General features: G+C 37.7%; 1 long non-coding RNA gene across 2 annotated transcripts; it reads left to right on the top strand.

Moving 5' to 3' along the window:
* Nucleotides 1-28339: 28339 nt before the first annotated feature.
* On the top strand, nt 28340-53026 carry LOC114228116 (uncharacterized). 2 transcript variants are annotated; one of them, XR_008558346.1, is made up of 3 exons: nt 28340-28419; nt 47700-47811; nt 52934-53026. It is a non-coding gene; the product is annotated as an uncharacterized LOC114228116 (long non-coding RNA). The 2 variants fall into 2 exon arrangements; XR_003614196.2 differs by lacking the exon at nt 52934-53026 and having other exon boundaries at nt 47700-47886.
* Nucleotides 53027-72089: the final 19063 nt, after the last annotated feature.

The raw sequence follows: 72089 nt of genomic DNA, 5'->3' as shown, positions 1-72089 counted from the left end.
ACCCCCCCTCCCTTCCCCGGTCAATGGTGTCCCGCTTTACCAATGTTAAAATCTGGTCACCTTAGTTAATAGTAAATTCAAGAATGAAATCCATGCAGAATTCTGGTCTAGGTGGTGACATAGGTAAACGCTGTACTCGGGACCTCCCACAAGTACATCAAAATTACATCTAAATTACAGAACAATCAACATTCAGAACTGCCTGAAATCTAGTGCAACAGAAGTCCTACAACTGGGGAAGTAAAGGAAACGCCACATGGAGACTGGTAAAATGCGCAGAGACTCAAAATGGGTTGGTCTCACGCTCACATGTGGCGGTTAAAAATTGAAGGCATAGCTCAGCTGTGGAGGTCACCCCTAAAGAGCGAGCAGTCTAAGCCCCACATCAGAACCTCCCAATCCAAAGTTCCATTGCCAAGAAGAGAAATCCCCACAACTTCTGACCATCAAAACCAGCTGAGATTGTGGCTGAGTTCCTCTTAAAAGCCCACACAGACTTACTCAAACTCACTTGCTTTGAGGCAGCAACTTGAAAGGAGCCTTGGATGTGTGGGGAGGAACTGAATTGTCTGGCTTCAGGGTGAAGGCTGGAGGGGCAGCTTTCTCCCAGACAGAAGTGCTGGCACAGGCCATTGTTCCTTTGCTGAAACTTTCCCCACATGGCCCTCAGATACATGCCATATCTGCATCTCCATCAACCTGGCTGACACTCTAGCCCTGCCTAGTGATTCCCTGAGGCCCTGCCCCACCCAACTTCCCAAACCACCAACCATTACCAGTGGCTTTACCATACAAAAACAGCCTTTCTTGGCTTATGCTTCAGATTTTCCTAAAATCTCTCAAACAAATAGCATCAGGCCTCTACATACCTCTTGCTAAGCGTCCCCACACCTCCTATCACTAGTGGAAGGCAGCCTGGGTTCACAGCTTGGCCTCTCCTGGGCACCTCTAACCCCAGCACAAGTAGCAGCCATCTGAAGATTGCTCAGTAGATAGTGCCAGGTGGCCCCAGGCAGGGTTTAGGCAGTGGCTGGTCTTGGACCTCCAGGGAGACCCCATAGCCAGTACACCCAGTAGATAGCTTCAGACTATGGCAGATTACAGCCCTATCACCTCCACAAGTGACACACTCAAAGGACTGACTTGGTGGGGACCAAAGTGCCACTGAAGCAAGTCACGCTCCATAGAATCAGCCCCTGAATAGCAGTTTCTCTCCTATAGTCAAAGCAGGTCCTTGCAGTCCATCAGCCAGTGGGTCAATCCCTCCCACTGACATGCCAATAGCTATCAAGGCTGAACTGCAACAGGACAGTGCACACAGTCTACATGGGGGTTGCACCTGGAGTGCCCAGCTCAGGTGACTGGGGAGGCTGTGCCAATGTGTTCTATAGGACACCTACTATAGAAGGCCACTATACCATGTCTGGGTGACATAGTAGCTCTATGTAATACAAAGAAACAAACACAGGGAAGCAGCCAAAATGAGGAGACAAAGAAATAGATTCCAAGTGAAAGAAAAGAAGAAATATTCAGAAAGAGAACTAAATGAAATGGAGTCAAGTAAACTACCAGATACAGAATTCAAAATATTGGATATAGAATGCTAAAAAACTTAATGCGGGGTCAGGCCAAAACTGGCTCTCCAACATCCTCCAAGGGGTCCTGGATTGCGAGAGGGTGTAGGCCAGGCCGAGGGACCCCACTGGTGCACAATAAGGGCTGGGGAGGGATACAGGAGGTTGGCGAGCTGAGGAGGGATTGTGGGAGAGCTCCAGGGTGTGTCTGGCCCGTCCCACTCAGTCCTGATCTGCTGGACCCCAGGAGCAAGCTAACATACCAGTCAGAGTGACTGCCCCCTGGTGGTCAGTGCATAGTGACTGGTCGACTGGTTGACTGTCTGCCCCCTGGTGGTCGTGCACATCATAGCGAGCAGTTGAGCAGCCTTAGCATATCATTAGCATATTATGCTTTGATTGGTTGAATGGCCGACGGCTCGACCAGACACTTAGCATATTAGGCTTTTGTTATACAGGATAATACAAAGCATACTAAATGGTAATTTGGAGTCAGTCATGTGTTTACTATGTCTTGAACATTTTAAATTACTTCTATTCACGTGTTTTTGGTAGAATTGTTTCCTAAAAACAAACAAACAAACAAAAAAACACTCCTTGATCTTGGCTCTCCCTGTCAGAGTTTTATGCATCTGTAACATCTTTGGTGTGGTAGTCCAGTTTTCCTAGTAACTTTGTCAATGTGCTGTGAAGGATTAAAAATTTGATTATGTAGTATATATGATATTAAATTGTGAATTAGTTGGACTTTGATATAACAGCGTATCAACATTTGAAGATATTGGTACTTGATACTCTATTAAGGAAAGTTAGCCTCTAAATTTTAAGCTGGAAAGTCACTGGGATAACTGTTTAGAAAAGAATCACAGCTACATGACTTTACATTTTTGGTACATATGTTAAGAATTGTATACAAATTGAAATGTCTGTGTACCAATCCTCAAAACAAATAATAAAATCTCAATTATGAAAGAAAAAAAAAGAACTTGTAAACTATAAAAAAGAACAAGTCAGAAATAAAGAATACACTAACTGAAATAAAGAATAAATTACAGGGAATCAACACTAGAGTAGATGAAGCAGAAGATTAAATCATGATTTGGAAGATAAGAAAGCAGAACAGACTCAATCAGAACAGCAAAAAGAAAAATGAATCCCCCCAAAATGAAGATAGTTTAAGGAGCTCTGGAACAACTTCAAGTGTACCAACATTCACATCATAAGAGTTCAGGAAGGTAAAGAAAGAGAGCAAAAAATTGAAACCTATTTAAAAAATAGTGATGGAAAACTTCCCTAACCTGGTAAAGTAAATAAATACAAGTCCAGGAAGTACAGAGAGTCCCAAATAAGATGAACCCAAAGAGGCCCACACCAAGACACATCATAATTAAAATGCCAAAGGTTAAAGACAAAAAGAGAATCTTAAAAGCAGCAAGAGAAAAGCAGTTAAGGAAGCATCCATATGAATGTTAAAAGCATTCAAGGAAGCATCCATATGAATGTCAGCTGATTTCTCAATAGAAATTTTGCACAAAATATTCAAAGTGATGAAAAGCAAGGACTTACAACCAATATTACTCTACTTAGCAAAGTTATCATTTAGAGTCAAAAGATAAAGAGCTTCAGAGATAAGAGAAAGCTAAAGGAGATTATTGCCACCAAACCAGTATTATAAGAAATGGTAAAAGGTCTTCTTGAAGAGAAAGAAAAAATAAATAAATAAGAGATAAAAAATCTATATCTATCTATCTGTCTATCTATCTATCTATCTATCTATCTATCTATCTATCTATCTATCTAAAAAGCTAAGTGACCAACCGTATGTCTGCCCGACCAGCCAATACATATGACACGCACGGCAATTTAAAAATAAATGTTGACTCCTGTATGCATGATACATATAAAGCTCTTGCTGGCATGTGTAAAAGGCTAAGTGATTGACCTAACGCTTCTATTACAGAGAAAGGGGGAATAACGATATTAAAATATTTCTTCTAATTAATTTCCTTTCAATGTTCTCAAATACGTGCACTGGGCCACTAGTCCTATATAATAAAGAGGTAATATGCAAATTGACCATCACTTCAACACACAAGATGGCCACCCCCATGTGGTCAAGATGGCTGCCCCCGTGTGGACACAAAATGGCTTCCATGAGATGGCCGGCAAGGGAGAGCAGTTGTGGGCAATCAGGCCAGTAGGAGAGGGCAGTTGAGAGGGATCACGCCTGAAAAGGAGGGCAGTTGGGGGCGATAAGGCCTGCAGGGGAGGGCAGTTAAGGGTGACCCAGCTAGTAGGGGAGCCATTAGGTGTCGATCAGGCTGGCAGGGGAGTGGTTAGGGGCTGATCAGGCAAGCAGGAAGGCAAGTGGTTGGGAGCCAGCAGTCCTGGATTGTGAGAGGGATCCCAGATTGGAGAGGGTGCAGGCTGGGCTGAAGGACGAGGGACACCCACTCCGTCCATGCATGAATTTTGTGCACCGGTCCTCTAGTATGGATAAGAAAAAGCCATAAAAAAAAAAAAAGAAATCTTACCATTTGCTACAGCATGGATGGACCTAGAGGATATTATGCTAAGTGAAATAAGTCAGAAAGAGAAAGACAAATAAATACCACATGATTTCACTTACATGTGAAATCTAAAGAACAATACAAATGAAAAACAAAATAGAAACAGATTCCTAGATACAGAGAATAGACTGACAGTTGTCACAAGTGAGGGGGTTTGGGTGACTGGGTGAAAAAGGTGAAGGATTGAGAAGTACAGATTTGTAGTTATAAAATAGTCATGGGGATGTAAATTACAGTTTAGGAAATAGAGTCAATAATATTGTAATAACTGTATGGTATTAGTTGGATACTGGAAATATCAGAGGAAACACTTTGTAAGTTATATGATTGTCTAACCACTATGTTGTATACCTGAAAATAATACAAAATTATATTGAATGCAAAATTAATTAAAAATATATAAAAAAGAATAATTCCATGATCACTAGTCTATGAAAGCAAAACTTCTTTCTCTTTCCTCTTCCTTTTATTGTTTTATTGTTTGCACATGACTATATGTATTGAGAAAAATAAATTTATTTTTTTATTTGAAACTATTGACACTAACTCAGATTCAACATTATTTGGAATGAATATAACAACTGATATTTTTGCCACTAAACATGTTTGCTTATTCATGAATATGAATTCTATTATCATAGCACACAATTTATCTTGCGTGTGCTTAATATTCTAGTTTCTTTTACAAATATTATGAATGCTTTATAAGTTATCACTAAGGTAGAGTTTGGGTTAAGTAAAACATTTACAAATTAATATGTGTTATAGAACCATGAAGAAAATGTGATGTATTCATATATTTTGAAACAGTGGAGAACAGTTTAAATCAACAAATAAGAGAAATCAATAAATCTATTATAACTCTCAGAAAAGAGGGTTTCTCTTGATGCTACTGATTTGCTTTTTGCACATTTTTTTTCTATTAATTGCCTTTTATTCAAGATTTATTCTTCCCCAGAGAACAGGCAAACAGATGTTGAAACAGCTGGGTTGGATGCAAATTTTGGTCTCTGTAGAATAGGGTTCTCTGGTACATTAAGGGCATAGCCCTTTCCATTCTTTTGAGACTAAATAAATCACTTTGCTATGTAATCCTTAATTCACTAGTCAAGGCTAATTGATTTTAAGATCACTCAATAATTGCTATTTTTGAAATCTAAAGTTATAGATTATTCACAATTTGCAAAAGCTAGAATAGTTTGTTTTGATTCTTTATAAAGTGCATTCTTCAAAAACCATTTTGATTTTTAAGTTTTTAAAATAAACATTGTCATACACAGATATTTTACACAAACTATGCTGTGTGCATAAATATTAACATATAAAAGCATAATTAATTTGTGTGTGATTGGAATATGAAACACTACAAATAACACAGAAATACAACAATTCCTATTCATGGTTATTAGGGAAGAACAAATTGCATGCATTTTCAGGAAACAACTATTTAAAAATATGTTCTAACTTTATTTTCAAAGTCTGTTTTCTAAAGAGGTTGAGAGTCTATTTACTCTATATCAACAGTTCATAAGGACAGATTTCTTTAAATGTGGCTAATATATATACTACTAGAGGCCTGGTGCGCGGAATTCGTGCACTTGATGGGGGAGTCCTGACCAGCCTGCGCCCTCTCGCAGTCTGCAACCCCTCAGGAGATGTCTGCTTGCCGGCTTAGACCCGATCCCCGGAGATCAGGACTAAGCCAACAGTCAGACATCCCTCTTGCAGTCTGGGACCCCTCACTCCTTACTGCTCACCTGCTCGATACTCCTTACAACTTGGCTCGCTGCTCCTTAGCACTGATGTGGAGGTGGGAGAGGCTCCTGCCACTGCCACTGCACTCACCAGCCGTGAGCCCAGCTTCTGGCTGAGCAGTGCTCCCCGTATGGGAGTGCACTGACCACCAGGGGGCAGCTCTGGTGTTGAGCGTCTGCCCCCTAATGGTCAGTGCGGATCATAGAGACTGGTCTTTCTGTCGGTCGTTCTGCTGTTTGGTCGATTTGCATATTAGGGTTTTATTATATAGGATCTTAGCCAGTAGTATACTCATTTAGATATGTGGTCTTCCTGTTTTTTTGGCTGGGCATATTACCTTAATGTCCTTCCCAGCAGCAATTAAACCTAAATTCAATATAAGGAAAAAATTACCTTAGTAACCTAGTAATTAATAATTCACTGGTATCCATACCCCACATTGTTAATTCTGCTTTTAAATTTTTATTTTATAGTATGCTTTTAATATTTTTTTCTTTCTCAGAAAATGAAATTTCTTTCTTTCTTTAAAGCACATGTGAATTTTCATACTCTTTGGAAGCCTCTTGCTTGCTCCTGGTCAGTATCACTGCTTTTTGGCATTAGACTTTTCTCTTTCTTTGGCATCTATAAAATTTGTGTGTACCATTGCTTCTACTCTTGAGACATCAAATTACATTTCAACTTAATAATTTTGACATTTTTACCTGGCTATAAAGTGTAAAAACATAGAAATATATAAATAAATTTTAAATCAATGAGATGATCTGAAATCCCACAAACCAGAAATTAACATAATTGAATTAATATATTATTTAGATTCTATAAATATATTTTATTTTAACTGTTAACTATTTCTAATTTTAGCTTTTCTGGTAATTACTATCATAACTTTATATTTTTTACTCCTGTGCTCAATTTGTAAAACTTATATGCATTCTATTAACCCCACATTAAAAGAGAGCTGTTCAGTGAGTTAACATCACCTGATAAATCTGCTCCTCCATTTCCCATTTTGCATTATTTTATTTCTTTGTCCTAATGGTTTCCCTCAAATATATACTTAAACATTGTCTTGTTGAATCATTATCTTTAAACAAATATACTAACTCCACACTACTATAAAGGATGAAGTAATTATCATCGCTACACAAGACTCTAACTCCCTACCACTTAGATTTAACACAGATGTATCAGTTTCATCATGTTTTGTTTTAGAAAACATAGATGGAAATGGACCATCTCATCTGTAAGTACATTTGGTGCTTGTATAAATACTGATTATGTAAATTAAATACAGTATATATAGCATCCCCACATTATAATATAAATATGTATTTCTACCGAATATGGTAACATGATTGCATCACTAGAAAATACTATGCAGTATATTTTCACATAACTATACCTGTGGAACCTGAAAGAGATCAGAACAAAATTAAGAATGAACTTGGTAGGCTTTTCTCACACGTGGTAACTCAAAATTGTGTCACGGTTTTGCTTCATATTTTCAATATCTTCTGTTTAGTTTATCTTTCACAGAGATTTTTTATTTCTTTCCACTTTTATTGACAAAGTTTACATGCGTTTCCTTTATACATAAAGATTTTCCCGTCTCTTTAGCATAAGATCTGTTGAAGTTCTCTTCTTTCTCACACTAATTTGAACCAACTAGTTTGTAGATTCACTGCTCCCCTCTCATCATTGGATTTTATTGTATTGTGTTCTAGTTGTAACTTCTTATTTCCTGAATCAGAATTATTAATTATTATATTATTTCAGGTTCATGTAAACATTTGATTAAACTCATTTCAGAAAGCTTTGTGAGAAAAAAACTTACCGAGGCCTAAGAAACTTAAAAATGTATTTATTCTGCACTCTTACCTAATTGTTCACTGCAACGTATAGAAATCTAGTTCAAAAGCATTTGACTCAGAACTTTGAGAACATACTTTGATTCTTTCCTAAAAATTCGGATTGTTGAAGAGAAATCTGGAATCACAATTATTTTTATGCAGAACTTTTCTCTATTAAGAAACTTTTTAGACTCTTTGTTTAGCCTTAGATTTATTTGATTTCACTACAATCCATGGATCTTTCTTTTTACTTACTCTATTTTGCTCAACATTTTTTTTAAATCTAAAGACTTGAGTTAGTCTTTATCTACTAGTTGACTTGAGGAGTACTTACAGTACACCCCCTATGTGTTAAAAATCTTTTAGATTCTGTGATTCTCAATATTGAATATAGGGGACTAATATCCTTACTATTATGGAGGTTACAGTACATTGAGGATATAAGAAATATAACAGATGCATTATTTAGTATATTAACTGCTTAAGATAACTAAATGGAAAAGAAAATAAGTTTAACAGAGTAATGGTGGTTGGGAAGGCTAATGAGGGATAAAGATCTCCCTATTAAGTCCTGTAGTTGGGAAGGTAACATTTGTGCAGACTTGAAGGCAGCAAGGGTTTAAACATAAGGCTATCTATAAAAATAGCATCCCAGGCCAACAAAAGTGTCAGAACAAAAATAGGAGTCAGAGCATTGTTAGTGTTGTTACCTATAATAGAAGTCTGCTGGCCAGTGGGGCTGAAGCAAGGAGGAGCGAGTAGGAGAGGCGATTAGGAAGATGGGGCTGTGCTGAGGAGATAGGGCCTCAGAGGTCACTAAAAAATGTGGCTCCTCCTTTGAGAGAAACAGGGATTCATGGGTTTTGACACAGAAGCAGCATAATCTGCTTTACAAGGATCACACTGTGATGTGACTGATGAGCATTGACTAAGGTTCAGCAGGAAGAGCAGGTAGACTTGCTTACTGCAATCAGGTGAGAGGTGTGGAGATTCAGATCAGGGCTGTTGCGGTGGAGGCAGGGAGGAGTGGTTGGATCTTTATCTTGTTCTGAAGCCAACAAGGCTACCTAATGAAATCAATAGAGACTCTGAGAGAAACAAAGCCATCGTGTTGAACACTTTTCACTGTGTGATTTTGACTTGAAGTTTTCCTCTGTTTTGGTTTAACTGTTAAAACAGTATTTTATGTTCCTTCTCTTTTTAAAACTCTCAATTTCTCCTATACAGAGAACATATTTTGTTGTTTTTCTTGTGTTTGTTATTTCTCTTTTAATCTTTTCAGTATCACCATGTAAATCCAAGTCCCAATGACTACAAGGTTATTCTGGTGGATGAGAAGACAAGCAATATTATTACAAGCTCTGGCACTATGTATTTTTTTGAGTGGTTTTAGGTTTATGACAAACTTAAGTGGGAAGTACAGAAATTTCCCATATACCCCAGTCCTTCACAGGGTCATAACCTCCCCAATATCAATATCACTCACAAGAATGGCACTTTTTTTCTTTTAACCAAGGATAAATCCTTATCAATGCATTACAATGATCCAAGTCCATAATTTACATTAGGGTTCACTGTTGGTGTACATTCTATGAGGGTTTGGGCAACTGTATAATGCCATGCATCCGTCATTAAACTATCATACAGAGCATTTTCAATGCCCTAAAAATCCTCTATGATCAACCTATTTATTTCCACATCTTTTGTTATATACTGACAAATTTTCTAAAATAAGAATTTATTCTACAAAACAGAGGGTGCTTTGTAATTCATTATCCACAGGTTAGTCTAGTTTTGTGTTCTATAATAAGCATTTTTAAATTATTAGGAGATCATATATATTACTAAATTGATGTGAATGGCTCTTTAATTGGGTAGCAATGAGTGATGTATGAAACAGTGATATATTAGAAATGGTGTTTATTCCACTCTTACTAGAATAGACTCATAGACAATAAATTTTAATGCAAACCAAAAGTTTATTCATAATTGACACAACCATTCCCTTTTAAGTAGATAAAGTTAACCATTTTTAGATCAGAAATAAATTAAAACATTTCAAAGTTTTATATTTTAAAATAATAAAGAATAGAAGCTGCCCTAACTGGTTTGGCTCAGTGATAGAGCGTTGGCCTGCGGACTGAAAGGTCCCATGTTCGATTCCAGTCAAGGGCAAGTACTTTGGTTGCAGGCACATCCCCAGTAGGGAGTGTGCAGGAGGCAGCTGATCGATGTTTCTCTCATCGATGTTTCTAACTCTCTATCCCTCTCCCTTCCTCTCTGTAAAATATCAATAAAATATATTTTTAAAAAAGAATATAAGCTAATATATGTGGAATATATATCTGTTAACTGTATTCAAAATGTGAAATTTTCCATACTTTTAATTCAATAATAAAGGATTTAGTTATCTTATGAAATTTTATTTTGTTCATCATTATACATCAATTGCCTGAAAATTGTCAGCACTATTTCAGTGTGAGCTTTCTATAATGCAACCTCATTTCACAGAACATTTTTAGACAGCTTTTATGAGAGAAAATTTAATTAAAATTTCATGGTTGTATCTACCTTAGCTTTTTGAGGATGTAGCACTTAACACACAATATGTGTTTTATTAAATAAAATTTAACAATTCATTTTGTATATTTAATCATTAAAAAAGCATACTCTTAAATTATTGAGGCAAAATAGTACAAAGGCAGCCAAACAAAGCTGGAAAGATTGAAAAGAAAGCAATAATTTCAGTTGTATTAACTATGTGGTAGCTCATATTTACTACAAGTACTTTGTCAGTCCTTTTCTGCATTAATTCAGTGAAAGTCTACTGTCACTACAATGCTTTGTCAAAAAGAGATGCTGCAGTACAAGTCCCAGGCACCTTCCCCAAGATGCTCACAGCCTGGTATTAAACAAAGATGAACAGAGACCCTTCCTATGGAAGGCATGTGCTGCTGGACTAGCTGCAGAAGAGCTTGGAGGATGTACATGACTGGGAGCTCCTACTACGGACTGAGGGTCAGAGGCGTGGGGTTTTTCTCCCAGAAGAGAGTTAAAGACTAGGAAGTGAGCATGTGGGTGGATCAGTGAGCCTTCCAGCCAGAAAAGAAGTCTGGGAAATTTTTGTCCGCTTTGTCAAGACAGCAGAGTTCACAAACTGCAAGCTCTGTAGACATCTCTTCAAACTCAGTGTTTCATCCTCTCTAGCTTGTGTATTTTCAGCAACCTCAAGTGTGTCCTCTCTCTATCTAGTTGGTCTTCCAAGTGGTTTGATACATAGCTGACAGAACTATTTTTTCTAGTAACAGATTTAAGATAAATCATGTTAATATTCTACACAAAAAATATCCCTGACTTCCCACATCCCATGAGATTATATCCCAAAACCGTACATTGCCACTGAGAGCGTGCCTAACATTGAGAGCTCAGTCTACAGTGTGAGTCCCTGACATCCCCACCTTACCTCATCCAAAGCAATTCGCCATTGTTGACAGCCTTTAATTTCCAACATTGGCCACCCACTATGTGAGGGTGCAGATGCTTACTTCCTGAGCGTAAAATCCATTTCTCTGACTTTCACCCTTCACCCCTTTATCTCCTATTTGGAAATTCCTATTTGATTTTTAAGATTAATTTGAAAAACTGTCTCCTCAGTGAAGCATTTACCATCTCCCTAAATATTTTTTAAACTTATATTTATTATTGAAAGTATTACAGATGTTTCCCTTTTTCCCCCATGCACCCCCTCCACCACCCACTCCCTGAGGCCTTCACAGCACTGTTTTCTGTGTCCATGGGTTATGCATATAAATTCTTTGGTTCATCTCTTCCAGTTCCCCCTCCTCCCTTCCCTCTGAGATTCATCAGTCTGTTCCATGCTTCTATGTCTCTGGATCTATTTTGTTCATCACTTTATTTTGTTCATTAGATTCCACAAATGAGTGAGATCCTGTGAGATGTGTCTTTCTCTGACTGGCTTATTTCACTTGGCATAATACATCCCCCTAGATTTTAAGACTGAATCAACCACACACTTTTCTGTCTATGAAGCATTTTGTTCATGGTCTTACTTCCTGATACTTTCTAATTTGTGAAGGACCCCAACATTGAGAATTATACAAAGCAAATGTTATACTCCCTACCCTCATGGAGATCATATTTGAAGGAGAAAGACAGACATGTTATATGAAAACTAAAATACATGGTGATAAAAAATATTATAAGAATATAGATGGAGTATTCTGAACACAGATGCAGGAACGTTTAATGTAAACTTGGGTAGGAGATGGAGAAAGGGTTGGGCAGACATAGCTATGAAAGGAAAGTGACATTAAAGTTGACTTTGCATATTTAACAATGTGCAGAGATAAGGGGAGACACTAGAAACAGACCCTCAGATGGCAAGACTGGCTGAAGCTGAGGAGCAGCTGTCCAAATGAAACAGGGGACGTCTCCTCTAGGTTCCTTTTGTTAACTTAGAGACATCTGACCCCTGCTGAAGAAGACAGCTGTTGCCAGGTTACGGAAGAAACGACACCCTATGAAAGGAAGTTAGGCATTTCTTTTGAAAGAGGAGACTGACATAATCAAGTGTCTCTAGAAATACTGTTGAAGTCAGTGGAGAGAATTCATTGAAAACTTGAAGGAAATACTGCTTCTTAGGATAGGAGTCAGGAGTTTACTGTATGGGGATCAGAAGTTCAGCAAAGAGCCATAGAGATTAAGAGAGTTGTGACAGCTGGAATGAGGCAAAGGGAACAGAGCTTGAGAGTTATTCTGGAGACAAGAGTCACCAAACTTTCTGGCCAGTAATAAGCATGGGATAAGGAGGTGCAAAGGAGACTGGGTTTCTGTCTTAGACACCTGGTTTATGTCCATGTAATCAAACTAAAGAGAAGACAAACGAATAATCATATTGAATAGAAGGGGACAGAAGAGAATCACTCACACTGTGTATCTTGCTCTTTTGATTTCATAATGCATGCTATAGATATAACTTTGTAAAAAGCCAATTTATTGCTTTGAAGTGCAGGATATACCAGGATTAATTATTTTGTTCCATTTAGGTAAAAAAGTTTTTTCCCTATTATAAAAGAAAATATATTTGTGTAGACAAGTACAAGGATAGTTTACAATATATGTGCTTTAAAGTAAATTTCTGAATCAAAAGGAATAAGAATTTTTGATAGACAAAGATCAGTTTTTTTAGGGAATAAATTTGAAGAAGTGGAAAAATAAGACTCTAGACAAAAATCTGTAATTTTGCCATTTTACAAGTAAGCCTCCATGAGTGACAATAGATAGTTTGGATCCTGATAATAACAGGCCAAGGATAGAAGACGGTAGTTAAGTAGCTTTGACACTAGGGTATTGGAGGAGAGGTCCTTTTAGCCACTATTTTCAAATAAGAACGTGATAACAATTATCATGATAAAGATTACCATAAAGCCAAAATGATCCAATCCCTGAAATAGACTTAATAAAATATGACAATAACCTATATACAAGTGGAAATCTCCATTTTATAAAGCAGCTAATGACTTTTTTATATAAGCGCCCTATTTTTATTTTTAGAGGATGTTTATTAAAGCTGGGGACAGTAAGCCAAGCAAAGGCTGGGGAAATGGGCTCAGGCCGGTCTGCTCTGGCTCACTAAGACGTCAGAGAAAAGGAGGCCTTGGGGACAGGTTCAGGGGGTTTGCCCAGGATGAACTGCCACTGCCCATTGCCCTCCTTGCACTCCTCATGGGGACCCTTAGGAGATGCACGTCTCCAAAGGAAGAAATAGGAGGGCGGGGCCTGCTCTGGAAAGGCAAGCACAGCATGCACTGTGACCTTTGTTTTGTGAGGGGTTTTAAAGGCTGGGCATTTAGGGGAGGTGTTAGGGGAGGATCTCAATAGGATATTCATCAGCTTTATGCTGATATACCAAAATGAGATTAATTTTCTTAACCTCTTCTGTCCTTGGGTGTAGTTGGGAAATAGTACTAATTGGATTTCTGCTATCTCTCTCTCTCTCCCTGAGTAGGGTGATTTAAATAATTTACCCTCTGATTGAGGAGAAAAGCAAACAATTATGACTGCAAATTGCTGTTTATCTGTCTGTTTCCCTATTCAGCTTGTCTTGGCTTACTGGTCTGTCTCATTCCCTGTTCAGAGACCTCCATCCCTAAAATCTTTTAGGGTTGATGAGGGGGGAGAGTTTGTCTTCAGTAACCGCTTCCTGCTGACAGGGACTGTGGTCCCTGCCTACATAGGGTATGGAAGTCTCTTGCTACTGAATGGGATCAGAGACTGAAACAGAGAAGCTGTTAGCTGATTCTTTTAAGGTAGCGATAGGTTGGAATCACCAAATTATCACCATGTTCATGTAGAATTGTTGTGTCATTCCAGAAAGGAAGTTGGTAAATTGCTCCATATTTTATTGACTCAATTATTTAGTCCTGAAAATAAGTCAGTTCAGTTACATTGTTGAATTTCACTTCAGGAGGTGGTGATGCAGATGGGCATTCAAAGTGAGACCTACATTGTGTAAACAAACAAGCAGGTACTTAATAAGCAGTATGCCTATATAAACAGAAGAAAAAACAAAACAAAGGGTAATGATCACAGCAAATAATAAACCAGTACCTGAGTCTGTAAGACCGTCAGCTGAGAAGGCTTAAAGTTTCTCGTGTTGGAATAAAAACAAGCAGTGACAATCTGACAGATACTCTTTATGTGCAGTTTAAATATCTCTGTGATGTCATTAGATGCTCAGGTGAATTCTGTATGGTTGACATTGCATCGGTAGTTTTCAATAATCCCAAGTCAAGGAATGGGAGAAAAATTTGAAACATTAGTTTGGAGGGACAAATTCCCTATTTTTATTTATTTTTTATTTTTATTTTTTAAAATATATTTTTATTAATTTCAGAGAGGAAGGGAGAGGGAGAGAGAGCTAGAAAAATCAGTGATGAGAGAGAATCATTGATTGGCTGCCTCCTGCATGCCCCACACTGGGGATCGAGCTCGCAACCCGGGCATGTGCCCTGACCAGGAATCAAATCATAACCTCCTGGTTCATAGGTTGACATTCAACCACTGAGCCATGCCGGCTGGGCTATTTTTAAATGGTGTGCACTTTGCAGAGCTTACAAAGGTAGGTCTCACATTCTTGTAACAGGGAAACATTACTGAATTCAGAACTGTCCAATGTCATTTGAATACTGAAATTGTCTTTAGATAACTATATGATTTTAGGCAACCACTCAAAATCTCCAAAGATCCCGTTTTGTCATTGCATGTATTGCACTCTGTACAATTTCACTACACAGTAAGCATTAATATTACACGTTATTGAATAGCACAGGACTCAGTAAACATGCTTTATGAATGGGCAGATAGTAAATATGTCAGACTTTGCAGGACATCCAGGATCCATTACAACTATTCACCTCTGCCATTGTAGTGTGAACATAGCCAGAGACAGAATGCAAATAAACAGGCCTGGCTGTGTTCCTGTAAGACTTCACTAAAAAGATGGCATTCTAGATTGGACCTTCAGGCTGTGAAACCTGCTGACCACGGACACAGATGACTGAAAGAATGTCTTATGACATAACCTTTTATATGTTCTTCAACTCTGAGAAACTATGGCTCTAAATAGTGTATCTTTCAGCAATAAAACATTTTTCTTTAAGCGTATTTACAAATACTTTCTGAAGAAGTACATATGCACAATAATATATCAAAATAAAAGCTTCTGCACAGCAAAAGAAACCATCAACAAAACAACAAGAAAGCCCACTGCATGGGAGAGCATATTTGCCAATGTTATCACCGATAAGGGTTTAATCTCCAAAATTTATAGAGAACTCATACAATTTAACAAAAGGAAGATAAACAATCCAATAAAAAAATGAGCAAAGGATCTAAATAGACACTTTTCAAAAGAGGACATACAGAAGGCCCAGAGACATATGAAGACATGCTCAAAGTTACTAATCATCAGAGAGATGCAAATCAAAACAACAATGAGGTACCACCTCACACCTGTCAGAATGGCTATCATCAACAAATCAACAAATGACAAGTGCTGGTGAGGATTCGGAGAAAAAGGAACCCTCATGCACTGCTGGTGGGAATGCATACTGTTGCAGCCACTGTGGAAGACAGTATGGCGTTTCCTCAAAAAATTAAAGATGGAACTGCCATTTGACCCAATAATCCCACTTCTAGAAATATATCCCAAGAAATCGGAAACACCAATCAGAAAGGTGCACCCCTATTTTCATAGCAGCACAATTTACAATAGCTAAGATTTGGAACCAGCCTAAGTGCCCATCAGCAGATGAGTTGATTAAAAAAACAGTGGTACAGCTACACAATGGAATACTACACTGCTGTAAAAACAAAACAAAACAACACAAAACAAACCACAAAACAGAAGTGGACCTGTAGAGCATTATGCTAAGCAAAAAAAGCCAGTTAGAGAAAGATAAATATCACATGATCTCACTCATTTGTGTAATATAATGAACATAAACTGATGAACAAAAAGATACAGAGACAGAGAAGCATCGAGGAGAACCTCAGACTTCAGATAAAAGGCAGGGAATGGGGCGGGGGTGGGAGGAGGTAAGAAATCAACCAAAGGACTTGTATGCATTCATATAAGCATAACCAATGGACACAGACACTAGCGGGGTGAGGGCATGTGTTGGGGTGGGCGTGGCCAGGGAGAGGTCAATGGGGGGAAAAAGGAGACAAGGAGACATATGGAAGGACATATGGAAAGACATACTTTAAAAAATAAAGAATTTAAATTAAAAAAATTAAAAGATGTAACAGAATACAAATATTTCCAGATTCCCAATAAAAATATTCTGAAACCCCTCAATAACTCATTTTGATTCTACCTTTTAGACCTAAATGAAACCCAAATAGAAGCAAACCATACACTCAGCCTCCTTCACATAGAATTTTACATGGTTGGCTACATTCTCCCACAAGTATGTTTGAAAGGCCTTTGGTTGCCTCATGTTAAAATGCAGGAATGAGACAAAGAAAACAACTTGAACAGAATTATTTGGCTTGAAATGGGTATAACTGTGTTGTGTTGCTATGGTTTCACTTTTGAATTGTGGTTCATTATAGCTTTAATTGAAAAAAAATGTACCTGGAGAGAAAGAGGCAAGGCTTTAAACATGAACCTCAAGTAATCAAAACAATAAAATGATCTAATGGTAATGTGAATGTATAGACCAGTGACTTTTAATTTACTCATAATTGTTCTGTTATGTACCTTTCTTACCAGGAAAGCTACATTTCTCTCAATCATGTACAAGGTAAAATATTGTGCTACAAAATTAAACATTATGATTTATGGGATTTATTAAGTATAAAAAAGGGTATAATTAGTTTTCCAGTGCCAGAGGCATGTCTGAATTATGTGAATGGAATGCAGCTGGTTATGTGATAAACCTATAACAGCAAGTCAATGGAAAATCATTGCTACATCTCTCCTCTAATATCTTGAGCTTTTTTCATATCACTATTTTTGTTGATTTTAACTCCTTTGTTGAAGGAGTCATGAAAGATGATCATTCATCTTTTTAGAGGCGGTATGTGAAAACATGAGCTGGCTGGTACTGATTTGAACCTATAGGTAATTTATTCAATCAAGGGAATTGGCAAAAATAATAAAATTAGGGAAGTGGTAATAACAATGAATTTATTATTTTATCCTGCCATATTTTTAGATAAACATTTTTACATGATAAAATCGACTATTAGATTTTCTACTGGAGGTGAATTCTGACAACCTGCTCGCAGCCAGGGTTTCCCTTCTCTGGGAAGGGAAGTTGTTCCCATGGTGATGTCAGAGGCATGCACACACACACACACACACACACACACAGAAAAAGCATACACAAAAAAAGCATCCCGGGGTCCCCTTATAGCCTTGATTCATAACTGGCTCATTTTCATGTACATACCTTGGTCCAAAACAGATCTCATAGCTAAAATCCACAGTCTAGAGGTGGGAGAGACTGCTCTCTACGTGAGGAAGCCAAAGCAAGGGTGTGGCTATCAGGGAAAGAAACAATTGTGGATAATTTTCAATCTACCACATTGCAAACTTAAAAACTGCAATTAAAACTTCTTATCTATTTAATAAGTTCAATCTAACCCACAAAATTATAAAAAATATGTTTAGGATAGGTATTTACTCTAATTAGATTTTTATTGGTCTATGACACAGATATTGACATGACATTTACAATAACTATACAGAATTAGCAGCATGAAGACACAGTTCAAGCAATCAAGGAATTCGTAGCTTACGGACAAGCACAGGGGTGTAATGGCGTGATAGCACATCTAGCAAAACACTGTTGTAAGTCCTACAATTGGCAAAGTATTACGAAAAATTGGGGCAGAAAATCCAGCTTTAAGAACAAGGTGAAGTAGAATCTTGAAGGAGAAGTAGGACCTCAGAGGCATGTGTCAAGGGCATCCCAGGCAAGGGGTAACAACAGCAGAGCAGGCACGGGCGTATGTCGTGTGCAAATCAGGCCAAAGCATGGAGATGTAAATTAGCATGACTGTTTTGGAATGGCAAAGGACTCAGCGTGGCCGCTGTGTATGTGCCAGGGTCATGAAAACAAATGGCTAGACGTAAAAAAAAGAATTGGTGCAAATAGTGCATTTTAGACCACTTGTCTTAGTCTGAGGTACCCCAAAGGCAGAAAATTCGATACAGGTTTTGGGTTAAGTGACATCAGCACATTTGTTTGTAACATAAGCACAGGAAGAAGAGTGGGAAATGTGAAAGGAAGAAACCGATACAAGGTGTGTCAAGGGCCTGGTTACTGCTGTAGCACCTCCTGCTCATTTTCCCCAGGATCCCTCCAGATGTGGATACAACAGAATCAACACATGCTTGTGGAATAGATGCATCAAAGAGCAAATGGGAGACAGAGGAAAGATGGAGCTGAGCATCATTTAGAACCTTGATCCTGAGGGCAGTTTCCACTCCATACCTCACTCTCCCTTCTGTGCTCCTGGACTGCCCACACAAACCACCTTTGTGAATTTTGCTATGTTTCAGATCCTTCTGCACCTTATGTAGTTAATATTTTAAAATCAATTTACTACTTATTCTCCTTCTGAGCAATGATGACTATGACATCATGTTTGGATTGTTAGCCTCATATTTCCAGCAAACTCCAGGGCTGTAAACTCGTCAGCACTTTTGACCTGCTACGAATGACCTGAGTTCTTTTTCACAGACAGAAAATACCCTCAGATTAAAAAAAAAAAAGTTAAAAAGCAGGTGTGGGACACTTCCTCAGACAGAAAATTTCTTCAGACAAAAAAGCAGAAAGGTAAATGTATGCATCCTCTAGAAAGAGTTTAAACACATGTGGCAATGCTGTTTATCATATGTTGAAGCCAAGTAATGTGGAGAGTATAAAAAGACAGACCATGAAGCAGTTGACTAACTTTAAGATAGTAGCTACCTCTGGGGAGAAATGATGGAAAGAAAGGTTGTATATGTTTTAACTGAATTTCTATTTTTTATTACTTAAAAATAGATATAAGTAAATATTCAAATAAACATTTGCAAAATTGTGTCAGTGAGTGCATACATGTTGTTATAATATTTTCTGTCCTGTTTCTTGTGTGCTTGAAATATTCTAGAATTTCCAAAATGTGCAAAAGAAAATAAAATGTTTGAGTGTGGTAAAATTTGCCTAAATTCTCCTAATCTCCAAAATTTGAATTGCATGATCAATTTGCATTACTTACAAAGAAACAGTGTATTTTAAACTTTCATAAAAATTAAATCTAATTAATTATTCTATAGCCTGAACTTATATTTTTTGGATATGAATATGGTTATAAATAATAAGTGCAACACAAATTTCCTTAGGCTAAAGTAATCTGGGGGTACAAAGAGATCATGTAACCATCAATGCTCAAATTTAGTGATAATTCCCTTCTGCATGTATGCAAAATCTCAGCTCTAACCAGTTACATATGACCTCTATCCCATTACCTATTTTTCCACGAGGCTCTATGTTGGTGCCATCGAAGCTCTCGGGGGGAAATTTGCCTTAGTCCTTTGGCATTTTTTGTTGTCAGATTCCTGCACAGTATTGGGAGTAGCATTTATTTAGGTGGGCCAAGAATGAAAAACCCCGCAAGATGCTGTTGTCACTGAATCCCCTTCATTCTTTTCTTGGATTCTCAAACAGCTCAGTGGGTGCCTGGAGTCTTAAAAGCTTTCTATAGCTCTCTCAGCCTTATTTAAAGTTTTCCTTCGAAAGAGTCAGACCTACTTTGCTTAGAAACATGCCAATGTTTCCCTTGGTATCTCTTAAAATAATGCTTGAAAACTTACATGTTGTGTCAACTCAAGCAAGAGGACCAGTAGTGGGAAGAGGATGTATCCTCTACTAGTTCACGAGAGACCCATTGTATGTCTCCCGGTGTAAACTCAACTGGGATACCATGGGTATGAAACAGTGTTAACTCTGGTGATCTCTCACTCTGCGTTGTATAACTTAAGGAGCCATTCCTGAAGATGGGGTACAATTTGTGGACACCACTATGTGATATATGTATAAGCCCTCACATAACACCATCTCTTTAGTATATTCAGGAAGTGCATAATTAGCATAATGTTGGTAAGTGTATATATGTCTGACTTCATTCTTACTAATATTGATGCTAATATGGCAGCTGCAAGTAGCTTTAACACTTTTAGCAGTTCAAAGCCATAGTAGCAGATTCATTAATTGCTTTAATGAGGAAAGGGAGGTTGGAAAATTTGCCAGGCAGTTGTTTCTCCTTTTCAGAACTAATGAGAGAGAATGAAGAAACCCTAATGCAAAACTAAAGGAGGCATTATGAGATAACCTTTCTGAAATTGGATTGTTGCTGTTTAATCATTAGCAGAACAAAATAGAGGTCTGAATTTTTCATTGAAGTTCTAAACTGAAATTATAGTATATGCTCAGATACCATCTGAATATTTCTGACAAAGTTAAGCAGTGAGCCCTGGCCAGTTTTGGCTCAGTGGTTAGAGTGGAAGGTTTGGGGGTTCGATACCCAATTGATGATAATTGGGTACATACCTGGGTTGCAGGTTTGATCCCTGGCTCTGGTCAGGGCGTGTGTGGAAAGCAACTAATGGATGAGTCTCTCTCTCACATCGATGTTTCTCTCTCTTTCCCCCCTCCTACCTCCTTTCCACTCTCTCTAAAAATCAATGGAAAAAAATATCCTGGGGTGAGGATTAACAACAACAAAAAAAAGTTAAGCAGATAAATGAGTTGATGCCTCTGTGAAAAGGGATAAAATCAGTCTACTGGCAAGGCATTTATCATTACCAAAAAAAAAAGTATCAGTAATTTTATTCCCTCTTCTGAGATTATCACTCACAGCTATGGTCTCTGTTATTGCAATAACAAATTGAGAAATAATATTCCCCCCAGGAGAAAGTGGGATGTTTTAATGTTTTATGGCAGAAAGACATTTTTGCAGACATTGCAGAAAGCTAATGTCTCCTTTAAATTGGGCTATAATTCAAAGAGAACTCTGAAATGCAGCTGCAAAAAGTCAGCGAAATAAATAAGTTTATACTTTCCAGTTTATTCCTGTAATATTTTCAATATTGTTATTGTTGTTCATTTTCTGGCTAAAGGATGCAGTGTAATTTATTCATATTATGTGTCCCTGGTTAGAGAGAAATTAAGTATCCCTAAATAATGAGGTGTAAGGGTCAATATGAGGAGAGCCAATTGATGATAATTGTAACTTCTCCACTTATATTTCACCATTTTTATGTATTAGCCCATTCACTAGTTTACAAATATATATTGAACAAATATTGTTAACCAGGCAATATCACACAGGCATGGCACACTTTCTTGAACAAAGTGGACAGGATCTTCTTCATCATGAGCCTAAAATGGGTGAACAAGATCAACAAAAGCAAGTTAAAAATGAATAGCATACAATGAAAATCTGTAATAAAATGTCAAAGAACATGTATGAGTAGATTATTTTATAGGCAAAAAATCTATTTTTAAAATGATAGTTTTCTACTGTCTCTGTTTTTTTCTAATATAAAGAAAATTTCACTATAATTTAGTCAGCTATATATCCACACTTTTATTATTTTAAAGTCTTTTATTAATTTATAAAAGTCTAAATTAATTTAGAAAAGTCTATAAATGTGTACAAATAGTTAAAAGACATAATGAAACACTTATATACCCAGCTCAATTGATAGCATATTACCAGTAAGCCCAACGCATTACCTATACTACCTTCCTAAAGATAATCATTGGCACTAATATTTTGCTAATTCTATTATATTTCTTCATAATTTCACTACCTACTTAATTAACATTACCCCCATTAAAACTATGAAGATAAAATCATAGTATACGTAGTGATTTTCTTGTTTTGCTTAATGATTTGGAAATTTCTCCATTTCTCCATACATTCCACTGCTTTATGGAAATAAAATTGTGTTTTTCCATTGTACTTTTGATTGATGATGAATTATTTCCTACCATTTTGGAAATTATGGAGAATACTTTAGTGAACTTTTCTTTGCATATTTTCAGTGACATGTGCACATTCCTTTTTTCCAGAATAACTATGCTAAGTGAAATAAGCCAGTCAGAGAAAGACAAGTATCACATGATCTCACTAATATGTGGAATCTAATGAACAAAATAAACTGATGAACAAAATAGACCCAGAAACATAGAAGCTTGGGGCAGATGGCAGAATCTCAGAGGGAAGGCAGGGGAGCATGGGTGGATGGGAAGAGATCAACCAAAGAACTTGTATGCATGTATGCACAATCCATGGACACAGACAATAGGGTGGTGAAGGCCTGTGGTGGTGGGCAGGAGTGGGCTAGAAGGAGTCAGTCGGGGAGAAAAGGGGACATATGTAATACTTTCCACAATAAAGATTTTAAAAAGAAAATTAAAATAAAATAAAAAGGAGTCTAAAGGATCACATATTTAAGTTTACTATGTGATGAAAAGCAGTTTAAAAATAAAACAATTTACTTCCCCATCCAGTAAAATTAAAATTCCCTATTTTCACTAAAAAAGAAAAAAACCCCACAAAAACAAACAAACAAAAGCAACAAATAAAAAAATAAAACAGATTTTGGTTCATAATATTAATAGTATGAAGATGAACATCTTATAAGAAACTTAAAATTTGCAGAAGTATCCTATCTAATAAAAGAGTAATGTACAAATTAACCATCACTCCGCTTTACCCACAAGCCATGTTCACAAGCCACGCGCACTAGCCAATCAGGAGCGAGTATGCCAATTAACCCCAACCAAGATGGCTGCGCCCACTGAGAGCAGGAGGGAGGCTTGGGTTTCCCCGGGAATGGAGGAAGCCAAGCTTTCCACACACCCTGGCCGGCCCAAGCTTCTGCTTAAGACTACAAAGTTTTAATTATAGAAGGTAAATAAATGCCAACAGAAATGGCTGTCGCCTCGGAGGGAGCAGAAGGCTTGGCTTCACTCCAGGGTACAAAGTTTCTATTGTAGAATATAAATAGATCCCAGATACCAGGGACTCTGCTTGAGTCGCCGGGGGGTGTGGCTGGTCTGCAAACCACCACAGGCCCTTCGCCCAGGCTGCCCCATGCCCCAAGGGAACCCCCACCCTGATCCAGGACACCCTTCAGGGCAAACCAGCTGGCCCCCACCTATGCACAAGGCCTCTATCCTATCTAATAAAAGAGCAATATGCAAATTGACCATCACTCCAACACACAAGATGGCTGCCCCCATGTGGTCAAAGATCCTGCCCCCAGGTGGACAAAGATCCTGCCCCCAGATGGCCGTTACAAGATGGCCAAGATGGGAGGGCATTTGGGAGGGACCAGGCCTGCAAGGGAGGGCAGTTGTGGGTGATTAGTCCAGCAGGGGAGGGCATTTGGGAGGGACCAGGCCTGCAAGGGAGGGCAGTTGGGGGCTATCAACCCTGCAGGGGAGGGCAGTTAAGGGTGACAGGCTGGCAGAGGAGAGAAGTTGGGGGCAAACAGGCTGGCAGGGGAGCAGTTAGACATCAATCAGGCTGGTAGGGTAGTGGTTATGGGGTGATCAGGCTGGCAGGCAGAAGCAGTTAGGGGCAATCAGGAAGGCAGGCAGGTGAGCAGTTGGGAGCCAGCAGTCCTGGATTGTGAGAGGGATGTCCAACTGCCCGTTTAGGATCGGGCCTAAACGGGCAGTCGGACATCCCTTGAGGGGTCCCAGATTGGAGAGGGTGCAGGCTGGGCTGAGGGACATTCTATTCCCCCCCCCCCCCCCAGTGCATGAATTTCATGCACCGGGCCTCTAGTTATTTGATAAAATTCAATAACAATCCATTAAAAATAAAACCATCATACAAAAAAAAGGAATGGGAATATATTATCTGATAAAAGATATATTAAATAAATACTAAAGCAAACATGTGCTTCAAGACAGAACTTTGAAAGTTTTTCCTGTGAGACCAACAATGAGACAGTAATAGCCACTATTGACATTTCTAGACAACATTTTACAGGAAGTCTTTGTAAGAAAATGCAAAAAAATGTATAAAAATTAGGAAAGAAAAATTAAACTTATGATGTGTCTTGAATTATTTTGGAATTATTGCATGGACATTCTTATTATTTGAAAATCGCAGTATTTTTGTTTTTCCTTTCCAAACTTTTATTTCTCTCATAGTGACAATGCCAAAGGTTGGATTATGGACATCTTTGAAATTGTTTTGACTATTATAAATACTATATTTTTTTGTTTAAGGATTTTCCCTTCTTTATTTTTATTGATTATGATTTTGCGTAAAAGATCGCTGTTTCACACATATTTTATTAAATTTGGCTGTGAAGCAGTTAAAGCTAGTATTTTTGTTATAGAAAAATTTCAACTGCTCATAATTTTACTTTAATGGATATCAGGCATTTCATATTTTTCATATCTTGAGGTATTTTTTAGGGATTTGTATTTTCCCAGATACTAAATGTTCTTTTGAAAAATTTAAATTAGCCCAAATCTCTTCATAATATCCTTTTGTTTTGTTGTTGTTTTTTTATCTCTGTGGTTTGTCTTCTTTTTCATTAATATTATTGTTTGAATTATATTTACTATATACTACTTTATTTGCTTTATCTCTTATTTTTTATTTTGATGAATCTTAAGACATATATGTTCATATTATGAAGTATTTCAGAGAACTGACTTTTTGGCTTTGTTGACTTTGTTTGCTTTCCGTTTGATTAATTACTTAATCTCATTCTTTGGCATATCCTTTCTACTCTCTTTACCTCATCTACTTTCCTTTATTTAATGTCTTACTTTAAAGTTTGAATTTAATAGCTTTCTTGTTTCTTAAAGAAAAGTTATTTCCTTTTAAATAAAAGTTTAATCTACCTCTTAGACATTTTGATATATGTTTTAATTATTATTAATTTCATAATTGTTAATTTTCATTATAGTTTTTCATTTGTAGTTAGAATCGCATTTTTAAGTTTTAGATATATATTTTAGCAGGATTAAAACTTAATTATAATGTATTTTATTCAAAAATGTTCTCTGCACAAATGCAAATCTTTAAATTTATTAAAGCTAATCTGCCATTGCATTAGAACTTCAAAGTCTAGGGTCTAGCTGTCCTTTGATGATCATTTAACCCCTAGAGTTCCTACTCTCACTTCATTCTCATTCTTTTTGGATTCCTCATTAGAGTGCTAGGTCAGTGGTTTATGTGAAGAATTTTAAACTATTTTTTCTTTTCCTTTCTTTTGAATTTATTGGGGTGACACTATATTGTGTGTTAACTACAAGTTAAGTCTTGACCTTGGAAGCTACCCATTGTTTTCACTATCAGAGAAGTGTAAACAAAGAGCCCAGAATGCTGGTGAACCTTGAGCCCTGGCAAAGGCAAGGCCAGAGCTACGCACTGATTGTTTAGTCGAGACAATGGTGGCTCAAGCAATTTCCTGACCAAGTAGTCTCAGAGTAAATCTTTACTAATATTTACTGACCTTTAAGATAGTCTGTCTGTTACCGGAATTGCCTGCCCGACTAAGGGCTATAGGTGTATTCAAAATTGAATAAAAGGCAATGCCTGGGCACCCTTCAGCCAGCAGCCCTGTGGACCCCCTTCCACATTCGAGGGCTATACTGACCCCAACGGCTGCGAACTTTCTGGGGGGCAGTATTTCTCTGAGGCTCTAGTTCCCCCTGCTTGGGTTTCTCCCTCCAGCCTGGATCCAAAATCTCACCTTTCTCTAGGCAATGCCGGCTGTGTTTAATTCGTTAGTTCCGGGTGGGTGCTCTTTGATTCAGCTGTTCCTTCTGCTCTGTGAGAAGGGGCAGAGCCCATCCATGAAATTCATGCCGTTTGTCTCCCCCTGAGCAGACCTCCAGGCGCCCATGGTCGGGGAGGTTGGAGTTCCCCCGTAAGTGGATTCACAGCTGAGGTAACTGGTCCCTGGGCGTTGTGGTTGTAAGGTCCCAGGAGGTATCCGAGATCGAGATCTCCCCAGTTGAAGGTAAGGCTCCGGTTCGGATCACAGTCAGCCTCAGATCACAGCTGTTTCCCCTTCAAGATGGTGTGGGCCTCTGCGGCAGAGCAGGCCACTCCGGGAGAGATTTCAGCCGCAGTAGAGGCTGCTCAGTAGGGGGGGGGGGGGGGGGGGGGGGGGGGGGGGGGCCTTGGTCTGCCAGTCCCCAACAGTCCCTTGGAGTGTAACTGTCCCTCACTCACAAATACTGACACTCCCCGCATATCCTCGCACTCTCCTTTCATTCTCTCACTCTCACACTATCTAGCAGGCTGCAGTCCTGTCGGCAGCCATCTTGGATCCCCCTATAGTATAATTTTTAATCATTTAAATCCTCAAACCTTATGACTCTGAGTTACTTGTAGATTAATTAAGTGCAAAGAAATACCAAATATTTTATACATTGTATTATTTTAAGAAAAAATAATTTTTAAATACCTTGATATTTTACATCTTGTCTCAGTATACTAGTAAAATCAAATGCTTAATAGCATGATTAAATATATATTTCAAATAGTTCCAACAAGGTATGGAATGGAGATATGCCAACTCATAAAGGATAACCAGCTGAGTAGGTACCCTCAAGGTTGAATTAACTGGAAAATTATGCCACGTCTCTGGCCTGGTAGACTAAAAAATATGGTTGTGACAGCACACCTGGAGCCCAGCTTTATCTCATGGGTATATTCCAATTATTTACGTGCAGGCAACTATTGGGTGAAAAGAGCATTCTATTTTATAAGCATGATAAATACACAATTAGTGGCACTCAAACATCATTTATGTATTCCTTTCTAATTGTAGACCTGTTGAGAATGTCAACTTTCTTTTTTTAAAAAATTACTTTATTGATTAAGATATCACATATTTGTCCTCATCCCTCCATTCCCATCCCAAACCCCTCCCTACGCATGCCCCCACCCCCCTGTTGTCCGTGACCACTGGTTAGGCTCATATGCATGCACACAAGTCCTTTGGTTGATCTCTCTCCCTTATCCCCACCCTGCCCTACCTTCCCTCTGAGGTCTGACAGCCTGATCAATGCTGTTCTTGTTCATCAGTCTATGTTGTTCATCATTTCCCCTAGATGAGTGAGCTCATGTGATACTAGAAATATCATTGCTGACATGTACACATAAGGAACTGTTTGACATAGAAATTGGTACTCAAAAGAACTGTTGGCCCAGAAAGAAACTCACTATAGACTGATTCATTCATTTGCCTCTCAGCATAACCATTATTGCTTGTCTCATTTTCGGTTCTTGTAAGTGTATTTCTAGTATCACATGAGAATGTCAACTTTCACTAAAATAAAAATAGTACTTTTTTAGCATGAAATTATGTGTGTCATTTTGCTATGTAATGAAATATGGGTTATGTTGGAGGACGATTCATGCTTAGACTATGACTTTACTTTATTCCTAGATCTCAGCGACAACAACGGACCTTTCAAAAAGGTCCAGAAGGTCAGCTCTCTAAATGACTTCCTCTTTCTTTTGTGTCACATGTTTAAAAATTATAAAGTTTTTATAATTTATATACACTATTTTATAAATTACATACACTATTTTATAATTTATAAATTTACCCTGTAAAATAGATTCCATAAGAGAAACATTCGGGGAACAGACTTCCAAAGCAATATATATAATATTTTGCCACTGTTTTGAAATATCTGCATTAATATTACACTTCATTAACATAGGCAATCAAGAATTGGCAGTATTGATTGGTATTAATGCCAAGAAAGCAGAGTGGTAGCCTGAATTTTCATGAGTAAAAATGGATTTACGACAAACCCTTGGGCAAGGGAGTAAATGTGAAATACATTTCAAAGCAAACACACTAGTGAATGGTTAATTTGATGGAAAGCCTGTGTAAATGATAGCTGCATAATTGTTTTCAATGTTTCATTTCAATCATAAAGCTACTGACCTTAGTAATCAATGATTTATCTCTAGATCTTCTAAAATAAGAGAGCAGAATATTTATGAAATAAAACACCATGGGCTACAGCAAGTTTGGGATCAAGATTATCAGTTGGAATTGACTAGTTTCAGATTCAGACAGAATTTGTAAGTATGATTTTTCAACAAAATCCATTTCCTTCTTACTAAGAAAAAGGGTTAACATAATAAAAACAAAAAAAAGATACTGTTTATTTTCATTTAAAAGACAAGGCCTAATATATTCTATTCTATTCTATAGCAGTCATGGATATCTCTGAAAAGTACTACTGGGAACTTAGCATGCCAAAGCCTGATTTCTTTTTTTTAAGAAAGTTACAAAACTAAGTATTTCTAAAATCAAATTAGGAGATGATTGAGATTAAATTTTCAAAGCAGACCCAATCAATTTTAGACAATAAACTTTTAATCTGTCTAGGGTTTAGGGATACAAGATTTGATAGATGAGTACATATGATAAAGTTTCGTTTACAAGAAAGAGGAATTCTCAAATTCCCATCTTTGTATTCATTGATCATGTTCTCAGGAAATGAATCTAGGGATTCCTTTAATCACAGTTCCATGGATAGTTATTGACTTTGAGATAGTAAATGAACACTAATTAGATAAGATTGTTCCTTGTGGTAAAATGATAGCTTGAGGGGATAAAGAATACTTGAATTGCTTCACTGAGGCCCAGAAAGGGATATTACACTTTACATTATTTGTATTCATGCTTCTCAAATCCCTGAGTGGGGTACTAAGAAAGGTGCATGTTGGTTTTCTTGGTATTCCGTGTATTAGTTAACTGATTAGTATACATTATTTATGCTTTCTTTATAATAGTGTGGGTTTTTTTAGAGTTCTGTTTAGGAATTTGTTGTTCACTGAATCAAACAATGTCTAAATGAAAGAATGAATGAATTAAATGATTCTTCACTCTTTAAGTTTGCGTTATGTATTGCATTGTTAAAAACAATGAAATTGCAAAACATAATATACCTTACAGGGTGAGTTGGCAGACCAGAATAAGACTCATTTTCTTGATTTCCAATGCATTATCTCATTCTCTACACTACACAGAAACTTTCCTCTCTATAGAGGTTTACTAAAACACCAAAAAGTAATAATCTTAGCCTATGTAATAGTATGGTTGGAGTTTCTTCCTATGTCTTGGTGGCAAACTTCAATTAAAAGTCAATAAATAAACAGAAGTTTATAAAAAAGAATAAACTAAAAATACAGATAACTTAAATTTATCAAACTACACTGTAACGTGAAGAAGTAAATTGGGTTTCAGTTTCTTTAAAAGTAATTTTAAAAAGAAATGAGTTATGTAAATAGAGTCACCTAATTTTCATACTTACTATTTCCAAAATAATCTATGTTTATCCTAGAAAATTTACTAAATATCATGTCTAACTCTGTTGTGTGTTTCTTTTCATTATCTCTTTTCTGGCTCTGATGGGAATCTTTGCCAACTACTAATGACATATTTGACGAATTCTTGATAGTGTCATTTTCAACATTGAAAGTAAATCGGTGTGGCATTTGAATGTAAGCTCTGCATTTGCTCTTGTGTTGTCATACCCTCAGTTCTGTATTCTTGCAATTCTCCCTGCATTTGAAAGAAACCAACCATCAAACATGCTAGACAAAAGAAAAAGCCCAAGGTTACCACTATCATTTTCTCTCTCTCTCTTTCCTCTCCCTCTCTCTTCATTCTTTTGCCATCTTTCTGACTAAAACTGCATTGTAGAGTTGTGCTTAGAGAGAGCTCTAGGTTGCAACATTTCAACCTACTTGTTCCAAAAGAAAGAGAGGAATTGTTCCTTCTTGTCTCCACATACACTGTATTACATCAAAGGAAAAGTTCTAAGTGTTCAAGTTGGGCTTCTGGCTCAACCTTAGGCCAGTATCTGTGTCCGTGGTTCATACAATTGTCCAGGATTGGATCACAAGTCCATTACTGTGGCTATATGACTTCGGTGTAACAAGAAGTACACAGGGTGGTAGATGATTATTCTATTTAAGAAGTGGTGCTGTTGCCTATACAAAAGAATAAAGATACCAAGAAAATGAAGCAATGAACAGCCATTATGTCTCTAAATTTTGTTATTGTTTTTCTCTATTAGAAGATCTGAATACTTACAGCTATGTGGACATGGATATTACATAATTTAGGAAAGTAAATATAAGCAATAGAATACTATAGTACTAACAATAATGCACATATAAATTAACTTAATAGTTTTCAGTGATTTAATTGGTTTTGTGTACTGGGTAGCCCAGGAGAGAACTCAATAGTACTGCATTCAATATTCTTGTATACAAGTAAAAAATAAAATAAGTATTATTTTTTATTTGTAATTAGTGTTACTAACAATACTAATAAGTGTTATTAGTATTTGTGTCATCTTGTACAAATTGCTTAAACCCAGAGAGCATAGTAATAGTTCCAAATTCATAGAATTGGAATTAAGGTTGCATGGGAAAATATAGGCAAATTGCTTGAAAATGTGGCTAGCACATAGTAAGCACTTAATAAAGTTTAGCTATTATCATTATTATCACCATAACTATGTTTAGGTTGACATGATTAAGTCATATGGCCTTGTTATCCTTGCCACATGGGACTAAAAACCAGCTTATTATCTATCGACTGCCACAGACAAAAAGGGACATGCTATTCCTGTGTCAAGCAAAGGAAACCTTCCCAAATGTATGGTGACTATCCAGTCAGTTGTGAGTGTAAAATTCACATAGAGAATACAGCAGAGTTAGAGAGAATTATAAAAGCAGACCCAGAGAGAAGATGAAGCATGGATCAGAGGAGTCAACAGAGCAGAAATAAATTAATACCTTCTTCAGCGAAGATGACAAGGTTGAGAGTAAACAAGGATAATGCTATGCCATCAGATCTATCATTTAATCCTGAATGTAAATAATTTATATTCCATTTCTCTGCCAGGCCACGGACTTTCACATACTTACAATTAGCCATTATTTCCTGAAGGCAAGAAATCTCTGTTTCTTAACACACTAAAGAGCCGAATTTGAAATACACTATTTCATCTGTTCTCATAGTGATCGTGATGTGGGCTAGTGCTTGGGACTGAATACTGAAGACACATATCCATTCCCAGGATATGCTAAGTCTTGATTACTCCTTAAAAGTCTGAAAGTTTCTCTCACCTCAGAAAAGCAAGGTCATTACATGTTAATATTTTCTACATAATCGAGTCATATATACCATTATACACATACTAGAGGCCTGGTACATGAAAATTCATGCACTGGATGGGGGGGTCCCTCAGCCTGGCCTGCTCCCTCTCACAGTCCGGGAGCCCTCAGGGGCAGGAGGCAACCCAGAGATCAGGGGAAGGTGATGCCCCATCACCCCTCTGCTGCTGCCACTGCCAGCAGCACAAGCATTGGCCAGCTCTGGTAACCTGAGCCTCAGGGGGCCCTGGGCGGCTGGACAGCCACCATCCAAGGCTTGCCTGTGCCTCAGGCCCACCCTGGGCGGCTGGGAAGCCACCATCTGTGCAGTGTGCCTGCCACCCCTGTGGGGCTGAGGGGACTGGGCACCACCATCTTGTGGCTATGGGTGCTGCCATCTTTGAGGGTGTGACAGTCAATTAACATATCCTCTCCTACTGGCTGTGGACACCACCATCTTTGTGAGGGTGTGATGGTCAATTAGCATATTCCCTCTTTATTAGATAGGATTCTTGAGAAACTGCAAACTGCAATTGTTTCTTTTAAATAATCAAGTGCAAAATTGTTCACTTTAAATTGCTTTAGTGACATCGGAGACCACTTTCTTCTCAGAGGAGGGATAAAGAAGTATTAGGCAACGCTTATCTTCCAGCTTAGCTGTGGAGCAGGACAGAAATGGCCTGGAGATTGTGGGAGCACTAGGAAAAGACAAATTCTGGTCAGGGTGCAACTGCTGGAGTCACCCTAGAACCCACTTGGCTCATGATGAAAGAGAGAGAACAACAGTTGGTTTGTATATAAATCTGAACTACATCTGAACCCCAGGTATGGCGAAAAGAGAAGGATTCTGGTAGATGCAAGTCAGGCTGTGTTACTAATTATCTCTATATCTCTGAAAAAGTAATTGAATCTCTCAGGTTCTCAATTTCCTACCCTCTAATGAGATGTGGTTGTAAAAGATTGTCTCTGGCAAACACTTCATCTTCAAAGCTATAAATTAGCTTGCCAAGCCCCCACCATATCTAAATAATGTTTAAGTTATTACATTGAGCATAATTTTATATCAGGGACTTGTTTAACTGGAATAAGCAATCATGCTATGAATTCACTGGCTTTAAGAATGGATGCCTGAAACTCAGCTGTGAGTTGAGCTGCCCATTTAATCATTGTTTGCAATGAGCACAGTTTTGTCAGAATTTATAATGTTCAGTTTTATATTAATAAATGATGCAAATATGTAACTATTTACATGTTTCATTAATTTTTGAAAATAATTGGAGAATTTAAAGTCAACAAGCTTTTGTAACTCTGGAAGAGAAGACCTTTTCCCTGGATCAGGTTTTTTGTTTTGTTTTGTTTTGTTTTCTGCTTGTTTGCTTTTTCCCCACTGGATATTTAACTGGAAAAATGTTTCTATGTAAAATGAATAGTACAGAGTTCATTTGATATGATTTGCATTGCTATGGACTTTTAAAGCATGTGTGATAATGGTCATAAAAGGCTTGAGTTTACTCCTAACTCTAACTTTAGAATGTTTTTCTATCTGATTGCAGGCTCTCTAATTTCTAATCAAATTTACTGAGGCAAAAAATAGCAGGAAGTGATGTTTAAACTGATACAGGAAGCAAAACATGAGTTAGGGCAACAATGGGAAGTGTAACCCTTTCAGCATCCCTTCCTTCCTTTCTTGGCCTTCATAAACCTTTTTATTTGATGCTTTTCACCTTGGTGGCAAATTTGGAGTTACTCTGCTCCACCTTTCTTAGGACTCTTCTAGAACCATTATTGTGCTACAATTGTAGTAACTACAAATTCATATCTTATAGTAATTATATTTGTGAATTTTCTCTACACTAGATTATAAGTTCCATGAGAACAAGAAATGGTCCTCAGTCCTCTTTGTATGTCCCAACATATTTCCTCAAAATAAGAACACAGTGAATATTTGTTGAATTATATGAACCTGGAAATACCAAGGCTCACTTTTCTCTGCTTATCTTCAACTCCTCCTCAGGGTACTTAACTCAGTTTAGAAAGGAGGAGACAAATAGACAACCCATTGTCTAAGTAGCTGTACCACTTTGCCATCTCTACTGGCAATGTGTGAGAATTCCCGTTGGTCCATGTCCTTACCAATACTTACTAGGAACATTTTTTAAAATCTTTATTGTTCAGATTATTACAGTTGTTCCTCTTTTTTCCCTCCATAGCTCGCCTCCACCTGGTTCCCACCCCACTCCATGCCCTTACCCCCCCACTGTCCTGATCCATAGGTGTATGATTTTTGTCCACTCTCTTCCCGCACCCTCCATACCCCTTTCCCCTGAGGATTGTCAGTCCACTCCCTTCCTATGCCCCTGATTCTATTATATTCACCTTACTAGGAACTTTTTAATTCCAATCATTCTAATAAATAAGTAGTGGTATCTTACTGTTTTCATTTTCATTTCTAATAACTGATATTGAGCCTCAAGTTCATAATATCATTTTATTACCTTTTTAATATCTATAGAATTTGAGGTTCTGTGAAATTTATAAAATTGACCATATAATTCTTTCTATCTCTGTATGCTCCTCACTTTTTTACAACCTTAATTTTGATATCCTCCCATTCATGAGTGCAATTTATTTTTTTACCCTTTGGATCTGGGCTTAAAATGTGACTTACTTTGGGGGTATTTTCCATTTGGAAATGAGGATTGAATAGCCATAATCAAGTAGGACAATAATCTCCACCTTAAAAATCTAATGTTTTTTTTTTTTTTTTTGCCTTCAATTTATTGATCTATTAGCACTATTTGACATAAATCTTCACACTTCTTTAAAACACTTTCTCACTTTATACCCTTGACATTCCAAACACCATAATTGTTTAATTTTCTTGATCTTTTTCTGGCTCTTCTTTCTCCATATTCTATCCAAACCACCTGTTAAATTTGGAGTGCACTGAGATAAATTCCTTGAATTTCTTTTCTTTTCTATTGACATTCAGCCACCTGGTGATCCAATTCAGTCTCCTGGGTAGTAATACATCTGGTATGCTGATGAATACAAATCATGTATTGTCATTTCAAACTTCTATGCATGAGCTCCAGGTTTCTATCCATTGCCTACCTAAAATCTCCATTTAAATACCTCCTAATTTTCTTAAATTTAACATATGCAAAATGAGTGTCTAATGATTTATATGGATTGAAAACCTCCTCTTAAAGTCTTACAGATCTAAGTCTGTATATTCCGAGTCACCTTCCATCACTCTATTTCTTCTGAATTACATATATAATCTCCCAGTGAATTCTGTTAGCTCTAACTTTAAAAAATGTATGTAGAATAAAAACACCTTTTAGTGACTCTATCATCACAGAGCTGATCTAATCATTATCATTTTTGCCTGAATTATTACAATAATCTTCTAACTGATCTCATTCTGTTCTTGTCTTTATTGGTCCTTTTTTTATCATAGCTGAAAAATCATCCTTTTGAATCATGAATTATATTATGTGATTTCTCTTTTCTTGTCCCCCATTACCTTTACAGATTTGCCTACTATTCATCCCCTTACTTTCTCATAGACATATATAGTGACCTTTGTGGCATTCCTTCAACATCTGGCAATATCATTATCTTAGAATTGCCTATTACCTTTGGCTGGAATTTCTACCACGTATTTTCATTGCTCATTTATTCATGTTGTTCAATTTTATGCCATCCTAGCATTTTAGTGAGCTCTTCCTAAACAACCTATTTAAAAATAAACTCCTTTCTGCATATACTCACTCTTCACTTTCCTACTTCATTTTTCTTTGTACAGTACTTATTCCCTAACACAGTACATGGATATAGTGTACATACACACACAACACACACATACACCTTCTAAAATATGATCTCCATTATAGCAGGATATGTATGCATGATTATCCATCTGTTCACTGCTATATTATAATATCCCAAGTGCCTGCAAAAATGGTAGTCTCACAAAAAACAATTCTTGAATAACTGAATGCATTTATGAATCTCAGTTCTACTATCACAGTTACTGTTGTCACTGATATAATAAGAAACCAGTTTCTCTTTGCCTTCAATTCCAGTGAAGTAGATATTAAATAGAGAAGAATAAAATATATCTCTGAATTTCTGTGAAGCATTAAGTCTTTCAAGTAATGTAGACATTGAATCTATCTCATAAAACTTACTGAAGCAATTTATTGCTCTAAAATTGCAGAGGATAAGTGAAGAATATCAGAATGTTGAAAACATTCCAACAAAACGAACACAGGTCAAAAAATGTGCCAATATTACATTGCATTTACTGTTAAAAACACATTTCAGAGTTGAAATATTAAAATAAAATCTCTAAACTTATTTTCCTAATACTTGTTAGACCAAGTCAATATGTATACAGCATTAAGTTGATTCCACATATCTTAACAGCCATATTTAATGATATGGAAGTGCTTATGTAGTGAGATTGTAACTAGTCTCATTTTATCATAGCCAAATAGCTAAAATGCAATAACAATTAGTAAGAGAGTAATCCAATATGACTTTTAAAAAGTTGCTTCAATATATCAATAGGTTAGCCACTATTCCACATGAACTTTTTAAAAATAATATGTTTGTGATGGCCCAGAACTATTGTATGAAAAATAATTCCAGTACAATTATTGGTGTGGGTTAGGCAATGAAACCATGAGATGGAAAAGGGGAACAAGAAAAAGGCTATTTCACAAAAATGGAAAGTATTTTTTCTGTTAGAACTCAGTTCAGAAAATATAATTTTCTAGGCAGGAACTATTTGAAAACTTTTCTACTTGAACATCAGGAGAAATGTGGCATTTGAATTTGGAAGGCATGAAGAAGGTATGTTCATAAGGGAAGACAGTTACATATTCTTAATTGCTTAGCGTACATGTGTTTAATTAGCACTTAATGTTAATATTTATAATATATAAATACTTAGTACTCTCCTGTTATAAAATGGAGTTCTGGCCAATTAAAATAGCATATAAAGCATAATAAGATCAATTGTATAATAAAGTTATTGGGTACTCAAAAATGGAGGCAGAGTAAGTGGGAGCTACACAGACACTCTCCCAGGGCCAAACTGGAAATACAAGTAAAATACAGAAAAAAAATATTGTGAATAATCAACTGAAGATTAGTTGGAGAGAATTCTGATAACCAAGGATGGAAAGTGGAGATCACATACTAGTAGAGACAGGTATGAAAGGCAGAGGAATGACAGGGCTCAGATCTCTTAAGCATCATTCAAAGCCTCAACACAAACTATGTGTATACATTCTGGAAGATGAAAATATGACCTGCAAATATTAAAGTCATGCTCCTCATAGCATCGTTTCGTTAAACAAGGGACTGCATATACGATGGTGATTCCATACAATTTTAATGGAGCTGAGAGATTGCCTATTACCTAGTGATGTCACAGACATTGTATCGCCCCACAAGCAGGGCATTTATTACTCATGTGTTTGTGATGCTGCTGATGTAAACAAAGTCACTGCTGCCAGCCATATAAAGTACAGCAGGTAAATTTACAGCAGTAGGTTATACAATCTAGACTTGTGTAAGTACACTCTATGATGATTGTACAAGCACAGAATTGCCTAAAGACACATTTCTCAGAACATATGCCCATCGTTAAGCAGCCCATGACTATATAACACACACCGAGAGGGTTGTTTTAATGGGAAAGTACTTTCAAATTTGAATATACTCACAGAATATTCTGGTTTAATATACTTAATGATAAAATTAAGCCTATCATGCCCTAACCGGTTTGGCTCAGTGGATAGAGTGTCGGCCTGCAGACTGAAGGGTCCCAGGTTCGATTCCGGTCAAGGGCATGTACCCTGGTTGTGGGCATATCCCCAGTAAGGGGTGTACAGGAGGCAGCTGGTCGATTGTTTCTCTCTCATCGATGTTTCTGGCTCTCTATCCATTTCCCTTCCTCTCTGTAAAAAATCAATAAAATATATTTTTAAAAAATTAAGCCTACCATTACATTTTTAAGTGAAAAAAATATGTTGGTTAAATATCAAGTAATAAAAACAATAAAAAAGCTAAATAGCCAGAGGAATTATAGTTGCAAGTGAAGTATAAATATTGTGCAGTATAATAAACAGCAAGGTGAGAGAAACTATGGAAAACATGAGAGAATCATAGCTTCCTGTCAGACAGCAAAGGGATACTAACCGATACGGAAATATGTGTTTAAAAATAACGTTTAGCCCCACCGGGGGGTGTGGCCCAGTTGGTTGAGCATGGTCCCAGGTTGGATTCCCAGTCAAAGCACGTGCTTGAGTTGCAGGCTAGTACCCCAGTAGGGGGCATGAAGGAGGCAACTCTGATCAATGTTTCTCTCTCATCAATGTTTCTAGCTCCCTCCCCCTCCCTTATTCTCTCTCTAAAAAAATAAAGGTTAAAAAAATCGATAAAAACATAAAAATTATTAACTTTCAAATAAACATTGTGACGCCAACCACCTTAATGTATTATATAGTCATTTGTTAAACTAAGAGAACATTTTGTTAGCAGTAAAAATATTTGGTTTGAAAAAATACTGTTCTGAATTTTAGCGATGCTATGTTTCTTTTCAACTTACCTTCATTTACAAGTCCCATGAAATAAAATATTTTTATCTTTAAAATATTAATTTATTATATAATTCCATTGGTGTATAATTAATCCTGCAAATTTATCTATCCTTTTACCTCTATAATGAATAGAAAAATGGTAATTTTGTATTGCATTTAAAATTAAATTAACTAAAAATTTCAAATAAAACCCAGTTATTTGATTACACTAGTCACATTTCAAGGGCTCAATAGCCATATGTGGTACAGACATAAATCATTTCCATTGTTGTTTTACATTTAAAAAACAATGTTCTGGGTAACGGTATTTAGAAAATGTTTGCATTTACTTTTGTGGCTTTATGTACCGCTTATTATTTGGTAATAGTATTATGCAATTAAAAACAAACACAGATGAGGATAAAATATGGAAAATATTATTAATCATATCAGGAGAGGATAGGCTTTCTAAGTGCATTATTCACCTCACAGAATGTAAAGGAAAATTGACAGATGTGAACACATAAACATTTTCAATTTATATATGAAGCAAGACACTAACAAATAAAGATATGATACAGTTGACAGACTAGAAAAAGATTTACTGCATATTTTTGACAAAAATCATATAGCTATAACATATGTAAAGATTCTAACAAATGAATGTAATAGACCACTTAATAAGAACATAAGTACAGACTAGGCAATCAGTAGAAAGATACAAATTACTTATAGACATGCGAGAAAGTACAGGCAATAAGCATATATGTTAAGACAATAAATAGAGTATATATTTTCCTGAAGAATGGATAATTGAAGGAATTGATTATGTTTAAACTTGGAAATAAATGTATTGCTCTGGGAATTATTTATTTTAAATAAAATGTTTTAATCAACTGCAAATTCAAGACAGCAGTCAATTCAGTTTAAAGCATGCAATTCCAAATCTTAGAGATGATTCATGATCTGATGTACTTATTACTAGTAGATGTGTGTTTGCAGTCTTTCATATCCTTAGATAAAGATTTAAAAATATTGCTACATTTTAAGATACAAGCTGTTATTCTTATTAACTTAATTTATCCCAGTGTGATTTGGTAAGAATTTGTGTTTGCTCTAAAGTATATCCTTTGAGATTTAAATAAGAAAGGAGTTTGCACTGATGTATCGTAAGTTTTTTTTTTTTTTAATACTAAAGTGTTTGGGACACATGAATCAATTTATTCAGATTTATATTGTCCATTGGAGAATTCTTTTCTTGAAAGTTAAATTAATAACTAAAAATAGGTTTGCAGATGCTAATTAAAACAAATGATCCGTCTAACTAGGTATCTAACTACATATCTATGTTTATATAGAAGAAAAATATTTGAGTCATCAGACAAAGCTAATTTAATCTAACATTTAATTTAAGTCTTTACTATGCAATTAATTCTCTAGGTTTTACTTGTGCATGCATATATTTTCTGCATGTTTTGCTTTTGTTTCAAATTAACACATCATTTTTCCTTGACTGCCAGGATTAAACAGCAGAAATAAGACACTTGAGCACAAAGCTGTCAGCAACCCATACCCATGCAACAATTATTCCCCTTTAAATACACCCTATCCCATCACAAACATGGTTCCAATATTACTTATGTAATGTTTTCAAAGTTAAACAAATTTAAAAATTTTTCATAACTTATGGTTCAGAGATAAATCTACATGTTTCTATTTTGCCATTTGACTTCAGTCGATTAAACTGAGTTTTCTTTACATTATTATTATTATTATTATTATTATTATTATTATTATATGGTAAAATCTGAAGTTCACTGGAAGTAGTGCCCTTAAAAATATGAATCTGCCCCATTTATAAAGTACAGGAGACAGGAACTGTTGACTAATAAAACTATTATTCCAGGTAAGTTAAAATCCATCTGACTTAGCCTCAACTAACTAAACTAGGATGTCTTAAGTTACCACCTATATTTAGCGATATTCTAAATCTAATGTTTTTTTATAATGTAACTATTTCAAATAGAGAGACTATTTTCATGGAAGGCAGCCAGATGTTTCATTTGCTGCCATATACTGAATTTGGATATAGTAGGACAATATAATTGGTGACACTTCTAAAATGATGGTGCATACCAATCACACATTAAGGATGGACAGTACCAGACGTAAAGTCTTGATTAGTATTTCTTTTATAAGAAACTTTCACATGGGTGGGGAATCATTACATAGCAGTTAATATCTGATGAAACACCAATAAAGAGTCACATCTCTAAGTTAAATCATTGATGTCATTAAAATATTTACACCTTACCCAATTTGTGTCAATTTTAGCATGAATTGAAGTGTATACTTCTTTTTTCTGGGTGAGAGGAAGTTTAATACTTCCAAATTTATAAATCTCAGCATGATACACTATGCATGCTTAATTTTATAACTATGTAAAATACTTTAACTGATGTATTCAAGTGTAAGAGAAAATAAATATGGATGAATCTGTAGCTTACCAGGAAAATCCTGCTTTTAAAGCAAAAATATGTAATGTCTCATCACTGGGTGGTGTACCTGAAACTGGTACAGTGTTGCATGTACATCTGAAACTGGGATAGTATTGTATAACAACTGTAATTGAAAAAAATATATATTTAAAGTAAAAAAAGCCACTTTGGAATACTCCTTTATACCCACCAGAGAGTCTAAAACAGAAGAATATTATGTGCTATTGGAGAAATTATATGTTACTTGTAGGAAGGCAAATCGGTACCACCGCTTCACAAAACTTGTGCCTCATCTCCCAAAGACTGTTCTACTTGTACAACAGAAGACGCCAGGACAGCAAGACAGAACACGTCTCTGCCCTCCCAGTGCTGGGCTTCCAACATGGATGGATCTCACAGGTCATGTTAAACTACAGGCATCAAAAAAGGTGTCAATGATGCAATTAGGTTATGACTACAATAAACAGGCAAACTAGGTGTAGACCAAAGGTTGGATTTAAGGCACCTGGACAATTATTAAACTGCAGAAGTGACAACATAAAGGCTCCTGGCTTCGGACATCTTAAGAGGTGCAAGAGATCCGAATGCCCATCAACACAAAGCCTTGTGCTGTCTGGTGCTACAACTGCGCTTGTTTCATCAGCAGGCGTTTAGAGAGCATCTGTTGTAAACATCCACTTTGTCGTGGGGCACTGGAGATATTCATATCACAGGCCCTCTCAGCAAGGGATTTCTAAACTTTGTCATTGCTACCTGAGAAAAGATAAGTATTTTTATTTTTTATTTACAGTGGACATGCAATGCTATGTTGGTTTGAGATATACATTTATATAGCTTGCAAAGTGATTATCCTCACACATCTGAGAACTACTTCTTAAATGCAGTATTTCTTTTCATTTCCAATGCTACTGCTTTAGTTCAGATTCTTACCCCTCCACTTATCTCTCTCCCTGACCCCCTCTCTCTTTCTCTCTTCTCTCTCTTTCTCTCTCTCTCTCTCTCTCTCTCTCTCTCTCTCCATTTTTTAGTGTACAGAAAAATTAAAAACTTTCCTATGGCAAAAGTCACCATATGCAAAATTATAAGAACAAAAGGAAACATTTAATATGATTTTAGTAGGGTTACGTTTGATTCTATCATATTGCTGTTTATTTTCTATTCACTCCAGTTGACCTGTTTCCCTCTTTTTCTGGGCTTCTTTGGAGTAGTCGAGTATTATTTATGATTATATTTCCTTGTTGATTTGTTAGCCATAACTGCTTGTTTTGTTATCTAGTTGGTTAGCTGTATTAGGGATTCATTTTTTTATTGAATTTATTGGGATGACATTGAGTAATACAATTATGTAGGTTTCAGATATACAATTCTATAACACACCATCTGTACAGTGTATTTATTTTGTGTCCACCATCCCAAGTGAAGTCTCCTTCCATCACCATTTATCCCCCTCTATCCTCTTCCCCCGCCCCCACCCTCCTTTGCCTCTGGTAATCACCATGCTGAAGTCTGTGTCTTGAGTTTTCTTTTCCTTTGCTTCATGCCCTCACCTTCAGCCCACCTTCATGTGCTATTACAGGACTCTGCCCAGAGTATGAGAGCCTTTCAGTAGTACATTTCCCTTTCTCTGCTTCTAGCCTTTAGGCTACGCTGTCATGCCTTTTGCTTTCACATTTGCGATGAAGTCCTCAATACATGATTGTTATTTTTTTTAAATTAAGAAATTTGTTTTTCAATTACAGTCGGCATTCAATGTCGTGTTGCTTTCAGGGGTGCAGCATAGTGGTTGGACATTCCTGTAACCTGCGAGGGGATCCCCCTGGTGGGTCGGGTGCCCACCTGGCGCCATGCACAGTCACTGCAGGAGAGCTGCCTGCGTTCCCTGTGCTGTGCTGTGCTTCCTCCTGACTGCTCTGAGCGCCCGTTTGTGCTGCTTAATCCCTTCCCCTTTTTCACCCAAACCCCAAAGCCCCTCCCCTCTGGCAACCACTAGTTTGTTCTCTGTATCTATGCATCTGTTTCTGTTTTTGTTTTCTTATCTTGTTTTTTTAGATTCCCCATATAAGCAAAAATCATATAGTAAAATAAGAAAATGAAATAAAGCAAACATATTTAAAACTATGGAGACAATATTAAAATAATGAAAGAATAAGCAATCATAAAAAGGTTACTGAATAAATATCGGTAGTCCAGACAAGTAAAAATAAGCAAAAGAGTTAATAATATCCACTAAATTGCACATAGAAAAAGTAGCTACTTGATGTCCTGCTTTACAAGCGTACAATAAGAAGAACCTTGGGCTACCGTGGCAAATGACAGCCTGCAACATAGCAGTGTTTCAGTTGTGCAGTATAAATGTACACTTTCCTCAGAAGGGAGATCTTTGGTCAGAGAGTTGAAGAAAGAGGAAAAAGGAAGGATCCAGAGACAAGAGAATAAGTGGAATAGATTTGATAACTCAGGGAAAGCTTTGGCTACAATTTTAATTTGTGCTACAATGACTACTTTATTGGCACAGACAAAGCTTTACTTTTGATATTTATCAGAGTGATACTAGGGTGTATATTTACTTGAAAAAGGCTGGGTGAGTGCTTCCATTCCTTCTCTGAGATGGCTAGAATAAAAAGAAACACATTTGCTAGACAAGGATGGAAAAGACCAGAGAATTCCTAGAGACCTTACTTCCATCAAGTACCCTATCATTTCATTCAATTTGGCCAAAGGACAGATGCTTCCCCCAGGATAAGAATGTATTTAATTTGAAAGAAAGCACTCAACTGCTTAGAATCAATTCTACCCCAGTGAAATAGTACCTGTTCTTTCTTTTGTTTGAAGGAAAAGACAGAAAAAATATGGGAAGGACTTTCTTTCGTCCCAGAGAAGCAGGCAACAAATGGTACAACCTCCCCACTGACCCCCCCCCACACACATATACACACACCAGCACCTTCAAGGAAATCTCCCGATAACTGAACCTGGACCTATTGAAAGGACCCCACCCTCCCATCCCCTGCTAATAGATCAGCCTGCATATGTGGATGGTGGATGAAAACTTTGAGAAGTGCTTTCTCATTAAGAAAAAAAATAAAACAAAACACTAGAGACTGCAGTCTCTTCTTCCACTGAAGACACAATTTAGTTCTTTGTTATTGTGACCAAGTTTTTGGCCCCGACACATCTTTGAAAGAAGCATTTGACAGATTCAGCAACAGTCCTTTCTCAGGTAATGCATCTGTCACTGTCACTCATGGACGCGTTGAGTGGATGTTTTCTGGCCCGTAGAAACATGCATGCCTCTCCGTGTTTCCGTAGGAGAGTGAGTGGGGAATGGCTGCAGAGTCCGGAGTTCTCGGTTCGCCAGGCAGTGGTAAAACAAGCAGGACTTACTCAGCACTTTCTAAAAACGCTTTCAAACCCACTGTTGTTTGGTTTTACATTTTTCACTTTTTATTACTGGGTAAAATTTAGCCCATGTTACATCGCGTGCATTAGATCACTCTGTTTTCTATCTACACATTTTTATAAAGCTTAAGATTTCCAGGTTCTAATACAGTTTCTTTTTCTTAAGTGCAAGGAGCATCAGTATGGCTTTAGTAAGAAAATAACTTTTGTTAGCATATTTACATATTTGCCAAGATTTCCACTTGATTCAGCGTTTCTCTACTTATGTGACTTTTTTTTTTTTAACAGAAAAACTATTTGCCTTGCCCGACTTGATTTTTTATTTGAGCTATGAGTTTAAAACCATGCAATTTTATGCTTTGGACTTTTAAGAAAGAAATTTTAAAATAAAGTCTACCCTTTATACACTAGAACTCTGAGCTCAATGATTTGTCACGGAAGTTATTGAAACGGAAATTAAAAAAAGGGAGCTCAGAGTTTGCATAAACAAGTTCTCATTTTATTTCCAAGCAACATAACATTAAGGCTACTCTTTGGAAAGGATGTGAAAATATTACATGATAATAACAGCGTGGCTGGGAAGGACCCATGAAACACTTTCCTTGCACCCAGTGACCTCGCTGCGATTCAGTTTGCAGGGAGGAGGGAACTACCCTTGTAATGGGAAACAGCTAACTGCAAGCAAAGGCCATGGGGAGAGGGCACCGTGAAAAGATGGGGAGAGGCTATCTGGGTGCTTCTAGCAAGGGAGGAAGGAGACAACTTCGAGATGGGCCTCAGGTTACCGACTGGAAATAAAGAACAATGGCAAGAGGCCAGGATAGAAAATCTTCCCAAGGCATAAAAGTTATGTCAAAAAAGTTTTAATACTTCCTTTGCAAGTTTCTCTTAAAGAGCTTGAAGCTACTGCAAAAATTTAGGTCTAAGTCATGGTCAACTTATTCTGCTTTATACTCTGTTGCTGAGTCATGATCTAATAGAACTTCTGTGATTTTTATTTTTGTGTCAGTTAAACAACAAATTTTATTTATACAACAAGACCTACTGAATACAATGGAATAAAGAACTTTCCATTTGTATACCTCAGAACATCATCTTATTCTACTGCAATCAAGCATTGGCAATAGAGCATTTGTGAAATTTACCTGGGTGTTGAAACTTAGATAATAAGACAAAATTAGATGTACTTTCTCATTTTATTGACTAACCAGAGGTCCGGTGCATGAAAATTCATGCACTGAAGGGGGCGTCCCTCAGCCTGGCCTGCCATCTCTCACAGTCCAGGAGCCCTCAGGGGCGGGAGGCCACCGGGCAATCAAGGGAAGGCAACGCCCCATCACACCTCTGTTGCTGCCACTGCTGGCAGCGCAAGCCTCGGCTGGCCCTGGTTACCTGAGCCTCGGGTGGCCCTGGGTGGCTGGGCAGCTGCCATCTGAGGCTTGCCTGCACCTCAGGCCAGCCCTGGGAGGTTGGGAGGCTGAGGGGACTGGGGGACTCTGGAGGCAGGCGCCTGCTGTGTGCCTGCCCCCTTGGCAGGGCTGAGGGGACTGGGCACCGCCATCTTACGGCTGTGGGCACCGCCATCTTTGAGTGCATGGCAGTCAATTAACATATTCCCTCCTTATTAGCTTGGGTGCCACCATCTTTGAGGGTAGGGCAGTCAATTAGAATATTCCCTCTTTATTAGATAGGATATGTGAACTCCCAAGCTTCCTGAGCATCTGTAGAAGCAGGGTCAGGGACTAATGAATGATATTGATGTGAACCATTGGGAAATGTCTCATTTTAATAAAACGATAATTGCTTATATGCCATAATGTGTTCTAAATCTCACAAACTCATATAGTAGGTTGACTTTTGTGAGGTTATTTTGGGAGTGTATGCAGCTAAAATTATGATGGCCAAAAGTCAAACTACTGTTCTGATTAATGCCAGGAAAAAATCCAGAATAGCTAGCTCTTGTTTTCCCCTTGACGATAGAAAGACTAACTCTTTGGAATATTAACTTTGGAATAGTATGTAAAATTAAAAAAAATACATAAAACCTCCAAAGATTCTCTGTTAATTTAAACAATACAAATTCTTATGTTTTATTAAATTTTTAGCAATTCCCTATATTTCACCATGATTCAGTTTTATGTCTAACATGAGATTATGATTTGCTTGTATCCACCCTAAAAATACTTATGGTTATCAGCCACCTTCCAGTCACAGTTTTAGACACTGGTAAAACTTCAGTGAAAATAGCAACCAAAGGCTTAGAACTGAGAACTTATCAGTGTCTGGGGATCTTATAGTAAAGTGTCTTATAAATATAAGATATTGTTTGAGTCATAGTGATATAAAATATCAAAATGCATGCAATGCTTTAAAAAAAAATAAATGAGATACACATACAGAAAGTTCTTAGTGCAATGCCCATCATATATTAAAAAGGGTAATTTTGTTTACTACAGCAAAAATTTACTAAGCACCTAGGTACCACAGATATCCCAATAGTCATTTCTCATGATGATGCTGTGATGTAAGTATTTTTATTCCCACTTTAAAGATATGGAGACTATACTAGTAACTCAACCATTATAAGACAGCTGAGAAATGGCATAAATTGGATTCAAACTTAGTTTTCTTTACTGTGTTTTCTCAACTACACAAAATTGTCTACTTGTCTTTGCTTGGGTATGAGAGCATTTACCTGAGAAATGTAGATTTCATTTGACATTAAAAAAGCATTTTAGAATATGTTACTTTATTTTTATGAATATTAAAATATTAGAAAATATGTATTTTGTTAGGCTATTAAAGGGTAACATTTTATTATTTATTTAGTTAGTTAGTTAGCTCACTTTCAATACTTTGAATATATCATCCCATTGCCTTATGGCCAACTGAGCCACACCTGCCAGGACTTTAGTAGATTTTCCTGAACAAATGACAAATGTTGCTGCATTTTCTATTCATACTATGGAACATTTTTAGGAACTTTAAATGACATTTTAATAAATCTCTCTCCTTAAACAGTAGCTTTGTTGGGCAGAGAGTCTACGATGCTCCTTATGCTTTTCTTTCAGAAGCTTTGTCTCCTCTTGGCTCTAAAAGAGGAAATTAATATTGAAAAACAATATCTAGGCCTTAACAGAATCTATATAGAGGTACATTAGAAATTATAGGTGGCATATTTAAATCCTGATATGATTTTGTTATTGGAAATAAGTTCATTAGTGGGATTTTCATAATATTTAAAACTTAAGGACAGAGATAATTCCCCACTTTGCTTTAGAAATTTTAGTAGCTAGAATCTAATACATGTTCTATATATTAAATGCTATATATTGAATTATTGAATGAGTGAGTTGATTGATTGTATTATAATTATTTCTAATATTTATTTTAATAGATTAAAATTGCATGAGCATAGTATGTATGTTTTACATACTTGTTATATTCCAAGATATTAACTCATTTCTTAGCATATAATAGACACAAAATAATTCTCTGTTTATTACATCATTGAATAATGCATGATGGAGGCCCCATGCATAGTTTGACCAAGCAAATTTGTTCATCCAGGAAAGTCTTTCTGAATTAAATATTCTATCTTGGACAGAATGGCTGATATAAGGCTAGACATTAATTTTTGAAAAGCAATGTAAAAGTGATTGCTAATAATGTTTGAAAACCATTTCTCATTTAGGTGGGTGTTGCCAGACTGTCAGATTACATCAGCGCAACTTCTCATTATCTGAGCCAGTTGGAAAAAAAGATGAAAAGAAGTAGTGCTGCTCTCATTCCTGGATCAGGACTGGGTAGAATGCCAATTCTTATTGGATGCCCTGCAGACAATTTTTGAAAAGCCATCTAATAAAATATTATAAGTATAAGATATTCCACACTGTGTATCAGGAAAGTAAAATGAGAATGACATTCTTTTAAGTGCCATCAGAGGCACCAATAGACTGACAATACAATCTATACTAATTAAAGGGTAATAGGTTAATTAGACTGGACGTCTTCCGGACATATCTTCCTGACAAAGCTAGGGGCTTGGCTGGCCTGAAAACTGCCCTCAGCCCCTCATCCAGGCTGGCCCCGCCCCCCCAGTGGAGACTCCCCACCCTGATTGGGGCGTGGCTGGCTTGCAAACCACCGCAGCCCCTGCCCTGGTGGCCCCGCCTCCAGCCCCCTCCCCCACCCTGATCTGGGACCCCCATCAGGGCAGGCCAGCCAGCCCCCATCTATGTACCAGGCCTCTATCCTATATAATAAAAGGGTAATATGCAAATTGGCCCTAACGGCAGAATGACCACTGGACCAGTCACTATGAGGTACACTGACCACCTCTTGGTCCCTTTCCCTGGCCAGCAGGCTCCAATCACCTGATAGCCACCCGCTGTGGGGGCAGGGCCGGCAAGTGGGTGGAAACAGCTGACCTCTCGGTCCCTTCCCCTGGCCGTCAAGCACCGATCACCCAGTGGCGAACAGGGAACCGGGGGTGGGTGGTGGTGGGGAATGGGGCCGGGTGTGGGATGCTGGGGAAGATGGCCCTGATTGCAGACCAGGCCTAGGGACCATAACCACACACAAATTTCGTGCACCAGGCCTCTAGTTCTATATAATAAAAGTCTAATATGCAAATCAACCAAATAGTGGATGACCGGTGGAATGACCAGTCACTATGATGTGCACCAACCACCAGGGAACACATGCTCAATGCAGGAGATGCTCCCAGCCCGCAGGCCTCAGACCCGCCAAGGTGGGTGCCAGCAGGGACCCCCCCCCCCCGATCACCCTGCCAGTTGCCCCACAGAGGGAGGTGACCAGTGGTGGCAGTGGGGGGGGGGGCAGCGAGTGGGTGGCACCAGGCAGACAAAGGCAGGTGCCAGAGGGGGTCTCCTGATCGCCCCATTGGTCGCCCCACAGATTGGCCCTGATCACTGACCAGGCCTAGGGACCCTACCTGTGCACGTATTTCATGTACCAGGCCTCTAGTAATGAATAGTATTTAAAACACAATTAAAAAGCAAAATGCTAGACTACCCACAGAGGACGATAAGAGGAAATGGCTGAAACCTGATTTTGCAATAAATAGCATCCATCTTAAGAGTAGTGTAGTCTATTGCAGGTTCTTTTTTCTAGTCATAAGGAAGGCAAAAATAACTAAATTTCCTTGGAGATAAGCAAAGCCATGTGACTAATTTTAAGCAATTGACTGTGAAATTGGCGAGAACAACTTCTCGGCTGAGCCGTGCAGAAGTAGTGATGAAACTGGCCTGTGCTTCTTTTCCTAGCACATGAGGATGCTGCAAGTTTCAGATGGTACAGCTCCATCCTGGGGAAGTCTCCATTGCACTGGGTCCCCGAGTGTCTGTATAAAACACACACCTCTGCATCACCCTGAAATGGAGTCACTATGTGAGTGAAAAATAAGTCGCTGCTATATTAAATTTCAATGTGTTACCACAGCACCAACTTGTTCATCCTGATCAATACTGGTATGAAAGAGAGGAGATTGAAGTCACTAAGAAAGTAAATCCCTGCAAGGAAATGTGTTGCGCTACCCATAGGAGACAACATGATAATCACTCTGACTTCAGTGGACACAGAGGAGCTTCAAGGGCATCAGAATGAAAAGTTGGCCTGAGTCACCTGGATCCTGTTACGATACAGAGACACTTAATAAAAGGAGGCAGGGGGGTGGCTGCAGTAATCCTTGGCATTAAAGAAGCAGGGCTGCAATTGACTTCCAGGATTGCAAAGTATGTTATAAAATTGTTCTACCCCAAAACTAACACAGAAAGAGACAAAATATCTAAAATTAAATTTTTTTTAGAACTCTGGAAACTAATCAATGCTGCAGAATGGACTAAAACTCATTTATCCAAGAGAAAATACTTAATCTGGTAGGACAGTGGGGTCAGTGCCATTTTAACTTGGGCTGGTTCTACCCACCCCCTCTCCTATCTCAGTGGAGTGATTGCAGTGAAAAGCTATTAGACTTTTAAGCAAAGGAGATGACCGCCCTCTGTTGGAGTTCTATTAAAAGTACTCTCCCCCGAGCATAGTCAATATTTTGTTCAAACTTTCAGAATGCTACCAAATCTCTATTCTTAGAGTGCAATACCTATTTCATTTGACACAGACCTCAAATCAGCAGGATAGTGTGAGCCAAATTACAGGTTATTATTGAAGAAATCTATATATATATATAAAAGCCTAAGTGACTGTTACTATGGAACGACTGGTCACTATGATGCGCACTGACCACTAGGGGGTAGACACTCAACACAGGAGCTGCCCCCAGCCCAGAGGCCCCGATCACCTGATCAAGGCTGAGCCCCCAGGCTGTGATGGGGAACCAGGGACGGGTGGCAATAGACGGGGCCCCTTTCCCAGGTGGGCTGAGGGCTGGCTCCCACCTTGGGATGGTGTCCAACCTCCTGGGTCTCTCCCCCTGTCCCTCCCTCGGCAGGCAGGTCCTGATCACTGGGTCTGGGATGGGGAACTGGGGTTGGGTGGCAGCGGACGTGTACAGTGAGGGAAGGCGGAGGGGGGGAGGCAGGGAACCATGCAGTGGCAGTGCACGGGTGGCGAGGGAAGGAGGAGTACAGAGGTGGGGAAGCTGATTGGCCTGATCACTGGCCAGGCATAGGTATCCCACCCATGCACAAATTTTGTGCACCAGGCCTCTAGTAAATAAAATAAAATCACTGTCTATAGCTCTGATTTCATTCTGGGGAGTTTGGCTTGGAATTTAAAAGGCAATTCTAGAGTACCAGATGATATTAGGGAACGTTGGAAAGGTCCAACATAGACCTGGGAATCTGAAAGGTTTGGTCTATGTGTAAGGCTTTGAGTATGGCCCCAGAAAAACATGAGAAAGCAAAAGGCTGACATTGAGACACTGCACAAAGAGGCAGGGAAAGTGAAGGCTCTCTTACAAACTGCTTGAAGTTTAAAGGTGTTCTTATCACACCGATCTGTTGCAAAGGGTGGAAAACTTATAGGTAAGGTCATTAAGTGAATCATCTGACTAAGCATTGATTCAACACTGAAGTATACTGATCTGGGTGTGCCCCATAGGAACTCAGGCTTAAAAATGAAAAGAAGAACTTAACAACAACAAAAACTACCAGCTAACAAAGAACTCACTGGCCACACACTTCAGGGGATGCAGAATCCATAGATTTAGTTCAGGAGAATTGATAACCACACAGAAAGAATAAAGAGTAAAGAGATGAAAAACACACACATAGTAATGACAATACACCTTAGAGGTTGGGAAGGGTGGAGCTGAGGAATCTGACACCCTGGTCGTTTTGTTAGCTACAATTTCCAGTGTTCAACAAAAAAGATTGTGAGGCATGAAAAGAAATAGGAAAGTATGTCACATACACATGGAGAAAAAGATCAAGTATACCCTCAGAGGCTCAGATTTTTAACCTAGTAGACAAAAACTTTAAATAAACTATTATAAATATGTCCAAAACACTGAAAACAACCATGTCTAAAGAAGCTATGCCAACAATGTTTCACAAAATAGACCTTATCAATAAAGAGATAAAACTTACAAATATTAACCATATAAAATTCTGCTGTGAAATTACAATACCCACATTATTTTTTTAGTAGAGTGGCTCAACAATAGATTTCATCAGGCAGAGAAAAAAAAAATCAGCAAACAGGAAGATAGCTCCATAGACATATTATCGAATCTGAGAAGCAGAAAAAAGCTAAAGAAGAAAATTGAACAATGCCTCATAGACCTGTAGAACACCATAAACTGACATGTGCATAGAGAGAGTCCCAGAGAAAAATAAAAAGAGGCAGAAAAAAATTCTGAATAAATAATGGCCTAAAACTTTTCATATTTGATGAAAAATGTTACCTGACACATTAAAGAAGTTCAACAAATTTCAAGAGGAAGTTATTCAAAGTTATTCACACCTAAACACATCATGGTCAAATTGGCAAAAATCAAAGCCAAATTGAAGAATGTGAAAGCAAGAAGACATAAACAATGCACCATGTGTACAAGGAAGCCAGTGTTAGGAAAGTAGGAAAGACCCTGGTTACTTCTTCATTTGTTAGTGTGTAAATTCAGAGGATATATTCATAATCAGAAATAATGTTAGTGTCCCAAATGTTCTTTCAAAGAGAGTGAAAAATGTTTCAACTAAATCATAATAGAAGTTGCATAATTTATCAGGAGTTATAAATGCCAGAGCATTAAAGAAATTAATCCAATTACCAAAACCTGGTCTTACTAATCATCTTTGGAGTTGATCTTCTTGGGCCTCAAAGTGGGACCCTAAAGTCAAAAGCATAATAGTTAATGAGGCTCAAAATCTTGTGACATTAAACATTTTCACTCCTTTTATATATATCAGAAATCTTAGTTCCTTAACCCCTGTGTTAGAGGAAAATTCAATGGAATCTTTTGTGTCTCTAATAATATAAAAGGTTTTCTCAGGTGAGTAGTCATTTGTGATACTCACTTGCTCAACAAAATATCTTTTTTTTTTTTTTTTGATTGATGGTGCCCTATGACATTGTGCAGAAGAATAGACTAACCTTGATTGATGAAAGAGAGAAACTGTGCTATATAAGAATGTGATACAGAGGAGTGGTGTGGTTATTGATTCCTGTTATATGGCTTTCTTTTTTCACCCTATTAACATTCCTATAGGCACATATTTACAGAAAAAGGATGAAATACCTGTAGCTACACTTATATAAAAATGTTAGGGTCTTATTAAATCAGAGCACACTCTCTAAAACAAATATGTGGAATATATTTGCATTCTTTTAAGAAAAACCTATATCTTGTCTTTAATATGAACAGATAAGTTTTTACTTACATGCAATAATAAAATCAAGTATATGACCCAAAATTATTATTCACAAGAAAATTCTACTTGTTTCTCTTAGGTTTCAAAGACTCGACAAATTTATTGATTCCCAGCAAACCAAGAAATGTCAACAACAGAAGCACCTTGATATGCTTAGAAAATAAATAAATGAATAGACTCACAATAAATGCATTCTTGGTCAATATTAATTTAGTAAAATGTCATGCTCTTAAATCAATCTTAGACATTAACATTGCATATTAGAAATTATTAGTATTTAGAAAACACCTTAGAAATAAGAATGTAACATTTTAAATCCATTATTTTACAACTTTATATAATCAAAGATCTGACCCTTTGGTATTGCACCCTACCTATTACACACTGGTACACATGTTGAGAACCCTGCAGACTAGTAATTATATTATATTAGAGGCCCGGTGCACAAAAATTCATGCACTCAGCAGGGGGGAGGGGGTTCCCTCAGCTGGCCTACACCCTCTCACAGTCTGAAACCCTTCGGGGAATGTCCACCTGCTTGCAGGGTAGGACAGTTGGAGGGGACTCAGGCCTGCAGGGGAGAGAAGTTGGAGGGGACCAGGCCTGCAGGGGAGGGCAGTTAGGGGTGACCAAGCCTACAGGGGAGGGCAGTTAGGGGCAATCAGGCTGGCAGGGTAGCAGTTAGGCATTAATCAGGCTGGCAGGGGAATGGTTAGGGGGTGATCAGGCTGTCAGGCAGAAGCGGTTAGGGGCAATCAGGAAGGCAGGTAGGTGAGCAGACGGGAGCCAGCAGTCCTGGATTGTGAGAGGGATGTCCGACTTCCCGTTTAGGCCCAATCATACCAGGATCGTGCCTAAATGGGCAGTTGGAAATCCCTCAAGGGGTCCCAGATTGGAGAGGGTGCAGGCTGGGTTTCAGGGACCCCCCCCTGTGCCGAATTTCGTGCACCGGGCCTCTAGTATTACAAATAAGATCTGAATATTAATGGTTAGCTAATTCTCTATAATCTTTACTATGAATTCCCTAGAAAGATTAACATTTACAAATATATAGCAAGGGTCTTAGTGGCAACAGGGTATTATAATGAAAGATCTAATCATTCACATTCTTTTCCTAATTTTAAAATACTTTTTAGATGATCTATGTAGCTGTTTACTTTTTTAAAAAATTAATTGAATTGAAAGTCATCAGTAAAGCTCTACTTCTAGTTATTTATTTATGTACTAGAGGCCCAGTACTTGAAATTTGTACACAGGTAGGGTCCCTAGAGGGTGCTGGCTGCCAGCCGGGGCCTTCCTTTGTTCTGTGCTGCCCTCTGGTGGTCAGCACACATCATAGTTAGTGATCGAACTCTAGGTTGGTCTAACTCCTGAGGGGACACTTTGCATATTAAGCTTTTATATATATATATATATAACAGCTATTAGATATTGAGTTTTTCCTTATTTATTACCATACATATATAAATACATTTTTTCTTATTAGCATATATATATGTACTATTAATTCTGACAATAATGAGAAGTAGTTGCTAATACTTCTGCTATTTAATACATGAGGAAATTGAAGCAAGCAGTTTAACTATTTTGTCCTAGGTATCACTTAAGCTACTGAGTGAGGGGACCAGAATTCTAATATTGGCCGTTTGACTCCCCTGATCATGTCTTAATATTGTCCTTTTTTTGAATAGATGTATAAGTATGTGATGTAAGTGCATTTATATAATAGCATGCATATTTAAATGTTATTTATCCAGCTATACAGAGGTTTTCTTTTATTTATTTTTTATTTCACTCTTGGTGAAGAGGCAATACTATGTTGAATAGCAGAACATAGTATTTGCAAGTGAAGTTTAAGGACAACAAATTTAACAAAGCTTTTCTGAATATATTTATAAATTAAAAAATAAGAAAACTTCCTAAGTAGATGGCAATGGAAGTTTGAACACAGAAGTAAAGAAACTTTACTTCTCCTTGCAATGATTAAAAAAAAAAAAAGCATTGTTATCTAGTAAATGATTCATTACCACATTCATTTTGATTCTCATATCTTCATGTTTTGATTTTTTAAACCAATGGTAGTGACATTGATGACTTAATATCTTATGATTTATCTCAAACTTTTAGATTATTGTTCATTTTTAAATTATGCTGGATTGAATTTTCTTTCAAATGATAAATCTTTCTGAACCTTGTCGTCTGAACCTTGTAAGCACTAAATAGACTCTTTCTTCATACCTGACAATATTGTAAGATTAGAAGATAGGATTATAGTTTAATATAAGAATATTGATTGAAAACAACCTAAAGACTGACCATGTTGACAAAGAGTGTATATTTCTGATATTTACCGATACTGAGATCAATACATTTCACAATGAAAGTAATCCTCATTAAGTTATATATCACTTCAATTTCATCTATGTTTATAAAAACTATCAATTATGTTTAGGTTAAATGATTTACTCTTTTGTAAACTTTAGCTTATTGTAAGTCTAAAGCTTTCGAGACCAAAAAGCAATTTGATATCATCCAATCCTTTAATGTTTGCATAGTTTTTACTTTAACCTTTAAAATGTTGTTATGATTTATGCATTGCTGCATCTTTCCAAAGGTTAAAAGCAAGACACACCTATGCAAGGTACCAAGAGAATAGCCTACATTTCTTGCTTGTATCCCAATTGTCACAATAGATTGGCCTCATACATTTCAATAAAATTTAATTATATATTTTAATTCCCTGAATGTTTTTATTAAACCAAGAAGTTCATAAGTTAATAGTTTCATTTTACTTTGCTGCGTTTGAATTTTGAGAATGAAATGGTAGCAGTAAATGAAAATTTCTACTAATAAACACATTTATTTTTAAAATCCTATTATAAATCAGAACATAAGCTAGCATTTCAATGCTAAATATCATCTGTTTTCATTTTTCATACGTTGTGTTCTCAGGAAATGCAAAATTTGTGATAGGAACAGCACCAATAATTTTTTTTAAAATACATTTTATTGATTTTTTACAGAGAGAAAGGGAGAGGGATAGAGAGCTAGAAACATCGATGAGAGAGAAACATCGATCAGCTGCCTCCTGCACACTCCCTACTGGGGATGTGCCCGCAAGCAAGGTACATGCCCTTGACCGGAATCGAACCTGGGACCCTTGAGTCCGCAGGCCGATGCTCTATCCACTGAGCCAAACCGGTTAGGGCAATATAATTTATTTTTATATACTCTGATTTAAAATTCAGTTTCACTGTAGTTTGGAAATGATCTGCATCAAATCTTCATATATATACATATATATATATATATATATACTAGAGGCCCGGTGCACGAAATTCGTGCATGGAGGGAGGTTGTACCCCAGCCTGTACCCTCTCAGCCCAGCCTGTACCTTCTCCAATTTGGGACCCCTCAAGGGATGTCCGACTGCCCGATCCCTGGGATCGGGCCTAAACGGGCAGTCGGACATCCCTCTCACAATCCAGGACTGCTGGCTCCCAACTGCTTGCTTGCCTGCCTTCCTGATTGCCCCTAACCGCTTCTGCCTGCCAGCCTGATCACCCCCTAACCACTCTGCTGCCAGCCTGTTTGCCCTCAAATTCCCTCCTCTGCCGGCCTGGTCACCCCTAACTGCCCTCCCCTACAGGGTTGATCACCTCCAACTGCCCTCCCTTGCAGGCTTGGTCCCTCTCAACTGCCCTCCCTTGCAGGCCAGGTGCCTCCCAACTGCCCTCTCCTGCTGGCCATCTTGTGGTGGCGATCCTGTGTCCACATGGGGGCAGGATCTTTGACCACATGGGGGCAGCTATATTGTGTGTTGCAGTGATGATCAATCTGCATAGTACTCTTTTATTAGATAGGATAGAGGCCTGGTACAGGGGTGGGGGCCAGCCGGTTTGCCCTGAAGGGTGTCCCTGATCAGGGTGGGGTACCCTTGGGGCGTAGGGTGGCCTGAGCGAGGGGCCTGTGGTGGTTTGCAGGCCAGCCACGCCCCCTGGCAACCCAAGCAGAGGCCCTGGTATCTGGAATTTATTTTCCTTCTACAATTGAAACTTTGTAGCCTGGAGCGGAGCCAAGCCAAGCTCCCTCCGAGGCCCAAAGCTATTTGTGTTGGGGTTATAATTGAAACTTTGTTGCCTTAAGCGGGTGGGCCCGGCCAGGGTGTGTGGAAAGCTTTGCTTCCCCTGTTGCCGGCAGCAACCCTGGCCTGCTCTCTCAAGCTCCATTCTGCCGCCATTTGTTTGAATTTGTTTACCTTCTATAATTGAAACTTTGTAGCTTGAGTGGAGGCTTAGGCCTGCAATGGCTGGCAGAAAGCTTGGCTTCCTCTGTTACCTAGGAAACCTTGCTCTCTGTGGCTGTAGCCATCTTGGTTTGGGTTAATTTGCATGCTCGCTCTGATTGGATGGTGGGCGTGGCTTGTGGGCGTGGCTTGTGTCGGAGGTATGGTCAATTTGCATATTTGTCTATTATTATATAGGATATGTTGCATAGACTCTTTTAAATTATTATATAATTGGCCTTTGCCACAGTGCCATCATAATTTTTTAAAGTATACATTTTATATGTTTCTGTCATTTGTTTGTGTGACTATCAAGCTGTCTAATCCATGAAGCCCTGAATGCTCATAATTTTTAATGGGTAATCAGTCCTTTGTCCATGAGTTCACCTTTCAAAAACTGGAGCAACATATGACTCCATGATTTACATCACTCATCAGTTAATTTTCTGGCTCTAAAGCCAAATTTTTATTAACCATAGTAATTCATTTTCAGTGGTAAAAATTGAAGCACAGTATAGAGATCTAAAAAGCTACACTTGCAGAACAAAAGCATTTGAAACTTTCTTTGGAGAAAAAATGTGGTTTAAAAGCAAAGAAAAATAAGAGAAAAGTACAATCTTTTAATGTACAAGGTTATATGTGTTTTCCCTTAACACATATACATGTTTATTTTTCCTGAAATATTCTCCTCACATAGGACTATCAATTTTCTTCTGGTAATTCTTTCATTCTTATCTTAGATTCCATTTCCTGTGAAAAGATTTCCTTTACTTTCAATGTTAAATTTGTTCATTTCACACTCTCACATAAGATTATTATATATACTAGTAATCTTTATCTTTTTGACTGTATAGCCACTTTCTAGACAGATTGTACAGAGAGAAATGAGACACTTTATGTTTTCTGTTTTGTACTAGTTCATGCTCCAGAACTTGCATAATAAATGGGTGATGGATGGATGGATGGATGGACGGATGGACAGAAGGAAGATCACTTATGTATATAAATGAATTGGTGCCTGTACACCCTCTCCATCTTCTTAAGTAGTCATCATCTTTGGAAGCAACAGGATCTCTCCAAAAATTCTCACATGCCACAACCTTATCACTTTGTATGTTCTGCCCTCTATTTCCATTGTAAGTAGCCATACTTAGGAAAGGGATACTTCGAATATGCTGACATCTTTCATAAAATTAATCTGCATGGAGAGGTCCTAGATGCTCTTATTCAAACTTCTCCCTATGCAACAGAGGCCCAAAATCCACATTCCTTTTAGAAAACAAAATAAGTGGAAATAATGTCATACCCAGCTTCTGTCAGTTTACTTCTGTTGATAAGTCAATGATGTCAATTTGTACCAGGATAGGAAAATGGGATCATGATATTGATAATAAAAATAAGAATAATGAAAACTATTGTATGATGTAAAACAAATTGTGTAGTGTTTTAAATATATGTGAACACTTCCTAGCTTCTCTTTGAGAAATTGTTTAAAACCGAAAAACGTGTGACATAGATCATTAGGTGAGAAAAGCAAAGACATTCTAATAAAATTTTCTAATATGAATATTCCCAGTTGTACTGCTTATTTTCCTCTTTTTTATTTTTATTTATTTTTTATTGAGGTATTATATGTGTACATATCTTACCATTGCCCCCCCACCCCACACCCATACATGCCCTCACCCCCCCGAGTTTTGCGTCCATTGGTTATGCTTATATGCATGCAAACAAGTCCTTCGTTTGATTTCTTATCTCCCCCACCTCTCCCTAACCTTCCTCCTGTAATTTGACAGTCTGTTTGATGCTTTACTGTCTCTGTATCTATCTTTTTGTTCATCAGTTTATAATGTTCTTTATTATCCATAAATGAGTGAGATCATGTGGTATTTTTCTTTCATTGACTGGTTTATTTCACTTAGCATAATGTTCTCCAATTCCATCCAGGTTGCTGCAAATGATGAGAATTCCTTCTTTTTTATGGCAGCATAGTATTCCATTATATAGATGTTCCACAGTTTTCTGATCCAGTAATCTGCTGACGGGCACCTAGGCTGTTTCCAAATCTTAGCTATTGTAAATTGTGCTGCTATGAACAAAGGGGTGCATATATCCTTTCTGATTGGTGTTTCTAGTTTCTTCAGATATATTCCCAGGAGTGGGATTACTGTGTCAAATGGGAGTTCCATTTTCAGTTTTTTGAGGAAACTCCATACTGTTCTCCACAGTGGCTGCACCAGTCTGCATTCCCACCAGCAGTGCACGAGTGTTCCTTTTTCTCTCCATCCTCGCCAACACTTGTCGTTTGTTGATTTGTTGATGATAGCCATTCTGACAGGTGTGAGATGGTACCACATTGTTGTTTTGATTTGCATCTCTCGGATAATAAGTGACTTTGAGCATGTTTTCATGTGTCTCTTGGCTTTCCTTCTGTCTTCTTTTGAAAATATTCTGTTTAGGTCCGTTGCCCATTTTTTTATTGGATCATTTTTCTTCCTTTTATTAAGTTGTATAAGCTGCCTGTAGATGTTGGAGATTAAACCTTTATCAGTGATAGCATTTGCAAATATGTTCTCCCATAGAGTGGGCTTTCTTGTTGTTTTGTTGATGGTTTCTTTTGCTGTACAAAAGCTTTTTATTTTGATGTAGTCCCATTTGTTAATTTTCTCTTTAGCTTCCATTGCCCTAGGGGCAGTGTCAGTGAAGAAGTTCTTTTGGCATATGTCTGAGATTTTGTTGCCTGTGGATTCCTCTAGTATTTTTATGGTTTCCCGTTTTATGTTTAAGTCCTGTATCCATTTTGAGTTTATTTTTGTGTATGGTGTAAGTTGGTGATCTAGTTTCATATTTTTGCATGTATCTGTCCAATTTTCCCAATACCATTTATTCAAGATATTTTCCTCTTTATAAATAGCTTCACTTAAAAGCATTTTGATTAAAATAAGTGATTATTCAACTGAATTGGTAAGTCAATGTTATCTAAATTATTGAAAGGTTTTTACATTTTTACTAAGCTAAGCTAAATTCTATCATAATGGCATAACAACTGCTATGCCAAGGTGGATATGTGTGTGTGTGTGTGTGTGTGTGTGTGTGTGTGTGTGTGTGTGTGTGTGAAAATTCATGTGTGGATATGTGTGTGTGTGTGTGAAAAATTCATGCACTAGAGGGGGGTCCCCTCTGACAGTCTGGGAGCCCTCAGGGGTGGGAGGTGACCTGGTGATCAGAGGAAGGTGACGCCCCTATCATACCTCTGCTGCTGCCATTACCGATTGCACAAACCTCGGCTGGCCCTGGTTACCTGAGCCTTGTGTGGTCCTGGGCAGCTGGGCAGCCACCATCTGAGGCTTGCCTGTGCCTCGGGCCAGCCCTGAGTGGCTGGGGGGCTGAGGGGACTGGGGGAACTCCAGAGGCAGGCACACGGCAAGGCTGGGCCCACTAGGGAAGGCCTGGCCTTGCTGCGTGGCTGCTGCCCCAGCAGGGCTGAGGGGACTGGGCGCCACCATCTTGTGGCTGTGGGCGCCACCATCTTTGAGGGCGTGATAATCAATTAGCATATTCCCTTCTTATTGGTTGTGGGTACCACCATCTTTGTGATGGCATGAGGGTCAATTAGCATATTCCCTCTTTCTTAGATAGGAGATATATATTACTGTTAGTAATTTTACCCATTCCCTATAATGCAAGACCAATGTGAATAAATGACACAATTATAACAGGTCAAGGTGGACTGAAAACTATAAAACATTTACTTAGTTGACTTTGGTGAAAGTTTATAGTATTCAGAATCAGATAGTTTTTGTCTTGGTCCTTTTGTTTTTCTCTCTTAATGTCCCTCCTGTTACCATGCTCTGACATCAAGGAAACATAAAGGAAATCAAGAAAGCCATATTACCTTTATCCATTCTATAGTAAAGTATTGTTTTGTTTACTTGGTTATATCCATCTCTAAATAATAATGGAGAAGGAAAGTGTACTTCTTGATATGAGCCTTGCTTCTATTTGTCATTTTTCCTGCTTATTTTTGTAATTTTCCATTGTATCTTTCAATCATTGAATGTACTTTTCTAGAAACAGCTAATTAAGACAGTTATCTATACTCACTTTTCAAGTCGCTGTAATTGGTTCTCTTCTAAAGCACTCACTTTAGATCGAGCTCATCAGGGTCAGTGAAGATCTGGAGGGAGGAGAATGAGACAGAATCACAGGCTCTGTCAGGCAGCCTTCCTTCAATTAAGGTAACCACTCCCTCCACTTGCCTCTTTAAGAAGCAGAACATGAATATTAAAAGGTAACCCTGGACACTATACCTCCTCTTCTGTTTTTCTGCACATGGCCTGCACCTTTTTGAATTGTTGCTTTATTAATTTCCCTTCAAATTATCAAATTTGTGTCTGCCACTTTTGCCCTCTTGATCCTGACTGACCATCCATTTCTTCCTAAAATATATTTCCTTTCATCTGTTCTAATAGCCCCAACTTCTGCTTTCCTGTCCAGAATCCTTCATGGAGCCAATCCTTTCCCATGCCCATCCTGCATTCTGTGGCTTTCTAGATGCCCCTCCTAAAAACCCTCTATTATTCGCTACCCCATTGTTTAAATTATCTTCTGTTTGGATGTCACACTTGAACTTATGGTACAAGTGCATGTTAAATGATTTCCCCCAAAACTGACCACATCATCTTCCACTCACACATCCACTTATTTCTGAGTTTATTGAATGATTGTCCATCTACCAAGTTGCTGAAGCTAAGAAACTGAGCTAACTGTGGCTACTTCTGATTAATTCCCTACCTCCATTCACTAAAGTCTATCATTTCCATGTCTTAATGTCTCTTCTTCATTATCATCCCTTAATTTAACTTTTATTGTTATTAACTCAGTTCAAGCACAAATGATCCTTCCACTGAATGAGTCGAGTGCCTTCCTTACTGAGACCTATTGTGGTGCCTCATGCCTCACTGAGGCTTTAAACCGAGCTTCCATCCTAAACATTGGTCTTCACCGGACTAACTCCAATACCCACTTAAGTGTTTGGCTTTACAAAGCCACCATCCTCTCTAGGAAGCTGCTCCTGCCTTCCTTTCCTTGGTTACATGCTTAATCAGGAATCTACAGCAAAGTATTCATATGTCTCCTAAAGCATTTATCACTTTGATGCATAAATATATCTGTTCATTAGTCTTTGAGACCAAGGGCATTATATCTTTAATTATTAATATAGTTCGTGTAACAGTGTAAGCACACATTTGACTAAAAATCACATGGAAAAAAAATAAAATAATACATAAACACTCTTCTCAAATAATTTATTTTAGCGAGTGTGCAAACACATTGTGATTAATGTAAGGGAAGTAAGTTCCCCCCTGAAGTGAGCAGATTGCCCAGCAGGTGCTGTGGTGCCCAGGATGTATATTCCCTGCCCCATGGACTAGTTTTCAAACACAAAATTCAAAGTAAAATGAGGACTTTTGAAATCATTCTGAGATTATGCAAGTGAATAATTTGATTTTTCACATAATTTTCACTCTAAATAAATTCTCTTATTTTTAGTGGATATGCCACTCTAAGGGGAGATTTTGCCTGCTGAGGGAAGAGATTGCTACTGGGAAAGACAGCATTGGATTAAGCTAAGGTTGCACTTAATTTTGTTTCTCTTCAAAGTTCCCATTTATGGGGAATAGCTGTATCCTGTGAGAAGATTGTCCAAGTAAACTGGGTGAAGATCAATTCTGCTTTCAGCCTGCAATAAAACTGTCATAGGGATTTACCAAATAAGATAAAATAATGATCGGCAAAGAGGAGCGGGATCGGCAGCTCAGGCAGGCTAACAACATTGCAGCGTCCTGCCAGCCTGAAGAAAGGAGACCTAATGATAATAATAAAAATCTGGACTTGTTATTGTGTGTTGATTTCTGTTTTCATTTCAAGCTGCAAATTGCAGAATTCAGACCTGTAAATATTTGTAGATGAAACAAGAAACATTCACTTAAATACTTCTCCGTGGAGAGGATTCAATAGTGACAGTTCTCTCTTTTAAGCCAATATTTTATACTCTCACAGAAAGGAGAGGCCTATCAATATTTTAACATCAGTGTTGCACCCGTCCTTATTTAGCCACTTGTTTGTGAGTGTCCTCTGATGATAGTAAAAATGTCTGCTCTGGTTTCCAAATAAAGCTTCACAGTAAAAAATAACGGGCCATTAACAGTAACTTAATGAGGATATTTCTGCATCCTAAACTTAGAATTTAATGATCTCTTAATTACACCAGTGTCATCTATCTAAAATAAGAAATGCCACTAAATGTATTATGGGAAATGTATCTTTCCCAATAGCTTTTCGTTTAATCACAATGGCAATTAAGAATTCAAATTTGTGTTCACGTTTTAATCTAATGTAATCATTAAATAAAAGTAATATAAAACTATGCTCTTTCAGAAATTTAATTCTAATTACCCTGTGGATATTATAAAGCGAATATGTGCTGAATAGTAGTCAGCCTTAATAGAAAAAGGAAATCCTGCCTTTTGCAACAACATGGATGAACCTGAGAACATTATATCAACCAGAATAAGCCAGTCACAGAGAGATAAATACTGCCTGATTCCATTTACAAAAGGTATCTAGAATAATCAGACTTATACATGCAGAGAATATAAGAAGTGGCTACCAGGACTGTGGGGGTCATGAGGCAAATGTGGAGATTTTATACAACAGTATTAGTTTTAGTTATGCAAAACAAATGAGTTCTAGAGATGTGCTGTGCAACACAGTGCCTGCAGATAACAGTACTGTAGTGTTCACTTCAAAATGCGTTAGCATAGGTCGCACATTAAGTATCCTTACCACAAAAAACAAACATATACCCTCCCCCCCGTCCACACACACATATACCCACAAAACACAAAGGCACAAAGGAACCTAGGAAACCCTGGGAGCTGTTGGATACATCTATAACCATCATTGTATTGTGGGTATTTACATATGTCCAAACTCATCAAACCGTATACATTAAATATGTGCAGTTTTTTGTATATCAATTATACTTCAATAAATGTATCAAAGCTATGAAATGAAAGATAGTGAAATAAATACGTACTTACTGTAACCCAAGGAAATATTTAGATGGTTTACCTCATGAAGGATGTGTGTTAACCAGTTTTAGACAACTGAGTCAATTGTGTAATTAAATACTGCACTGGTAATCGCTAATTTTTCATAACTTGCTAAGCTGATTATTATGGTCTATGAAAGTGAGGGCACCATGACTCATAATGAAGTCGAGCCAGGATCTTGGTAGTCATCCTATCTTTTTGTTTCTAATGAAACAATTTGGTCTTTCTCTTTTAACTGAACTTTTCTTCAGTATCTCAAATCAATTTTGGGATGTAAAGGTATTTGAGTAGCTCAAGACTCACCTTATATTCCTCAAAAGTAAATCACTCGATATTTTAATTCTATCCTAAGGAGGGTTTTATTTATTACAATTTGAGCTCTTCACCATCTATACTAATAAAAGGTAATATGCTAATTAGACCAGGTCAACTGGCCATCTCCCAGACATCTGGATGACCTTCCAGATGACCTTCTGGATGACCTTCTGGACGAAGCTGGGGCTGCGAGGGCCGAGCCCCTTTTACAAATTTCGTGCATCGGGCCTCTAGTCCTATCTAATAAAGAGGGAATATGTTAATTGACCGCCACACCCTCAAAGATGGTGGTGCCCACAGCCACAAGATGGTGGCGCCCAGTCCCCTCAGCCCTGCAGGGGCGGCAGGTGCGTGGCACGGCCGGGCCCGCCCCCAGGTGGGTCCAGCCATTCCACATGCCTGCCTCCAGAGTCCCCCAGTCCTCTCAGTCCCCCAGCTGCCCAGGGCCGGCCTGAGGCTCAAGCAAGCCTCGGATGGCAGCTGCCCAGCTGCCCAAGGTTGCCTGAGGCTTAGGTAACCAGGGCCGGCTGAGGCTTGTACTGCTGGCAGTGGCAGCAGCAGAGGTGTGATGAGGGCTTTGCCTTCCTCTGATCAGTGGGTCGCCTCCCACCCCTGAGGGCTCCCAGACTGTGAGGGAGCAGGCTGGGCTGAGGGACCCCCACTCCAGTGCATGAATTTTCATGCACTGGGCCTCTAGTATTATAATAAAGGAAAAGTGAACTGCTATAAATTGGTAATTGATGTATGCAAATTTCAAAGATAAGCAGAAAAAAAATCACAATCATATTCTTAAAAGTTGTACTAGTATGTCACTTTATAAACAATATAAGGAAGTCATTCCATGGTTGTTTATAAGTTAAAAATTCTAGGAGTCTTTGTAATAATAGTTCATTTTACTCCTCTAATATGTAAATAGATTGAAAATCTTAAAACATTTAAAATATATGTAATGAGGAAAACATTTAAATAGTACAGGAATGCAATACAATTTAAGGCCACATATAGTTAGTTCAAACTACTCTGTGACAACTAACAGTACATAATCTGTAATGATCTAAATTTGTCCCCCATTTTTCAAATTTTATTTATCCCTGTTGGTATATGCAGACATAACAAATGTTCCTCTTTTTTCCCAAGGTACAATTAGAATTCTTATTTCTGTTAGAGAGTGTGTCTATGTGGCAAGGAGAAAGTGTATTCTACTGAACAATAGCAATCAAACATTAATGTGCCAAGATTCAACTGGTGATCTGGTCAAAGTGCAGATTTTGTTTCATTCAGTCTGGAATGGGGACACAGAATCTACCTTTGCAGCAATCTTCTGGGGGCTTATGATGGTGTTTTTAGGCAGATAATTTGCATATCAAGAGAATCAAATTTAATGGGTCCAGGGGCTTTTGTCTTTTAGTAATAGAGGAATAGCTTCTTTAAAAGGAAATGTACCACAAATAACACTTATAAACTTTGGACAAAATATTAAAACAAACAAAATACAACCAAGTAAATCCATCAAGGAGCAAATAAAAGTATGCAGAAACTGGAGCAGAATGTACATGTGAAAGAAATTAATAGCAGTTATTGACTTTCTCATCTTCTGTGAATTTTCCCCAGAGGGCAAGCTTCGGTTAGTATTCTATACATTTTGTGTAGAATTATAGTAGTTATTGATGTAAATAATATTTTCCTCAGTGTGCAGGTGTGAATGGTTATCTCCAAAAACTATATATTCACATCTTAATCCCTGGAGCTAATCAATATCACCATATATCAGGTCTATGAAGATACAATTAAGCATTCTGAGAATTGATCATCCAAATAGGCCCTCAGTCAATACAAATATCCCTGTAAGAGTCATGCAGAGCAGAGAAACACAAACACACAGAGGGAAGTAATGTGAAGATGAAGACAGAGATTGAGGTGCTATTACTATAAGCCAGGCAACTCCAGGGCACCCGGGAGTCACCAAAACCAAGAAAGGCCAGAAATGGGTCATCACTCAGCTCCCTGGGGAGCATGGCCCTGGGGATGCCTTTTCTCCTGCTTCTCTGCTACAGATGACTGCATTATCTGCAGGTCTGCTCTGCTGAGTTCTCAGGGACCCATACCTGGAATGAAAGCCCAGGCCTTCACTAGGCTGATGTTTCACCGTCATTAGGAAGCGGTATTCTGGTTAAGCTTTCCAGCATGCCCACTGCGGCTACTGCTTTTGTATGCGTGTGTTAGGTTTCCCGTGGGTGATGGGATGAGGCGAGGGGAGTTTGGTTGGGTTGTATGTGTGAGGAAGAAAGTGGAAGTCGACTGATCCAGATGGTATTATTTTATTAAAATATATTTTATTGATTTTTTACAGAGAGGAAGGGAGAGGGAGAGAGAGTTAGAAACATTGATGAGAGAGAAACATCAATCAGCTGCCTCCTGCACACCCCCACTGGGAATGTGCCTGCAACCAAGGTACATGCCCTTGACTGGAATCAAACTCGGGACCCTTGAGTCCGCAGGCCAATGCTCCATCCACTGAGCCAAACTATCTAGGGCCAGATGGTATTATTATTACCCTCCAAAGTGCTGGACTCTTAGGGATCAGACCTAAACCAGCAGTCAGACATCCCTCTCACAATCCAGGACCACTGGCTCCTAACCACTCACCTGCCTGCCTGCCTAATGCCCCCAATAGCCCTCCCCTGCTGGCCTGGTCAACCCCAACAGTCCTCCCCTGCAGGCCCGGTCGCCTCCAACTGCCCTCCCCTCCCAACATAATCTCGCCCCTAACTGCCCTCCCCTGCTGCCCTGATCTCTCCCCTAACTGCCCTCCCCTGCTGGCCTGGTCACCCCCAACAGCCCACCCCTGCTGGCCAGCCTGGTCTAATTAGCATATTACCCTTTTATTATTATATATTTTTACTAAAAAATAGATATCCATCTAACTTATGCCTGCTAGTGAATCAGTGTTTACATTTTCCTTTAATATTAGTCCAGATCACAAATCTAATGAAATTACTGCTATGTGGCTAATTTTAAAATTTCTTATGATGCTGATTCGTTCTTAGCTGACCATGTTTATGGCTAGTCTCACCATAACTAAGGTGTAGCAAAACCTTAGGGTCTTCAAAATATAAGATGAATGTGATGCACTGAGGTGTTAGGAAGTTAGACATCAGTGGCTGGTGTGGGGCCTGCCCTGGGATCCTAAGTGGGATCGGACCTAGATTGCCTTCAAACCACCTCGCTATGGGCTGCCCAGCAGCCAATAGACCACCAACAGGCAGGTTCAGTACCAGCTGGTTCTTAGCTCAAGCTCAGAGGAAAAAGACATGACCTCAATGTGACTTTACTAGGGTCCTTGACTAATTATAATAAAATTTGCATTGCGTGTTGCCCGCCCCCACACACACACACACACACACACACACACACACACACACACACAATGGATTTTTCTGTATGCATATGAGTAAGGGCATGTACAGAAGAAATATAGTTATATAACCCTTTTCTGTCAATCATACCTGAATGTAAATAAAAGTCTCCACCCATAAAATTCCTCATTTAAACCCTTTAACCCAGGAGTTCAGGGCCATTATCTCTCTCAACTGGCCTGCTCCTTGTTTGGAGTGTATATTCAATAAACCAAACTTTGACCTTAAAATCTCTTCTGCATCGACAGGAAAAACCAAGTTTCCAGCCGGGAACCCCAATCAGTAACATGAAGGTAGTCAAAGAATGATTATCTAAGTTTGTAACTCCTTTGCAGATCTAATACAGGTGCTGAAGGAATTAAAAGTAGGATAATGGTGCCTTTAGGAATCAATAATACTGCTTAACTAATGCCCTTTGTCCTCGCAATAATACATCCTGAATATATAGATATTCCTTTATATATATCTCTTTATAAGTAACTTTATTGTTGTCACTATGACACATATAAATTCTCCTTTGTCTACCTCAACCCAGCTATTTATCTACATATCTCTATATCTATGATTATATCTCATTACTTTAAGGTCTCAATGTGACCTTATTAGAGTCACTTTAAAAAAAAAAGGTTACTAAAGAATTTCCTAATAATTACTTTTAGAAGGGTGATTATGTTTATAAAAGACAAGTAAATGCCAATTTAATTTATAATAAGTGTTAAGAAAGTAATTATGACAGGTTAATTGAAATTTATAGAACTGCTTTAACATAATTAAGCTCTCAGAGAAGCCAGAGAAATTGTTAGAAAATTCAATCATTAACTCCATTTTTATCTATATTTGTACTATAGACAGTAGTCTTCACACACACACACACACACACACAAGCCTTATTTCTGAATGGGTCATGATGTTTTTTTTTTGTTTGTTATTTTTATTTTTCATAGTGACAAAGTTATTTTTATATAAATAATAGAAGTTACCTTTTAAAAGACACTAAATAATTGCTCTTATTCCATGTAGTAGCTGCTTTAGATTTGTTCTATAATTTTAAGCTTCCACCCATGGACTCTACTAGTATTTTAAAACAAACTGGAACTGGGCACTAATCTGGGCAGGTCTTATTATGCTCTAGAAAATCTAGATCTTATTTTTGCTGACTTTCTCAACATTTCAACCTTTGGGATAGTTATAGAATAAATAATAAGATTTTTGGCATTTTCTTTGAAATAACAGCTGGGAGTGGGAAAAGGGAGAAAGCATAGACAGTATGAGTGAAACAAGATCATCCACATGTTGAAAACTTGAAACTGGATTAGAAAGACATGGAAGTTTATTTCATAGTCTTTCTACTTTTGTTTATGTGTAAAACTTTTCATAATAAAAATTTTAAAATACATATATACATTGCTTTGGTAATCCCTACTCTTTCCTACATCCTCAAGCAGTCTTGTATTTGTAAAGACTTTCCTTAGCATTCAAATATACTCTATTATTAGTAATCTTTTTTTAAAAATTTCTTTATTGATTAAGGTATCACATATTTGTCCTCATCCCCCCATTCCCATCCCACACCCCTCCCCACACATGCCCCCACCCCCCTGTAAAATAGACCACCCTAGAGGTGGGCCACATGCCCTTCTCTTCCCTGTCTGCATTGGTGAGTCAATCTTGAGTCAGCACCTCCCAAATGTATATATCGTCTTCATGCTTGACATTCCATATTCAGATGCCTTCTTTACTCATTTTTAAATTATTTACATTGCTTCCATATTCGGATTTTAGAAAGTTCAAGTTGATCTCTTATTTCACATATATACACACAGATATTACCTTCACTCACCCCTATATTAGGAAATGGTACTAGATTCTTTCAACTATGTCAGTCAATAAGCTGAAAGATCAATCTTGTTGTGTTCTTTTTTCTCCCTTCACTACATTCACTCCATAAGTGAATTGTATATTTTCTACTTATATAGTACAATCTAAATTCAACCACTTATTTCAACCTCAATGGTCAAATTCTGGTCTCAGACATTATTATCAAACTAGAGGCCTGGTGCACAAATTCGTGCATGGGTGAGGTCAGGCTGGGTCGGCTGGGAGGTGGGGCCATGGGTGGTTGGTGGGAAGGCCCCACTCCTGATGACCCACCACCCCGATTGGGGGCAGGGCCATGGGCAGTTGCCAGCTGGCCTGCCCCTGGTCAAACTCCAGGTCAAACTCCTGGGCGAGGGGACAATTTGCATATTAGCCTTTTATTATATAGGATACCTAGATTATTCCTACTACAACTTTTCAATCAATCCTGATGGCAATCTTGAATCACAGTCATGCTGCCAATCCATTTTCCTCATAGTAGCCCCAAATTTGTTTTGTTATTTAAATGCGAATCTTTTAAAAAGTTATTATATTACTGCTTAAAATTATTCAATGGCTTTTTATTGCCCATAAACCAAAATATAAATATCTTACTAAGATAACTAAGGTTTTGTATGTTCTTGTCCATATCTACCTCTGTGATTCCATGTGCTTTCTTTTAATCATTTGTCTTAACAACCAAATTAAAGACACTTGATTTTGTTTGCTTTCATATCCTTGAATATAACAATCTCTTTTCTATTTTAAAATATTTTGCATTTTCTGTTCCTAATCCAAGAAAAATATTTTTTCTACTCTATTAAGTGGTTATATTTTTATTAATCTTCTAAGTTTTTATGTTAACTATTCAGAGATATTTTTACTATCTTATCTAATATAGTTTCCTTCATAAACTTTTTTAAAAATACTAATTTCTTAACTGCACTTCAGTTTATAAATAGTTCACTTAACTGAGTACTTGGTTTTATATGTCCCCTTTCTAAACTGTAACCTTTATGAGAGCAACCATTTATTATTATTGTATTTGTTTTTGTTTGTGTTTATGCCTAGAGCAGTATATGATTAATCATTAATGTATTTATTGAGTGAATAAGTAAAATATATATTTAAGTTTTCAGGAACAAAAATATTTAGAGAACATTTCAATATTAATCTGTATTGTAATTAGTATAAATTCATCTGAGGTATAGTTCACAACATATGTTCATTAAAATAAAAACTATTCTATTGTTAAAATGTTATCTGCAAATCTTAAGATAGGATAATATAATAACTTCTAGAAACTATACTAATAGGCCCTATAGCATTGAGAGATAATTTTTGGAAATTGGACTTCCAGCATTTTCAAGGGAAAGTTGATCAAATTGTTATTTTGGATATGAAAGCAACATGTTACTTAAGAAATGTAGAAAGTTTATAAACACAAAATTTACCTGTAGAACTTCATAAAGGAATGTTAAAATCAAGTGTTTTTATACACAGTGATTATTTATTCTACCTTATAATCCTGTGATCTGGAAGTTATTTTCTTCTTATGGTGCAATAATTTGACTTTCAAAGAGTTTGAAAGAGTTGCAATGGTTTGATGAATGGTTTGTTGACTAACAGACATGTCAGGAGAAAATATGAGTCTTTAAAATGAGCAAAAGATTTCTGGGGGTCTTTTAAATGGTATGTTCGGCTTTGTCTTATTTTTTTGGAGTTATTTCATTTTATGGTTCTGCAGTTTTCATTTTCTTTGATTCTGTAAAATGAAGAAAACTGAAGATAGTGCAGGTGGGATTTTTTTTTTTTTTGTCCACAGAAATGCAAATTCCAGGCATAGATACAACTGTTTTCTACCACTTGTAAAGGTGGTTTCAACATTATATTTTATAGCCCTATAGATTTTAAATATTTTGCATCTCTTGGAAAATTTATTGGTCATTCCTGATTGTCTTTCTATATAAACATGTGTGTGTGTGTGTATGTGTGTGTGTGTGTGTGTGTGTGTGTGTGTGTGTGTTGGTCTCCGTAGTTTGCTGAAGCATCTTTCTGTGTGTAAATAATTCCTCATTAACTAGCATATGCTCCTTAAACTTAGTCTAGTCATACTTTATCAGAATCTTGGCAGCTCATTACTTTTATTGTTTTAACTTCACAGATTTAGAATGTACTACCAACATTGATGATTATTTGACTAGTACCTAGAAATGATTGAAAAAGACACTGTGTCCTACCAAG

This window comes from Eptesicus fuscus, chromosome 15 (genome assembly GCF_027574615.1).
Source record: "Eptesicus fuscus isolate TK198812 chromosome 15, DD_ASM_mEF_20220401, whole genome shotgun sequence".
In the NCBI taxonomy this organism is placed as follows: Eukaryota; Metazoa; Chordata; class Mammalia; order Chiroptera; family Vespertilionidae; genus Eptesicus; species Eptesicus fuscus.
Note: the sequence above shows the minus strand (reverse complement) of the source record. Positions and strands in the feature narration are given on the sequence as shown.